Here is a 64,574-nt window from a genome sequence, read left to right as displayed (position 1 = left end):
ATTCACTGTCAGGATATTTTTGGTTTTTACAGGATTTTGTGTGTCTCCTGAGAGAGACTGAATTCGAATCATTTATCTGTGTGTCTGCGCAGGATTCTTATTTTACCCGCATGAAAATCCCTAAAACTGATGTCGACAGTGACAGTTTCACCTGTATTTGTAATGGAGTATTTCAACACTTTAGTTTGTGGGAATTACAGAGACAATATACATTTATAGAGAGAGAGAGACAGACTGAGAGAGAGGTCCAGTCATAAATCCTGCTGTTTGATAGCAAGCACACGGCGGGGTCACCAAGAAAAACACACAAACACACACCGTCTGTAGCCACTGGCTGAAGTGTGTGTGTGTGTGTGTGTGTGTGTGTGTGTGTGTGTTCACTAGTTTAGCAGCTGTGTACCCTCGGTGTGATGCACCAAACCAGTCCTCCCACCTGACGACAACACAAGTCGTTAAAACCTAACTATGGGTCATAATAACCTGCTGTACAGACGATCTGTGGGCAGTCGCAATGCACCAATATCTCTAAGTTTTCTTACAAGCACTTTGGCGTCTTGACCATTTGGGACATTCAACATGGACATGATTTCTCCAGACAAGGGACAGTGAGACAGAGACCTGAGATAGAGACAGAGAGAAGAAGACAGACACGCGCAGAGAGCGAGCTGTTGGGCTGGAGTCTTAACAGTGAGAAGAGCTTTTAGGTCCGACAGTGACGCTGAGTGAACTGCAGGAAGACAAGGAAACCTCAGTCATAAATATTTACAGAAAGAACAGACAGGAGCCATTTTGGACGTGTGATTGTGTTTTTGTCACATGGAATAAAAAAAAAAAAAAAAAGAGAGTAGAAGGTCAAAGAAAGTGCAGTGGTGTCATTCATCGTGTGTGTGTGTGTGTCTGTGTGTGTGTGTGTCAGTTTGTGAACGTGTGGTCTGAGCCGACAGGGAACAGACAGAGATATCTGTACCACAGAAATCAGTGAAAACTAATGAAATACAGTTGAGTGTCCATGTTTCCAGAAGTAAAAGCTCTTTGACTTCCTCAGCGTTAGGTGACAGACAGCAGGGCTTGGACAGACACAAACTCCCTGTTGAATTGTTCCACAAAAGACGAACACATTTGGCTCTGAAAGGTCAAAAGGTACAAGCCTGTGGACATAAACACTGTGGAGAGAAATTAACTCCCAAGGTTCATTTCAGTGAGAATTTAATTGTGCACACCACTAAAGTTCAAGCTAAAGATTTGTAGGATCATGATTACATATTCAGCAGTTTAAATCATTTTACATCAGATTTTGGGTCACTGACTGTATCAGTGGACTTTGTTCAAGTGTTTTGAATTTGCTGCTGCTCTGAATTCCCAGTAAGTTTAAATTCATTCCAATGGATGGTCAGAACATAAACCTACAGTTCTGTTAAATTATCCAGTAGACTTCTACTCAACTCTGAGGAGATGAAAGGAAAACTTTGGAAAGTTAACTGTGGGGAAAATCCATCATCTCCTCCTGCTTTTGAGCCCCATTTGAACTGGATGTCTGATTTTAACATCACCTGAACTAGTCAGTGATTTTTAACCCCCGACGAATTGTCCATTTATATTATGGACATCAGCTTGGTACTTAACATTGGTTAGAGTTGGTGTACATGACTGAAAAGCATAGTGAATATTTTTTTCCCTGAAGTGTCACAGTGCTGTTAGTGTGTGAGTTTACCTAGAAAGCAAAGTGTGAACAATCAATATGTCACTGAGGGTCGAAGGATGCAGGGGCATGTCTTTGCGATTAAAGACAATATGCCATAAAGATATAGTTTAAATGTAAATTCTGTAGACAGACAAGACTCATGAACGATACCATGAAATTTCATTTTAGACATTGATGATATATTTATCTACTGTTTAACTCATGCATTCCATTATTTTTAGGAACCTAAGATTGTGGAAAACCCATTTCAAGCACCAGAACAATTCAGCTACATGTTTAAAGGTATGTTTTCACATGAGATTTGAAGAAATAAAAAAACTGGATTTTAACCTTTTTTTTTTTTTACCAAATTATCTGAAATGAAGTGAAGTATAGATGTAAATGTATAGAAGTAACTTTAAAAGGTGAATTTCAGAAATTATGTAAAAAATCACCACTGCCCTTACACCTCAGAGGGTAAAATACCAACATAATCACAGGAAGGAGTTCGCACTTTGTCGGCGACCAGACGAGATCAGAAAGACGAGCGATCGCTGTGAGGGTTAAACAGACGGAGCCGCTCTCACTCTCTCCTCTCTCTCTCGCTCTCTCTCTAAAAGCTTCCAGCAGCCAGCAGCTCTGAGAGGTTCAGAGCTTTCAGACCACTTGTTGCTAATAGAGGGATATTTACCCTAACGGGAACAGAGGGAGAGTGTAACCCCAGGTCACTGCACTCAGCAACAACACTGACACAAAGACACACAGACAGCCTGCTCTGCTTTTACAGCAGGGACAGACGGATGCACTGTAAAAAATGTCAGTCTGAACCACTTGTGTAAGCTCTGTTCATGCAGGCAGCAGGTTCAGAACAGGTCAGATGTGTTTTCTAAAGTATCAGCAGAGGTAAAAAGAAAAAACACCTCAGTTCTCATTTTAAATCTCATGCGTGTTGCAGGTGTTTGCTGTGTTGAGATGCCAAAGCTAAAGCACCTGCATGTGCTGTGACATCACTGATTGTGGTTGTGGCTAAATGTGCAATGTGCACATTTTCAACAATAGACTGTATATAAAGATGTGACATCACCCACAGGTGTCTGAAGCTCAGAGTTGGCTGCTCTGCCTTCACCATCTTGGCAGTGCCTGACTGTCTAACTCCCGGCCAATCCAAAAATGGCAAGCAGGCACTCACCCATCTGTCACTCAAAGTGGCACACCCTGAGTATGCATGACTTTAATCCTTAATAAAATGTAAACAGGTGAGTTATATAAAAAATCCACCTGGCTTCAACCCAGGGAGCAGCAGGTGAACCAGTAGGTCAACATTACTGCCCAGAGAGACAAGGGTTTTTCTGAAAGATACATTCACTAGATTTGCAGCCTGCCCTCAGGTCTCATTTGGGATGTTTGCCACCTCTTACTCAAGTTTTTTCCTGTGTCTATTTCAAATTCTCAAGTGAAATAAAACTGACCAAAAAGTCAATGACTTGTAATGATTTTTACTGTGTTAACTCTGATCTGCTGTGGGAACAAACACAAGTATCAGTGTTTGATTGGTTAATTGGTAAAACTTACTTTATCCATTCTTTAATCTGCTGCTATTTTCTTAAGATTAGTAAAACAGATTCTATTCAGGTCCATAAACAACAAATAGACGGTTGTTTTTTTTTAATTCACTTTGTTCACTTTGTTAATTTTGTCGTGCACCTTTTAAAGGTCCCATATTCTTCAAAGTGAGCTCTCCATGTGCTTTCTGATTATAAAGCAGGTCTAGGTTCTATATAAATACTGTGAAAGTATCAAAGCCTCAGTCCACAGAGAAATGCACACAGCCTGTATTCAGAAACTGAGCCTTAAAACGAGCTGTCAGGACTTCTGTAACTTTGTGATGTCACAACTGCACAGTAACTCCAGAGGAAGCCTGAGAGAGAAGACGTAAAACTACATTGAGATGATTTTTGGTTCTTAAAACCACAAATATAACCTCTTATGAATATCAGCACTTCAAATAAAACGTCATTAGAGTGTAAAATATGGGACCTTTAAGATGGACAATTCTGCGCTGTAGTCTCAATATTAATCTATTAATCTACTAGTCTAATAAAGTGAAATTAATTGTAACACAGCAGATGTGGTTTTACTGGCCTGTGCTTGTGGATCTACATGCGTTTGTAAATAGTAACTTACTGTACTGGCTTTGCAGGAGGTCTATGAATTTCCTGTTATTATCATTTACTCTCATTTGAGTCAGAAAAGGTTACAAATCAGAAAACACACGAAGAGGAAAAATAAGAAACAAGGGCATTCAGAAATAATATTTCTATTTAAACCCAGCAACTTCTGTGGCTGGGTGGTTGTCGGTTCATGTCCTTCTTTGTGTTCACGTTGGGTCTTAGTTATCTGAGGAGAATGCTGAATTATGACGGCCAATCATCACAATTTTAAGCCGATGAAAGGAAGCTATTAAAACAGGCCCAGGACGAGGCAGGACGCGGCTGGACTGGGTTACGTTCTGGGCGGGGACGGACAGTGAGGGCAACAACAACATGTTATGTGAAAAATAAAACAGATAAAAAGCGGAACACTGATCGAGTTAAACGTCCTGTGTTGTCAGTTAAGCCCCAGCTTTGGGAAAACACCAGCAAATTAGCAGGAACAACACTCCGGCTGTGTTTGTTGTCATTCCGGAGTCAGTTATGCCTGGTGCTGCTTCGCTGTAGCCCCGCCACAGTGACACCTATCTCTGTGTTAAACAAATACGGCGAGGTCCCGACCCCTCCGTGTTTGGATTCACAGGCCGGGAGCCCAGACAGCCGCGCAGCGCTGCGACGTACGTATCAACACAAACCTCTATACAGGAATGCAGCTGCTCGGCCACGGACCCCGGCATGACCCTGTGTGTGTTTGTGTGTGTGTGTGTGTGTGTGTGTGTGTGTACGTGTACATACATATTCTCTCATGAATCTCACACAACACACAGATCAGACTGAGACAGAGCTGCAAATCCACATTTACAGTATTCAGGTTTGTGATCAGTGACTTTTTTTCATGTAAATTTTTATTGATCGTTTTATGAAAATGTATATTAAGGGGTGTTTCTATATAAGTTTGCTTTTCTATTCCTTGTGGTTGTCAATGTATGTTTGTGCCTGCATATTATTGTGTGAATGTACTGTGTAGCCGTATTCTTAAATCAATTTTTTACACATGTAGCACACAGGACACATTTGCTCTGGTACATGTTTGTGAACTTATATCATTTTCCCAGTGGTTCGGTTTGCTTTCACACAGAGAAAAATTCTACCAAAATGCATCACCTCAAACCACAGAGACGAGGAAGAACGTTCACTCTGCTTATTGGTCAGATTGTCTGGCGGGAGCAGGAAGGTAAACACGGGAAGAAGGTCCTGCACTCTGGACTGTGACATCCGATGCAACATGGATCAGCATCAGAAATGACATTTCTTCATAGCTCTAATATATATCTGGGCAATTTACTTACATACTATCTAACACCAGAACGCTGAATTCATTTCGATATGTCGTCATAATGCTGCACAGCTTCTGACTCTACAAAAACGCACTGCCGTAAGACATTTGAGACGGATGGAGCTAATGTTGGCGATACAATTGTATCACATTTAAACATTTCACTCAAACTTTTGAGTTCACCTGCTAGTTTTACTGTTTTTCACATTATTACTGTTTTCAGATCTGCCCAAACAAATCACACCAAGGGGGGAAATGAACCAGAGTTCAGTTCTGGACTAAAAAGTGCAGGTGTGAAAGCACCCTAAGCAAAAAGTTCTCTGCACTGATTAAAGTGTTCTGTTTACATCATAAATAACTGAGTCTCTCTCAGTTCCTTTGAATTTGTCTTGAATCTCCTCATCTCTTCAGGTCGGCATTTTCCTTGGTATCTTCGTGTAAAACCAAATCCTGAAAGGCTGGATGGTGGGTGCGGTTGGGCTGGGGCCTTTCTGTGCTCCCTCCGGGTACTCTGGCTTCCTCCCACAATCCAAAGATTTAGGTTAATTAATTGGTGACTCTAAATTGCCCATAGGTGTGAATGTGAGTGTGAATGGTTGTTGTGTCAGCCTTGTGATAGACTGACGACCTGTCCAGGGTGTACCCCACCCTCACCACTGTTTTGCATGAACAGTGTGATTTTAAAAAAGTAAAGCTACAGAGTACAAATGCTAAAGGTTTTATTTGTTGTATCTTACAGGGGCAAGACAATTTAACAGATGAGTCACGGAGCTGTCAGTCACAGTCTGGCCACACACATTAAATCAGGCAGAATGAGTGAAAACACCGGTGTGGGTGGACCAAGCCTGTGTAGGAGCCTCAACACAGAGTCATGCACAGACAAACTTAAACACTTCCACACATACTGTGGAATCACTAATGCATGAGGAGCAAAAACACACACACACGCACAGAGGGCTTTAATGTGCCGTTGGCTGGGTGTGGTGCCCCAGCAGAGTTCATGAATTAACTGAACTCTTGAACTGTACTCTGGTATGTGGCAGACAGTCAGTCAGACAACCAGTCAGTCAAACTACACAGGAAAAATCTGTCTAAACAAGTATGCTACTAAAATCTGATTCTAAAGGATGAAACATTTCAGTGGACGTCAGCTAATCTGCAGAAGGTCTGGAGGTTGTGTGGAAAAGAAAAAAGTAAACCCTCCAGCACAGGAGCAAGTCACTGACATCTGTCATTCAGTCGGCGCATCAGTCAGCGTGTTATATAATCAATCAGTAAGACAACCAGTAAATCTTATGTTTGTGCCGCTGCCCAGCTGTCATCTTCTCCTCCTCCTCTATCTTTACTACTGCCACATCTTTCTCTCTCCCACTCCTTTTCTTTGTCCCATCTCTCCTCCTTCCCCCTCTCACTCTTTTTTAACCCCTTAAAGGTCCCCTATATTACACTTTTCCACTATTTAATCTATTTTATTATGATATTCATAAGAAGATATGCTTCTGGTTTTAAATACCAAAAAAACATCTCAATATATTTTAACATCTCCTCTCGCACAATTGTCTCTGAAGCTCTAGTAAGAACAAAGCATTTTGTGTCAGCCTCAGAGCCTCTCTTCTGATTGGCTGACTCACACAAACCAAATCCTGCAAGGTTGGATGGTGGGTCTGATGCATGGCTGAGGGTGGTGACTGCTTTGTTGTGACATCACAAACTTACAGAAGTCCTGACGGCTCATTTTAAGGCTCAGTTTCTGGTCAAGTTTTGCTATCGCCACATAGCCAAAGCACTATTAACAACGGTCTTGCTGAGAGCTTCAGCCATCAATACAAGAGGTTATATCATGTCCTCTGAACAGCTACTTCTTCGGGGCAGACTGGGCTGGGAGTGGCTGGTTATCATGCTAACTTCACTAGAAGAAGAGAAGCGATAAAAGCAAGAGTTAACAATGGGGTTTCTTTCCACCTCTGGAGACAGCTGTTGGTTAGTTTGATGCCGAACTTGCAACATTTCTTCTAGACTGGTAAGTAAACAGCTCTGGATGCTGATGTTGGCTATGTAGCAATTTCAAAACTTACAGATAGCTCCTTTAAGGCCCACACACTTGCTGCATCATGTAGCCTTGCAGCATTTGTTGTCTGTAACACATAATGGTCACATCATAGAGTCAGAAGTGACAGTCACAGTTAGGACATTTGAAGAACTTGCTGCTTTTTTTGACTGTTGACAGGTGTTTATACTGGAAAATGCTACAGCGGTTCATTATGGCAAAGTGTTAAATGTCAGTCCACAACGACACACGTCTCGACAGCACCAATGAACTCAGTTGTGCCCACATCTAATGGTGAAGTTGTCTACCTGGTTTCAAATACCACAGGTGGAGTCGCCGCCCCTGCACTTGGTTGTGTGGGTGAAAAATTGAATGAGGAAGTTGTGTGAAGACAGCTTCAGAGAGAAGTTCAGACCCTGCCCACCTACACACCTCTGCACACCTGGCCTGCTGCGTAAAGGGGACGTGATTGTCCGTCTGTCTGTAGTAAGAAATAACAAACTGTTGGACAAAGCCCACTGAAATTCCTCTGTCGTTTCAGATCCTGTTGGATGATCGGATAAGCACTTCTACTGAGGCCTTCAGCCTCATACTGTCATTCCAAAACTACACTGTCTTGACAGACCCAGATTTTTTTTTTTGTATTTTCCCCAATAACACAGATTTTTAATTAGCTGGTTTGAGCTAATCTTTTTTTGTAATCCCTGTGGGTTTAGTTATCTGTAGAAGAGAAGGCTGAATTGTTCGGGCTAAATATAAAAGCTGGTACCTACAAGTGAGGATCAATGAACTCCTAAAATGTGAATTTACATGTTTAGCAGACAACTTAGTCCATGTAAACATGTTCAAGCCAACTTTACTGATCACTGCAGGAAAAAAAAGGAGAATCTAGGAAGGTCAGAGGTCATGGTCAGCCTCAGGGGAGCCACTCTTGGTCAAGGACACTGCAGCAGGGCAGACAAGGATTTGAACTTGTGACCCTGAGGCTGAAGGGTCAGACTCTCTGCTCTCGTAAACATGAAGCTGAACTCCATATTGTCCAGAGTGAATGCAGGGTTTCGTCTTCCGGTGTCTGTCTGTCTTTGTGTCTGTCTGTCTGAACAGCTCTGAACTCTGCAGGCGGTTTTTAGCTCCTCGAGGCTGACGGCTGGAATGCTGACATAACAGATGTTGTCTGACAAAGCCAATAATTATCTGCTGTATGGCTGTATGTCCATACCCGCTCTCCCCCCCCACCCCCACCCCCCCACATCCTCCTCCACCTCCTCCGACTGCTTCACCGTGTGCGTTTCCTCCAGCTGCTCTGCTGCAACTCCACTGCACCCGCAAACATTTACCCCTGCATGTGAAAATGACATTTTTAGCTTTTATCTTAACTTCCAATTAAAGCTTTTAAAATGTTGGTTCACTAAAATTACCTCCAGAAAATACCCAAATTTTCTCAATTCCCTCTCGTGGCTTCTGGCACCTGCAGCTACTTCTGGTTTTTATATGTCCAGGTTTTTAGATATCAGAATCTGAAATTAGAGCCTCCACCACTAAATAATGCAGGTACCAGTACTGGATGTCTCTCCAGAAACAGTGACCCTGCTGCCCTGAAGAATCCTATGAAAACACCATTCATTCTGCAGAACATTGTCCCAATGATAACTGTCCAAATTAACTCTTTCATGCAAATTGATTGAATACTGTCTTACAGTGCTGAACTTTGAGATTCCACAAACTTATTACATTAGCTGTGTTGCACCATCCAGTACATTAAAACCCTGCTGTGCCACAGTGTTAACTGCTCTACAGAAGATATGCAGCATGGACTGACATCCAAATACAGGAGACAATGGCACCAACTGGGTTTCTGCTAGTTATCTTGTTTGCAAGGATGTGTGAATAAAGTTTTCATTATTAAAGTTTTCATACGTCATATAACCTAACTAACCAATCCTGTCAACTTGCGGGGATGGGGTCGGGGCTAAATAAACCTGAAACCTTGTCAGTACAGAGAGTAAGAGTTTGCATTAACACAACCATTAACACTGTGTCAGCCACTGCCAGTTAGATGAACAGACTCTCCATCTGAGTCTGGCATCTCCCTGGTCTCTATGACAATCGGCTTTTCACTCCACCTTCAAGTGTGGCTCAATCACAACAACTATAAACACTATTGAGACAGCACGCCTTACAAACAACTTATGCTGCTGATCAAGCAGACACCAGCTGATCTTTATTATATTTGTTTTCTCCTGAATGGATAAACAAAATTAAATGATTACATGCTAGCTTTCTGTATTCACATTGTCATCACTCTTTAAAGAGCTTTCCCCTCTCAAGCTTGTTTCTCAAAAAGCTTGTTATAAATAAAGCTGACCTGACTTTGTTTGTTGAGGTGGGTGGACTGCTGTAATGCACCGCTGGCCCGGGCCAGTTGGTTAATTTTTCTCTAAAGACCGCTCTTTTACCTCATTATAATAATTAAGTGCTCTCCCAATGACCTGAAACAGGCATTTAGAGAAATCATTATTGATGTGTATCTTTTGTTCTTGAACAGAACACGAACGACACAAGTCCAGAGAGGTGAGGAGGTTGGGTACAGACGATGTGTGAGGAGTGGTACTGCAAACTGCAGTTACTGCAATGCTGCCCAATAACAACAAGACGGATCCTTCACTCTGAACTGTTTCAGCCCCAGATCATCTTAGCTGTCTTTATTCTTATCAATGTAAAGGTCATATTCTAGTTTGAATCTATCAACTTTTTTGCGGTGAAGGTCCTTTGTTGGGTGACATGATGAATTATGGGAGTTGTTGTCTTCACCTCCATTGCTGTCAGCTTCTCCTGTCTCAGACGTTCAGGAGGTTTTTACCAGCAGGTGAATTATCCAGTGTATCACTTGCAGTAGATTCAGGTCATGTCATTTAGGAGAGACAGCAGGGAACACGGCACACTAGCAGAGCAATGTGCTGCTGTGCGCGGGACCAGCAGAAAAAACTTGTTTTGTACGCTTATTATTATTTATATTATTGATGAGTTGCTGTAACTAGTGCATGAACAGAATAGGATGTTTTCAGACAGGGAACTTAAACTGTCAGGTCTTAGCTGTGGGCTAAAATGAACTTCAAATCTTGGGTTGAAACTGAACTAAAACCGGCAGAGAAAACAATCAAAAGTACACTGACCAGCTAAATATTGCTTACATTGGATGGACCAGTTTAATTTGACAATCAATCAAAGACATATGAACATATCAGGCAGAGTTTCTGTGCTGATTCAGGATGCATGAACTCGTGGTGAAATTCCTCACAGCTGCCAGAGTCTAACTTGGGTCCGCTCTTATTCCTGAAGTCACACAATGGAGCCCTAAAGGTCGTTGAAACTGACTCAGCACATAAATGGCAATGTAAACTTTCAATTACAAGCACGAAAAAGAAAAACCACCAAGATTGCAGCGTTGTGGTTTTTTTGTGTGACAGCAGCAGCGATGAAAATAAACTAAAAGAAAACACAAGCGGGAGGTGAAATATCTGGACACACACACACATTTACACACATACTGACTAGCTGGTTGAGGAGCTGGTACTCGGCCACCGGGCGTTTTATCCAAGTCACCATCTGACCCCGTTTTCCCCCTCATTTGGCAAATCGGTGTTCTTATCATGCCCGAGACCTGCCTTTGAACCAGAAAACACACAAATAGGAGGAGGAGGAGGGTGAGGAGGCAGGAAAGCTGAACTCCAACGTGCAGTGGAAAGATTTTTTTTAGCTCAGAGTAGAAAAGAAAATAGATTTCATTGGATTTGAAAAGATGTAGCAGATGTACAACAGTCTGTTGCAAAATGTTTTCTTTCAGTCATTCAGAAACCCTAACCCCACAAATGAATATTCAGAGAAAACTGCAGTGGAAGTTGATTTTTATTCTACTTGAATTCTGCTCTTACATAAGTAAATGCAGCAGTGCTAATGAACTTCAGTTGGAGTTATGTCATCCAGGAAGATGAAAGGACACCCTCTTCCCGGCCTCATCACTGTAATCTCGGGATCTCTCTTTATCTGTGACCTCAGGTTGACCCAGAGCAGAATGAAAAGTGACACAGGGTGATGGTTATAGATGAATGTGCCATTATTATCCAGTAGGTGAGACCTGCAGCAGTGGGACTTCACTAAAGAGCTTGGAGGTTGGGTCAGCTATTCATTGTTAGTTACTGCATTTGATACTGGCATGAACCTGCAGGTCCTAATCAACCAATGGGATTAAGGAGATAAGAAGAGGTAACTATGACTGTGACTGTTCTATTAGAGACCACAATTGTATCATGACCACTTTTCCAGGGTTTTAGTTGAAGTGTTGATATCCATAAAAAGATATATGTGTGGTTTTAAGAACCACAAAACCATCTCAGTGTAGTTTTACATCTCCTCTCTCAGGCTTCTCCCTGGAGTTATAGTAACAACAGGTCAATGAGCCAATCAAAAGAGAGGCTCTGAGCCTCACATCTGATTGGCTGAGTGTTCTCTGGGTGATCCAATAAAAACATAGCAGATTTCAGGTAAATACTCAGAAACCAAATCCTGCAAGGTTGGATGGTGGGTCCAGGTGGACGGGGCCTGGAGCATGGCTGAGAGCGGTGACTGCTTTGTTGTGGCATCACAAAGTTACAGAAGTCCTGATGGCTCGTTTTAAGGCTCAGTGTCTGAATACAGGTTGTGTGCATTTCTATGTGGACTGAGCACTTTGATACCTTCACAGTATTAATATAGAACCTAGACCTGCTTTATCAAAAAAGACATGATATATCACTTTATACAACATGGGACCTGTAACCACAAAGAGATAGTTTTCTTTACCTTAATAAAGTAGTTTTACCACCCTGTGCATTATGTTAAAATATTCCCCCCTGTGTGTTCCATGTATTGTGGCATTGGTCTGTTCATTGCTGCATCAGTTGTATAATGCGCAGCGATGACAGCTACGTTGTGTTGCATTGTCTTGTGTTGTGTTGCGGCCCCTCTCTGGTTCCCATGCACTCTCCAATCAGCTGACCGGTCACTGACCTGTGCAGCCGGTGGCACTGGATTGAACCCTGGTTCAAAACGTCGCCAAGTTCACACTGACTGAGTGTCCATCAGATAACAACCTTGGCAGAGCTACGGGGCCCAGCAGCGGACATAATTAGGCAAGGCTGTTTGTGTCCCATTAATTTTCTGCCACATAGCTTCACCCTATTCTCGGCCTGTCAATGAGGGCGGTCAGGTGGAGGGTGGAAATGCCTGGTGACCTAAGCAGTGGTGACCGCAGTGGTGACCTAAGCTGTGACCTCAGTGGTGACCTCTGTGAGTTTTGTTTGTAATGAGGTCACGATATGAAGTGGGATTGTTTCAGCTTACAGTAAATAGTGTGGATGGTGTTATATCAGCAGAATTGTGAGTATCCACAGGATTACACTTTGTAGGAGGTTCTGGGCCAGTTCTGGATGAATTCACTAACTATGGAAATGTGTTTTGTTCCTAGTTGCTGCAGTTCAGGTTCTTGCCTCTGGCTGATTTATTTTAGACCTCTGAATGGTACAGGGCTATAACATAGGTTGGTCTTGTACGGAAATGCTTTGGATTCATTAGAATAACGTTTAAGCTGTACATCTGCTTCCATGTCTTTGTGTTCACTTTGAGTTCACTTGATCTGAGTTTTACAAATTTCATTCTAGTCTCTAAACTCTGCTACATATTCATACTATTTACTACACTATATAAAGGTACTATATGTGACAATTTACAAATATTGTGTATAACATATATAAAATAGTATAAATTCAAGAATGAGACTTTCTCCAATGTTCTCGGTTGCCTATAAAACCTGTGGACTCGTTTTCGTGTAAAGGACTTGGGTCAAATTTTCCAGGAAGATCTAAAGGATGTGATGTTTAGGCTTGCTCCTGAGGGCCTTGCCTCAGTGCCTCCCTTCTGCTCCCCTACAGTGCCAACAGTGTGAAACACTGGCTAATGTTAGCTTAGAAATGGATTCCGCTAACATCAACAAATAACCAGCTCCCCGCACAACACAGAATCAAACACTAACTCCACATAAGCACAAAAAACAAAAAAAGTTTTATCTGTTGAAGCCTGCCTGGCCAAATCAGGAATGTGACTGACATGTGGAGAAAACTAGGGTCAACATTAGCTGAAAATATTATGCTTTATAAATCTTATTTAAAAAAAATAAAGCTTTAGTCAAACTGTCGTCTCACATATCCAGACCTATTGCCACACAGCACTGAAGAGTCAAATATAATCTAAAATATAGTTCATAGTCAAACTATAAAACAGTGTAAAGTTAGCTCATCTATCAACATGTTGCTGGTCAATCATGTTTAATCTCGTGTTGTCGGACTGGTCATTGGGAAAACCAGCACAAATTCAATTGGGCCAGTGGACCATCAAAAATAAAACGTCTCTTTACCGACATTGTCTGTGCCTGTCATCTGGGGTGCACACCCGAGCATCACACCACCTGCGGTACAACTTCTGCCCATTCTGTCTTTCAGTCCCAGTTAATTTATCAAACGGAATAAACAAGCTGTATTTCACGCTCACATTTGTGTAGCACAGAAGTCACAGAAGGCTGATAAGACATTAACAGACCAAGGCACACTGCACAGCTCACTTAGCGAGAAAGACTAAAAAGTATTTACATCATCTTTACGTTACTGTTATTTGCTGAGATGAAGCTCAGAAAAGAGAGAGACAAGTTTACCTGATTGCTGTCGCCACAGTTCACTCTCACAGATGTATTCTCTTTTCGGGACCAGAAGGATAGTTCCACCTCATCCTCTGATCCATCCATCCATTAGCTATATGGCTACATATTCTTTGAAGGTTGCAGGGCATCCTCTCATCAAAACTGTAACCACTGAGATCCACTTAAACTGGAGGGATGCTCTTGTGTAATTTGCGGAGCCTTACGCAACTTGCTAATGAGCTTGTTTCAAGGTTTCCTGTGGAACTTTTCATGTTCTCTTCGGGGGCCTCTGGTGACCACAAGGGTCCAAAGCAGGCGCTAAAATTGCTTATTTGTCAGGCATTTCTGAGGAACAAAGAATTTCATTGCGGGAGTTATGGAAATGGGGTTGCCATTGATGTTAATGGTGGTTATAGGTTGTGGTCTGCACCTGAAGTTTGTGAGTTTTAAAACGGTTGGGCTGCAAGTTATGTTTATGTTACTATGTTTCATTGTTATTGGAGATGAGACCTACAGCACGATGGTGGTGTCATCTGCATATTAATTGACATTAACAGAGCTGCGATGGTGTGAGTTGGACAGTGAACAGTGAGAAGGGCTGAGGACATAGCATGCAGCCCTGAGGGGTTCCAGTGCTGAGTTAAAGGTGAATAACATCTCATCCTGCCCTTTGACCCCTTGTTGCAGGAAACTGCATATACAAACTGGAAACTGTATATAATTTCTGCACATAAATTATCTCAGTATTCATATATAAATAAATGAATTTGTATGACCCCATACGAATTTGTCATCTGTCAAAAAAACATTTAAGGTTTTCTGGTTGTTGAAAACAAGACATGACAAACAGACTGCTTTTGTTTCACCATCTTCTAATTTACTCTTTACAATAACTGTACAGTAGCTACATCTGATAGACTCAATGAATGCATAAACAGGACAAATATATACAGACTCCTTAAAGTGGAGAAAGTGCTATCTCCTTCTACAAATCCATCCATACTAATATTTCACAGCGCATCTATTAGGCTTCAAGACCAACACAGAAACAGTCCTAGTATTAGACCAATAATAACAATAATAATAACTTTACTCTCAATATTATGCTGTTCTAAACAATGAAAGTTCTCTATGTTCTAGCAGTGAAACAAGGTTTTATGAACAGACCTTTACATCACAGGTTAGTGTCTCTATCTAATAATAATTACAGCAAATATTGTTACAGACGGAGTAAAAGTACAACAGAAATTATACATCTGCATTTTAAATACAGCTTATTCATAATGCTACTTCATTTGATACACACATAATAGCACTGTTAAGGATATATATCACAGTCATATTTAAACAGTAGAATGTATTTTGACATTGATGTTCGGGTAGTTCCTGGTTGTGGGTTGTGTCAAAATCAAGTGCGAGTTCCATCAGTTAAAGTGTTTTTTGCAGTGAAGATCATTGCAAAACATCATAACTGAGTCCATTTGCTCCTGTGTCCAACATGGGTTGTAAAAGAAATTGTCCAAAAGTGTAAATATTTCTCCATTGCATATGTTTTTACTGCATTTCTGACCTTAGCCCAGTTCTAAGGAGAAGTGTCACATTTTTTTAGATTCTTATCTTTTGTTTCTCCACAGGCAGCATCTCTAAGGAGCCAGCATGCCTTGTTCAGAGAATTGGAGAACAAAAGAGCACAGAATCAGTTTGTAAACCATGTGCTGCTCCTGCACAATCACTGGAGGTGAGTTCCCTATGTCTCTGTCCCGGGACCCTGAAGAATCTGACTGGTTGCAGTATTTATTTATATATATATATATATATATACTTAAAGGTTTTGTGAAGTGAAATCCTCATGACTTTCTCATTCAGCACAGTAATCACAGATACAAACCTACTGAGAGGTACAAGAGATAGAAGCACCAAAGATGAGTGGATTTAATAATCCAAAAAACACTTTGTAGTGTGTGTAATGGTCCAAACTATTGCTGGAGGTTTTGCAATTGTATGTTTGTCCCAGGAATAGGCACTTACTATAGGCAAGTCTAACCAGGCTTCTCCAGCTCAGCATTAAAAGTATTGCAGAGCTCACTCTCCCTGATGCACACTCTCGGTGTCTTGATATTTCAATAAGTTAATGTGCATTTACAGACAACAACCAAATATTAAATAGCTGAAGGTAACTGGGTTTTATTGACCCTAAAACATTATTTGTCCATGGGAATGAAGCTAAAGCTCTGAGCAGAAACTGCAGTCTGTTCACCGGGCACTTCGGCATGGATCTGAATTAGCAAGGAAGATGTGACAAATTTTTATGATTTTTACTTTTCTCACTGATGTGATGTAAAAATGCTGCAGTTGAGCAAACCAAACCAAGTGGTAATGATGTACCTGTTTTACAACAGAAAGTGGTTTCTTAGGTTTGGACCAGACCACTGAAGAGATGATGAAGTGCTCCGAACTAGCAGTAAACCCCATCTTCATTTCCATGGAAATGAAAGGGGGCGTGAACTGCACCATCAGGACCGGAAAGGTCTTTGTCTCTCCTTTCTTGGGTGTGGAATGTTTTTCCAGAAGCAGGTTGAAGGTTAAATCACCTCTTGAGTGAGGTTTTTTTTTTTTCCTTTCTCTTTTTTTCAGGGGGGAAAGTCTGTCAGTCTGAATTTTTTATCTAAAGCGGGTAGTTGTAAGTGAAGTGCACATGCAGCCCATTCACCGGGTGCACTATTGGCACTGTCTGCATCTTGGGAAAGTTCTCTGTGGCCAGAGTCCATTTGCAAGTCCCGATCAGCTCCACAGCAAGAGTCTTTAAGATGATCTGTGCCAGTTCTTTCCCCACACAGCTCCGTACACCGCCGCCAAACGGCACGTAGCTGAACCGAGCCGACCTGCTCTCCTCCCGGTCCGGACCAAACCGATCTGGGTCAAACAGCTCTGGACTCTGGAAGACCGCTGCGGTCTCATGGGTGTCCCGGATGCTGTACATTACACTCCAGCCTTTGGGGATCTGGTAGCCCTGTGAAATGATGACGGAAATCAATAAAAAAGCACACAGATAAAACAGATTTAGTTTTTTTGTTGTTGTTTTTTTTTACCAACAAATAGTTTGGTGCATTATTTGTATTCAGATCTTTTCAAATTCTGGGAATACACAAGTGGAAATATTGTTCCAAAAGTCTGTGTTGTTGAACTTGTATTTTTAACAGAGGTTAAAAAAGCCAAAGGATTTTTATTAGTTGGAAAACCTTTTCTTTTATTTGGTTTCCAACCTTGTTTCTTAATTCATTCCCTCTGTTATCACAACGTCTTTATATCCTGATCCCAAATTTCCTTCTTTAGATGTAGAGAAGATTCACTTGAATGAACAAGCATAATGACATTTTCAATACTCCAATTACTTCTCAGCTACAGGGGTTTATACCCTCTGCAGTCCCTTCAATTGTCCTTTTGCAATAAATGGCAAATTGGGGGCACACTGAGGGCAGGGCAGGGACATCTGATAATGACCTTTTTCAGTAAAAGGCCACACAACTCTGAAATTCTATTTAGGTGCGTTTGTCGTGTTGGAAGTGTTTTGATGGACAAAGTCATTCGCATTCATTCACTACAGATTTGCTTTACTTCTATAGCATGATGAGTTAATTTAAGATTTCACTAGTCTGTGAAGTTGTTTTTGCTGAGAATAATATGGATTTTCATTCACAAACTCCTCAATTCATGATTATCAGGCTGCTGATCTCCACAAAGAGGCGCTGTGTAGTCCACATGCACACACCTACAGGAACGTGATAGTTGCAGCACCAGTTAAGACGAACAGTTGTGAACACGCTGAAGTCGCCCCCTGCAGGCAAAGATGCTAAAAGCATCTGCAGTAAAACATGCACCACCTACAGGCAAAGGGCGTTACAGCTGTGGGTAAATGACACTAGCTGGTGGGGGTGGGCACTGTGGGAAAAAAATACCATTATAATGGTATTTTTAAAATCCCATTATCATTCCAGTGATGAGGGATAGTACAGAAATTTTTCACCAGATCATGGTACATTTCATATCTTCATCCCACCTAGTTGGATTTGGTTTCAGGGGATTCACACCATCCACATCTACTTCAGTTGCTGCATTCTTACATTTCCCACATCTCAACAACTCCAAGAGAAGAGGTTGGAACTTGTTGCTTTTGGATGTGGGTTTTTCATGTTTTTTTTTTTTTTTCTAGGAAAAGGTTGCTTTGTATTTAAAACAATAAATGCCTTGTTGCTGCATTGGAGTCTGATCCATTACTTCTCACTGTGAGATCTTTGTAGGATCTGTCCTCTGGCAGATTTATTCCTGAAAGGTTGTCGAATGTTAGCGCTTTTTAGAGAGAAGCTTAGATTTTAAATCTTTTGTAGCTGACAGAAACATTTTACATAAATCCCAGCAAAAAGAAAACCTGCCCAAACCAAGGGCCTACATATGAAAGGTGTATTTCTGCCTGTGATTTTGAACTTACGTCTAATTCAAACGTCTGCAGGGCCGTCCGGTAACCTCCAGAGACTGGCGGCAGGAAGCGGAGCACCTCTTTGACAACACAGTCGACATAGCGGAGCTGACTAAGTTTTTCTAGGCTCAGGTACGGTACATGAGACTGGGACCGCGGAAACCCGTCCTTGTCGCTGTGACTCTGACACCCTTCACTCAACAGGCAGGTCATCTCCGTGATGTTGGCGTCCATTTCTTTCTCCACGGTGACAACGGATGGGCTGTGACTGCTGCGGGATTCGCAGCCCAGGCCCTCTGCCTCCAGCTCGATCCTGGTCCGCTCCACCACCACCGGGTGTCGAAGAAGCTGCAGAACCAGCGACGTGGAGGCACTGGCTGTGGTGGAGTGAGCAGCGAAGATCAACTCTACTGCTGTTTCCTGCAGAAATAAATGTTACAATGTTACAATAATAACAACATGGTTAACTCTGTGGAGCGGTCATGGATAATAGAAACAACATAAACTGCTACATGGGAATCGAACACCGCTCTGCTGTGTCATACTCCTGAGTTTTGTTGACCCATCCATCCACCACAACCTCCTCCTGACTTTGTCGCTCTATAAACTACGTCTTTGCTCCTGTTTTAATTACTACAGCCACTGGATTTCGCCTAGCAACAAATCGTAACTTTGGGTCATAACAACCTGCTGCACAGACGAACTACAGGTTCGTTTTTTACATGAGGACAGTCACCGTGTTTACATGGGGCAAGTCAACACAATCAGCCTGATAATCACCTGACACAGTTCCGTGTTGGACTGAGCATGAAGATTTGTTGTTCTGGTAAATAATGCCGGTATAGAACAAGGCCACAACTCAAAGTTTTTTTATTTTTAAATTTTTTTCTCTGTCTGTCTGTCTCTGAGCCTCTGTCAGATCCCACGAAAGCACAAGCTTTTGGTCAAACATCAGCATGCAGTCTTGCATGTCTGTATCTGTTGTGCGGTCTGATTGCATCATAGACTTCCCACATTAAGTCTGAGTCATGTCATCTGCTTCACTCCGGTACCTTGAGCTCCTGGATGCTGAGCTGCTGGCCGTGCTCTTTGGCACTGGACAGCATGTAGTCAAAGGCGTCGTGATACTCCTCCTCCGCCTGCTGCCGCTCCATCTTTTCCTCAATGATTTTCTCCATGTTGGCGTGCAAGATTTCTCTGGCTTTTATTCCCTGGACAGAGAAGAGTCATTTAGAAAAATCCACAAAAAAATCATATTACTTTGAGAGTGATTAAGGAGTTTTTATGGCGGGTAGTTTCCAAGCAGGTTCTGTGTTGTTTCCACACAGAAACTGAACCTGATATCCTGGACAGGTCAAATACCCGCAGGTGATGGCCTGATTTCCATCCTATCTCACCTTGCGAAGGCCACTGAGTGGGGTGTCTATGGGGAGCGAGAAGAGGTTGTTCATCAGCTGCTCGAAGATCTGAGCCAGGTAAACGATGCGCTCCTCCTCCAGCTGCAGACCCAGCAGAACCTTGACGGCGATGCGAAACGTCAGGGACCTGGCGGCGCTGTAAACGTCGATGGCGCCCGGTGCCGAGCACCACTTGGCAATTTCAGACTTGATGACATCCTGCAGCCGGGGAAGGTAGGACTCCAGAGCCCCCCGGCTAAATACTTTAGCCAGGATCTTGAAAGGGTTAAGGAAACAAAAGAGAGAGGAGTCATAAAAAGTTATTACCTGGTACACAGCAGTCAACACCTTCCAGTGAATACTGACTTAAAGAGGAGGATGGGGTGGGGTGGGCCAGGACCGGATAGAGGTAAAGGATGTAGCAGATGTAGGTGATAAGACAGGACAGGGAGTAGAAGGTACAACAGGATATTAGGAAAGGACAGAATGTAAGCAGTGGATAGGCTGGGATGAGATGGGCGGTACTAATGGATAAATATGGAACTGGGTCTCAACATAGCCACATTTTTGTCTCCTCCATAATTTTACTCTACGTTTGGCTTTATATTTTTGGTTTGTATTCATCTGTGTCTGTCAGCTTTGTGATTTGCTCAGTGTTGCAATACCCATGAGCCTTAACTGCTGTTGCTATGGCAAAGAAGCAAAACCCAAAACAAAGTTACATCACTGGAATTGTGAACAAAAAAAAGCACACAATCTAAATTCAGCTCGACAAATGCACCTTGGGTGTCACAGTGGAGTTGTCCTCTTGTGTTTTTATTTTTTCTTAGAAAATGTCTTAAACATTTGACTTTTCATCAAAAAAAACTAAAAGTCAAAAGGTTCAGTGACAGTTCTATGTCTATCCAAGTCCCTAAATGCACGCACTGTCAATCACCTAACACCGGCTCAGTATGCATCCAAATCTTAACCAAACCAGCAACAGAAAATACAAATACTACCACAATGAAAATATTAGGAGTTGGTTTGTCAAGCTAAGCAGGTGACAGCACCAATTTTCCAGTTGGGAACCATAAAACCATTGCAGAAGAAGAAAGACACAAAGCTCACATGGTGGAAACATGATGGAAATCTGTCTTTTCTATTGGTTTCATGTATTATTGTGAGGAAGGTTAAAGTCTCCTCATCGTTCCACAAAGATCTAGAGCTTCATGTGCGTCAAGATTTATGTACTAAATTGCATCTTAATCCACTAATTTCCATTACAATTTCCATTGCACTTTTCCATCTCAGCCAAGTGTGAAAGGTTTTTTGCAATATTTCGACAGGTTTTGTTTTTATGTGCACAAAAACATGTGGATGGAAATCTACACCAATAATGGGTGAGACTTACTGAAGCAGGAGAGAGAAACACTTTCAGGAACTCTTCACTGTCTTTCATTGGCCATTGACCTGCACTGATAACTGAACCCTGTCACTTTTATGGCTGTGCATGCACATCATTCACCACCCCCCCGCTTACTTTTCTCTTCCTCTTGTGCAGGTCCCCGACGGAGTTGACAAGGGTGTTGGGTCCCAGGATGATGCGGGTGCTCTGGGGCCACTGGGTGCACACCAGGCTGTGCTCACCCAACAGGATCTTGCGGATGTTTTCTGCACCTGTCACCCGAATGACGGGCTTGCCGAGGAGGTGGGTCTTAAACACGTTGCCATGGCGCTCTCTGCGCGAGATGTGGAAGTTGGAGCCCTGGAGAGACAAATTGGCAAAAGACAAAATGTATAATTTACTGGGGAAAAAAAGAAGCCACAACATTTCAAAGTGCAAATTTTACTTCAATCTTCAAATGTCTGTTTCTGGTGCAGTTTGTTTGCAGTTTAGCAGGAGGCTGTTATAGCAGCAGATTAAAGGTCACATATAGTATGAAGTGAGATGTCCATGTTTTTTTTTTATTATAAAGCAGGTCTAGGTTCTATATTAATACTGTGAAAGTATCAAAGCCTCAGTCCACAGAGAAATGCACACAGCCTGTATTCAGAAACTGAGCCTTAAAACCAGCCATCAGGACTTCTGGAACTTTGTGATGTCACAACAAAGCAGGGACTGCTCTCAGCCATGGCTCAAGCCCCGCCCACCTGGACCCACCATCCAACTTTGCAGGATTTGGTTTCTCTGAATGTTTGCCTTGAAATCTGCTAAATTCTTGTTAGATCACTCAGAAAACAGTCAACCAGCCAATCAGAAGAGAGCATCAGACACTCTTTTCCGATTGGCTGACTGACCTGTTGTTACTAGAGCTCCAGAGAGAAGCCTGAGAGAGGAGATGTAAAACTACACTGAGATGGTTTTCGGTTCTTATGGAGATCAACACTTTAGATAAAACACTGGAAAAGTGTCAAATATGGAACCTTGAATGGTTTCAAAATGAAAGCTATCACAAACACCTAGGTGTAGTGTGTGGATGTCCACATACTTTTGGCCATATTTATTTTCCGTCATCTGTTATTCCCACTCTGCTTCAGCGACACAAACGCATGTGGAAATGACGCGCCCGGCAGAAATTGGGAGAGCGTTAAAAAGAAGGCGGAAACGCGGCGCTCCGGCCGCCGGTGTGGAGCGGACGATGTGGACAGAGAGGTGAGAGGAGAGAGGGAGAGAGAGAACAACATTCCTCTCGGTTGGAGAGGCAGAGGAGCAGAGAGGGAGGGAGGACGAGGAGGAAGAATTGAACAGAAAACGTCTGTTTTTGCTTTGCGAGGAGGAATTAGGCACCGAGCATCAAGTCCGCACATGTCGCATTAACAACAGAACTCAGCCTGCACAAGAATCTGCAGAGCTGCTCAAAGCTTCCCGCGCGTTTCCACATGTATCATCAATAATGTGATTATTAAAACACCCTGCAGCCCTGCAGAGTTCCCCCACAGTCTGACGGCAAAGTCAGGCAGAAACAGATAGAGATGAGCGTAAATAAGGAACCACACACACACATATACGCACACACAAACACACAAGAGGGTAACCTGTGTTTTGGAAGCTTGTAAAAAGAAAAAAATATAGAGGTAGGTCTACGGCAGCCCAGACGTGCCATCTCTTCCTCCCTCACCTGGAACAGCCAGTGGAAAGTCTCTCCGACCAGCGGCCAGCCCATGGAGCCCTTCGGCAGCGGCAGGCTGCTCTCTTTGTCCCGGGTCAGGCTCCAGCGGAGGCTCCACAGCTGCCGGGTCAGTGCCAGCAGCAGGAGCGCGGACAGCACTGAGGTGAGCGCGGTGGCCAGGGCCGACAGCACCCCGAACTGAGCCAGGGGTAACATCTCCTCCGAGCCGGTCCGCTTCCCAGCATCCACCTGTGTCTGTGCGTAAAGGCGCCTCTGTCCCGTTTGAAACTCTGCGCGTAAATCTTCTCCTCCCTTCGGCTTTCTTCCTCTCCTCCTCCGTCTTCTCTTTCTTCTTCTCCACTGTAAACTCTGACCAAATAAAAGTAAAGTCCTGTTAGTTCAGTCTGTGCGCCCCAGATAAAACCAGAGAAAGATTGTTTTTAAAGAGTGGATCTAAAGTCTCCCTGAAGTCATCTCTGGAGCTGCTATTACAGGCTGGACCTCGGCCTCATTCATTCAGAAACATGCATATGATGAAGGTTGATATGAGTTCACTTCTGGTCTGAGTGTGTTATAATTATTGCTCCTCTGCCTCTTACTCTCCTTCCCCGCATCAGAGAAAAGCATCTTATTTTGCAGTTTTTTTTTATTGAAACAAACAGAAGATGTTCTCCATTTTTAGCCTGTAATTATTTTTCAAATGCGTGTTGAGGAGTTTTGCAGACACATGCGCATCCAGAGGAGATACAAAGCAGACATCAGACCGGATGGATGCGTCTGCACAGCCTCACATTCAGCTTCATGGGAAGAAACGTGCTCCTGTGCTGTGAGGAAACTCCCCTTCATTCCGCTGCTCCTTCAACATGAGGAGTAGCTGTCAACTATTCCAAATAGTTTTACAGGTTTACGTGCGCCGGCTTGTCTATTAGGTTATGCGCCTTTATAGGTACAGTTCAGGGGGGCTCAGCCACCCCCCGGGCTGCCCGAGGTTTATAGAGCAATGGCAATAAATCAGGTTAAAAAAGCAGAAGAAGAAGAAAGGGGATTTGAATACAGTAGGCTACAGTGCGGAGCGGATTAACAGGCGTGGTAAAGTAACTTGAGGTGAGATGTGAGGAAGCGACTTCCAGCAGGATGAGCGCAGAAAAGTAGAATAAACGAGTCGCTTCATCACTTTCCCACAGCAGAGTGTCTATCCTCAGAGACCCGGAGCAGAGACTTACCTCCAGCCAGCCTCCCTGCAGCCTTAAAGGAAAGTTTCTCTCTCGCCTCCTCCGCCAAACCGGTGACTATTCCTCTGCAGCGAGCGGGCTGCGGGGGGGTTTATAGAAAAGGCTGCACGGCATGGTCCGCCGTCAGAGGATGACGTTGGTCTGAATATGTTAAAGAGGTTCGTTCATTCACAGCGAGAGAGAATCAAATAGAAAAAAAAAGTTTGGAGATCAGAGCGGAGACGCGGCGGTGCGCTCAGAGAGAGAGAGAGAGACTGAGCGCAGGAGAGAGAGAGAGAGCGTGTGTTTGTGTGTGTGTGTGTGTGTGTGTGTGTGGTGAAGAGAGAGAGAGAGAGAGAGAGAGAGAGAGAGAGAGGATCAGATGGCTGCGGATGGAGGAAACTCGCAGGTAGCCAATCAGCCGCTCGGAGCTGGAGGCAGGTTGGAGTGTTTGGGGTCTGGGGGGGGGGGCAGACGAAATGCTTTGAGTGCAGTTAGAATACACATGTTTATTTTATTGAATTATAACAGACAGACGTTTCTGGAAATATGCTGCGAAGATTAAAGTCAATGAAGCAAAGCTGCGAGGAAACGCGTCAGTTTTCGTTGGAAGAGGAGAAGGCGAAGGGTTGAAGCTTTTTCGATCCGAAACGAGCTGAACAACCGAGAGCAGCCGCAGCAAACCCTGGACGGCCACATCCAATCTGTAGAAACAGGTGATGTGGCTTTAGGAAGCCCGAAGGTCGCCGTGGTTGCTGTGTATTTATTCTATTCTTATTATTCTAATTGAATGCTTTCTTGAGACAGTTTAGTAATCAAGGGAGGGAATCATATTTAACCCCTTGCAGGCCTCGTCATGAGGTGGCTGTTGCACAGAGGCCCAGATTTCCGCTGTAACTGTTCTGGGTTCTTTCCCCGGGTCTGCGGCTGTATTAGAAGAAAAGTTCTCTTTTTTTATTATCTGACAAAATTATGATAATAATAATTATAGTGAAATATGGTACATTTCTGATGAAGTGATGGCAGCTTCCTAAACATCTGAACTTTGCTGTGGTTTTGAGGATGAGTTGTGTATTTTGTTGATTTGTGAAACTATTGACGCTCAAACAACAAAATGAACAAACTCTGGATTTAACACTGACTTTGTCGAGTTTTTCAGGATAATTAAAGTGGTCATTAGATGTGGATTTGTAAAATCGGAGCAATCAGCGCTGTGTACACACACACACACACACACACGCGGTACTTCCAGCTGTTGTCGTGTGTGTTTTCCCGGTGAGGAACGTTTGTTGGTCGGAGGGTTTGTGGGTTGACTGGTTGTGTGTTAATGTTTGTTAAACCAACGCGGATCCAGGTGAAGGAGCAGACTGATGGAAACACGGACACACTGTTGGTTTTCACACCTTCAATTAATTAACAGGATTATTTCTGTTAAAACACACACACACACACACACACACACACACACACACACACACACACACACACACACACACACACTGCTGTTAGATTCCCGCCCAGCTCTGCCTCCTTTCTGTCATTGATAAAGACCCCAAAACTCAAACTGATCCCATTTGGCCTCAGTGATGCAGAACTGCATTATTCACCGTGTTTAATAAAATCTCATTTAAAACCATGCTCCGTTGTAAAAGCTCCACATGAACCAGAACTGGTTCATAAAATATATATTTTACACTAATTCCAGCTTTTAATAAGACAAAATCTGTAAATTATAAGATAAACATGTTTTTTTTAACAGAGATCAAATTGTGTTTATTTTTTCTTTGTGGCTTCATGTGTGAAGTTAATCATGAAAAAGCTCCATCTCATATTCACAGAAGCATAAATCTGCAGCTCTGGGGGAATCCCCCAAACAAACACATCACTATCAACAGAAACATGATTCATATCAGGTGTCACTTTGAAGACACAAGGTTTAATTCTCCCTGTTATAGAAAGGAAAATCTCCTATTTGATGAATCCACATTTAATTGTTATTATTATCATAATTATTATAATTATATATTTTTTAGAATTAAAATTTTCTTTAAATTCCTTTATTCATTTTCTTGCCTGGTGTTCATGTGTCCCTGCATGAATCCCCTTTAGCTGACATTAATTTTAGCTCTGTCATTTTATAAACACACAAATTATGTTTTGGGAATTAATTTAAGTTCTTGTTGTTCCCCTGTGTTGTAAAGAGTAGAATATGCTTATATAATAATTTCATGTAAAACTCAGGATCTTAATGAGTCAGATACTTTACACAGACTCTTATGTGTAGATGTAGATTCGTGTTATTTTGCAGTCAGTGGCTGCAGTTTGAACCAATCTGCTCATCTTCCTGCAGGTTGTGGATCCAGATTTGGGTGAAAAACAACAAAACAAAAATTAAAAAACTCTCAGTGACATGAGAAACCATCTGAAATAAATGGGATTTTCTCAGGAGCCCAACATGTGTTTCAGCTGCAGGTTCCAGAGAGATATCCCTCATCATTCAGTTTCAAACCAAACAGTGTTTGTATCTTTTTTTTTCATTTGTTCTTCCTCCATCTACACAAATTCATGTCTTGAATTTTATCAGCCTTTTACATTTCAGGTATTATGCAAAAAATAAAATTAATAAAAATTAAAAAAATTGAATATTTAGCTGTTGCAAAATATTGTTGATGATATTGTTGCGAACAGACATTATAAGCCAATCAGAAAAGAGTGTCTGAGGCTCTCTTCTGATTGGCTGAATGTTTTCTGAATGATCAAATAAAAAATATATTATATAGTAGATTTCAGGTAAACACTCAGAGAAAAACCAAATCCTGCAAAGTTGGATGGTGGGTCCAGGTGGGCGGGGCTTGGGCCATGGCTGAGAGCAGTGACTGTTTTGTTGTGACATCACAAAGTTCCAGAAGTCCTGACGGCTCGTTTTTAGGCTCAGTTTCTGAATACAGGCTGTGTGCATTTCTCTGTGGACTGAGGTTTACTTTCACAGTATTAATATAGAACCTAGACCTGCTTTATAATCAAAAAAACACACGGAAATCAACTTTTATACAATATGGGGCCTTTAAAGTAGGAGGTAAATGCTACATGAAGCCTCGTATCTGTGTCTCAAAATGAGCTGCGAACAGTTGAGAATGATCTGAACTGTACAACAAATAAAACCCTGACTGAAACTCTAACATTAACAAGATAACTTATAAGAACTTTCTCCTCAGAAAACTGATCCCAAACCAGCAGCCACTTCATTGTGACTTTATATAGTCTGTCGCTCACAGGCCTCAGGTCAGTGACAACCACCTGCACAATTAAATTCCACCGTAACTCCATCATGTAGAACTAAAGCTACACAAGCATGATTCAGATCACTTTCCCTCCTCTCTGCCTGCCTCTCCTCTTTACCCCCTGCTCCTCTCTCCCTCCCTCCCTCCCTCCCCCCTCCCTCCTGACCCCCTTTGTGGTAAAGTTCAGTTCATACTTGTGTCAGAGCGTTCCCGCCTGTCAGCTCCCATCACAGACAGTCTGATCATTACTAACAACAGCAGGGAGGTTTTCAGACGGGAAGAGTGGCGTGATGTCAGCGCTCCCCTGCGCACCAGTTTGTTCAAGGAGCCCCATGAGTGTGGATCTTTTTTTTTTTTTTTATAGTTTTATCCATTATTTGTATCAGTCACAATTTCAAACACACAAATAGCTGAATTAAGAATGAGTCTGATGAGGAAAGACTCCGCACTGAGTCAAAATGAACAGAAAACAAGTTTGGTAATCAACACTAAAAACTAATGTTTTAGGATTTAGGAAGTAGTCTGTAAAGTGTCACTGTATGTACTAAAACATAGAAAATGTGATGTTCCTAATAAATCCTTTGAATTGTGGCTGTAAACTGTAAGGAGTCAGTGTTTTCACACACACACACACACACACACACACACACACTTGCTAAGATGCATTTCCTGTCCTGTTGTCCCATCACACCATGCCGCTCTGCCCTGGACACTTAAAGGGCCATTCCACTAATCCTAATCCTGATCTTTTAAAAGCTTCTGTAATGGAGATCTTCCTCCTGCGGTGCTTCAGGCAGCTTCATCCACCGCGGTTTTTATTCTCCACATCACATCTCTGGTTTCAGCCTCAGATGCTGCGGAGACGACACTGAACCAAAATAAATCAGATCGGATTCATTTCACCTCAAAACACAGACGTTAGGGAGCAGAAATGATTTCCTCACTGTGTGTGTGTGTGTGTGTGTGTGTGTGTGTGTGTGCAGGCCTCAGGGCTGATGGTCAGAGTTGATAGATTAAGCCTTAGTTTAAAACAGAGCCCTCACTGATCCTCTATCTTGGCTCAGATGTTCAGTTTAACACTGTTTTCATCACAGCTGAAGCATCTAAACCATTAAAACTCTTCAAGGAGGATCCCGAGGCGTTCACAGGCCAGATGGGATATGTAAACCCACCAGTGAGTTCTGGGTCTACCCCCCTGTGTCTTCTCCCACTTGGACGTGTGCCAGGAGGCATCCTGATCAGATACCCGGACCACCTCAGCTGGCTCCCATCGTCATGAATGACCATCGTCTCTACACCGAGCTCCCTCCAGATGTCCGAGCCTCTCACCCCATCTCTGGATGTGGAATTAAACAGCGCATCTCTGACTCCATTTACACCTGGGATTAAAATGCCAGATTGCATCCGGATATGATTTTAACTTGATTACACTTACACCTGGTGTTGATCTGATCGCTCTGTCCAGCTCTGTGTGGGTCCAACAAAACAGCACACAACAAAAAAAGATTGAAGAAGAAAAACAGAAAAAGATGGCAGCCGTCTGTGCAGCTGCTTTATCTTGTTTTCTTGCTTTGCTTTCCACAGCTGGAAAACCGAAGATGAGAGTTGAGGAGGACGCTGATTTACACAGCTGGCTAACGGCTGCTAGCTGCTTCCTCACTGGTTTGGGATTACGTATTTCTGCCCACATAGTTGTTGCATGTGGATTGACAATGCAATTGCATTGACGCAATGCCTCCCACACAGACCAGAATCCATCCTCCAATTTTAGATATTTTAAGAAATATTTGGGCATTTTCTACAAACTGTCATTTGAAGCTGAAGATGTGGTTTTTTGGTTTAAGTCAGAATCAGGTTTAGGTTAAGATTAGTTCTGGGGAAGCTGTTATGTTGACAAAGGTCAAAGTGTCCTTCTAAAAATGTGTGTTTGCTCTGGATGAGACATTCTGCCGTGTCAATAATCTGCAGTCAGCTCCCATTATTAATTTTAACGGGGAGGCAGACAGACAGAGAGAATACCACAGCAGAGACTGAGGGAGGCAAGTAGGAGCATGCTGGACACACAGACACACACACACGCACACACACAGTCCCGTAAACACACAGGTAAGTGCACAGTGACATGCATGCACATTTAGATACGCACACAGCTGACACACACATTTGCAAAACAGCACTTTCCGAAATGCTGAAAATCCTGCTGTATGTTTTCTTCTTCTTCTACTGTCTGCACCTTGTGACCTCTGACCTCCCAACTCGTGGCTGCTCACAGGCTGCTATGTGTGATCCAGGACTTCACACAAAGTGTTGTCGTGTCATGTCTTAAAAAAAAAAATCCCCTTTATTTTATTCCTCAAACATCTGTGAGTCGTCCAGACGAGCTGCTCTCTCCTCATAGTGGGATAATTCATGTGTGTGAAGATGTATGCCACCTTATCAGGCTGCAGATCAGCCGCTGTGTGCATGTGTGTGTGTGTGTGTGTGCGTGAGTGTGCAGAGAGTAGAAAGTGCTGTAATGTAAACACTGGATGAACTGTGGCTGCTGTCAGCCCGAGGCAGCGCTGCACTGACAGTCTGAAGGCTTCACTTTGATCTGAGTCCTGCTAAATACAATTGTGTGTGTGTGTGTGTTTGTGCGTGTGTGTGTGTTTTGAGTGAGTACGTGATTCAGAGAGAGAAACTGTTTTTTTGTGTGTGTGTTTGTGAAAAAATGTAGATGTGTTGACATTTCCTGCAGTTTTGAACTGTGTCTGTGTGTAATTGTGTCTTTTCAGTGATGAGCCATTGTGTGAATGTTCCTTGCATGTATGTGTGTGTGTGTGTGTGTGTGTGTGTGTAATTAGTGTAGCTGCGTGCCTCTCTAGGTCAGGGACGTCACCTCAGGTTTGATGCCGACAGACTCTGACAGGTGCTAAACTAAGCTTCACCTCCTGCTACCTGAGGCTGACACGCACACAAACACAAACACACACACACACACACACACACACACACACACACACACACACACAGCACCACCACTACAACCACCTTTATATCACTCCGCTGATATTTTTCTCATCTTTCTCTTCAAGTTCTTGTTATGACTGGTCTTCTATTTTGGTAGATTGGAGCATGTGCAGGAAGAGGTTGGAGGGTCAGCGATGACGTCACACACGGGGGCGGGGCTGACTTATTATTAGCCACTGATGCAACACACCTGGAGGATCTCAGGAGAGCAACAGTGAAGACAGATTTGGTGAAGGGGAATTGTTTGATTTGCTCTTTTGATCAGTGCAACAATTTTATTTACGACCTACGTCATCCACCTGTTTCACCTTAAAATAAAACCTGGACTCATTGATATCAGCAGAGGCGTGGCCTGTTCAGAGCCAGGAGAGGCCTTCCAGCCATGGCAGGTGTGACTCAAGAGTCAAGTCCTGCAGCTACAGGAAAATCAAAGCTGCACTCACGAGGGGCAAACAGGAACATCCTCACATCAGCAACACACAGGGGCGGAGTTTTTTTCCTGCACAAAGCTGCGTAACAATGTTAGCCTTCATGTAATAATTTGTTTAATCAGTACATTTATTTTATTATGAGTAAGGTGAATTGAGACACTTTTGATTATTTATTTATGTATTTACATAAGAAACATTTTTGATTCTGGTCTGAATTCAGTTGATTTACCCCTAAAACTTTATTTGATGCACAATTAATTTTATTATTAAAGTTATTTTAACAGTTTCCATCAGTTTGATGCTGCCCAGGCCTGAGCTGTTATATCAGTAGTTATCTAAAAGCCCAGTGAACCTCTCTGTGTGTAGCAGACATTTGTAATGTTGACTTTATTTGTGCCAAAGTAATTAAGACGCCTAATTAAGAGGGAAAGCTGAAACCGATGATGTCATCCATGTGCTGCTGCAGGATGTTACTGTAAAGTTTTACACTCATTACCTCACATCTCTTTGATCTGTAATTGCACCACACGTACTGTACATGAACATGCTCACACACACATTCATACAGTACACACACATACACACACACACACACACACACACACACAGCAGTTTAATTAAAATCCTGTACAGTCAGGTTGGACTCAACAGGTTCTCCTCTTGGCCACAGTCTAGTGAACTCAGGTTACGAGTGTAGCTGAATGGTTATTATAACTTTAGCTTTCAACACTGCAGAAAGAGCTGTAGACTGAGGAGCCAAAGTGAAACATCTGTTCCAGAGAATCTCATTCAAAATCCTACAGGTTTGTAACTATGCTAATATCTAAAGCTACATTCACATTACACGTTTTAAACTTAAAACGCGTCACTTTAGCTTTGTGTCGATACGTTTTCGAAGCTGTAAAGCTGGGAACACACTGGCTGCGTGGCTGCGGAACATCTGGTTTTGACTTCAGCACCCATGCTGATGGGTTAGATCGGACACACTGCCTGCGTGATCTAGAGATTCAGCATCTCGCCTGTTTCTCCATGCATGACGTGTGGCTCACAGCAGAAATGGAGAAAAGACCTGCTGATGTCATATCGACATCACACCAGCAACAGCACATAACAGTGACACCTTTTCGATCTCCAGGCTGAATCTGAAAATGACAGAAATTGAGAAAATATGAATATATTTTTTAACCATTTTAGCAGCTGCATGTGGAGACGGTGGAGATTTAGTGACATGTCTGTGTCTGTCAAAATTTATTAATTTATGATGAAAAGAAAACCAACATTCAAGTATCCTGCAAACACACACACAACAAAGGTGTGTTCCAGGCGTAAAAAGAAACTTTTGTTTTAATTTACAAAGTCTGGGGCTGGGGCGCCCTGGTAGCTCACCCGGAAGAGCACGTACCATCTGCTGAGGCTGAGTTCTTAACGCCGTCCGAGCCCTTTGCTCCATAACATCCCCTCTCTTCCCTGACTTTTCTGTCTATCTTTACTGTTACTATAAAAACATGTGCTCCTTTGCAAGGAAACAAACAGCAACAGCAAATGCAAGTGTTGCTAAGTTCTACATGCTGCAACTGGTTCCATGAAGTACCCATAATTGCAAATGAGCTTTTTTTGTTTGCGGGGATTGAGGCAGAAATCGTCTTGAGGTTTTAAAGAAAGTTAAAAAAAAAAAAATTAAGAATCTTTCAGAATAAAATCAAAGAGCTCTACATTTCAAAAGCTTCTCGGTCCATGACCTGCGGCGGGAGCCCGGTGGACGTAGACTTCCTGTCCTGTTAAAGAGCTGCCAGTCAGGGGAGCAGCTGTCAATTTACAACGGAAGCGGTGGTTGGATATTTCACACCGTCCTTCCTGGAAACCCAACACTCTAACGAGCAGCGGGAGGGAGGAGAGAGAAAGTTTTCCCTCAATCCCTCGAGACGAGAGAAGATGAATGAGAGCGGGAAAAAAACGTGCGAGACAGGGGTGATAACGAGGTAATGTGGGTCATCGTGGAGATGCATGATGTTTATTTTTATCCGTCTGTCAACACGTATTTGTTTTTTAACTGTGGATGAAAGGAGCATGAGATGAAATTATACGTTTTCTGTGTTCAGATGTTGCATAAATTGACATTTTATTTTAAGATTTTGATCAAAAATTTTGTGCAAAGCCTTCAGAAATATGTGTCAGTTTCCTAGTTTTCAGTGTGTTAGCCAGGAAGCAGCTGTGACCATTCAGGCGAAGAGTTCAGGCAACGGACGAGATGATGGAGTCAGTGTTGTCACTACAATCTGCTGACAGAGACGAAGACGGACGAGGAAGACGGACGATGAAGATCCCTGTAGAAAAAGTCGTGTGTCATCTGTTCAGTGTAAATATTTGATATTGTGTAGATTCACCACACTCATGTCTACACACTGATCATGAAACACACACACACACACACACACACACACACACACACACACACACACACACAGTGGTCTGTCCAGCCCACTTCACCCCCCCCCCCCCCCGTCCTCCCTCTCCTCATCCCCCTCCTTCTTCACCTCCCTTTGATTCTCTCCTCCTTTCTCCTTGTCTGAGTCGCTACCTGTCATCAGTAGCTCCCTCCAGGGACCTTGTGTGTGTGTGTGTGTGTGTGTGTGTGTGTGTGTGTGTGTGTGTGTGTGTGTGTGTGTGTGTGTGTGTGCGCGCGTGTGCTGTCTGACACTGACGACTTTGACTTCTTGGTTTTCTGACATTATATTTTCAACTTTTTCACCCATCATCACTGGTGGTAGAAGTAAAAAAGTAAAAGCACCAATACCTTAATGAAAATACTCTCATTGAAGTACAGCAGTATTATCAGCATCGTGTACTGAAAATACACAAGTACAAATAGTGGTTGTGCAGAAAAATCTCCCTGTGACTGATGTGTTGGTATTTTAAAGATCATTAGATGCTGATACTGATGAACATGTTGTAGCTGTTCAGGTGGAGCAGGTGAGAAGACTTCATCATATACAGTTTGTTTAGTCCAGCGGTTCCCAACATAAGGGTCGTAGCATAAATCTGAATCTGAGGGGTTGTGAGATAATAACAGAGGGGAGAAGACAAAAAAACAAACATAAACAGTCTGTTTTTATATGTTGAATGAAAATATTGGATAATTTTTTCTTTAACTATATTTTGTTTTAATGTAAACTATTAAAATGAAAAGTAACTGCAGTTGTGAAACAAATGTAGTGGAGTAAAGAGAATATTTCCCTCTGAAATGGAGCCTAAATCAAATCCATCACTGCCCACCATCAATCATCATCATCATCATCATCATCATCATCATCACAGCAAAAAAGACCTGGTTTTTCAGCAGCAGAACACAGTAAAAGTCAGCGTCAGATGATTGAACAAGAAATGTAAGAGAGAAATGTATATACCCAGATTTTAGGTATGGAAGGAGAGAAGGTGAAGAAGGTGAGGCGCGCTAGGTTTGACCCCCGGGGCAGCCCCAGTGTGAGGGGTAACACCAGGGCTACCGGTGGTCTACTTCCTTATCTTTCAGGCGAAGCGCCCCGTCGAGTCGGCAGGCCGGGGTATCGGGTTCGGGCCGGGGCGAGGGGTCGCGACCTCTGCTGGGAACAAGGGCTACTGTTCTGCTCCACTCGAGCTTTTAAAAGAGACGCCTGTTTTCAGGGATGGGAGGAGGCAGCGAGTAGAACGTCTCATACACAGAGAAAGTCTTTATGTAATGATGCTAAAATCAAGAAGTGAACGTCCTGAAAATGTGCAGATCTGAGATAAAAACATGTCTAAAAGCTGCAGAAGACCTCTGGTCTTCTGCAGGTTTCACCTTTTATTACAAATAACAGAAATTTGCATAACTTCAAACCATAATTTAAACCATTCCATCAGTTTTTAGATTGATTTCCCTCCCTAATGAGCAGCCTTTTGTTGATGCACAGCTAATATACTGTGACCGCTGATTGTAACTGAAGACACTGCTTTGAATAGGCTCAGTGAGAATTCAAACTTTTCCTCTTTGTGCAGTTGTAAAAAGCATTTAAATGACTCACCTAGTGATGCTGTCAGATTACCTGGCGGCCTTCGCTCTCACCTGACTTCCACCCTTCTGGTTTGGTCATTTGTGATTGAGACACCACTCCATGGCTGTGTCCCAGTTCAGGGACATAGAATATGTAGCCATCACGAAGGCGAAACTGAAATTAGATGGTCTTCAAAAACAGTTGAACAGTTGTAAAATTAGCTGTTGAACTGAGCTGAAACACAACACAGGCTCAGGCTCTCTGTCAGTGTTGTTTGCTTTCATCATCAGCACGCAGAGAATCTTGGGATAGGTCGGACCATAAAAGATCCACTCGTTGGATTCTCCATCACCCAGGAAAAGAAGGCCGCATCTCTCAGCAGCATTTGAAGGAGCTGTATCTGTGTGAGTGTATTGTGTATTTCTTTATGTTTCTCTGTGGAACATGTACATGAAAACAAATTCCTCTCGCTATTTTGAAAGGGGAATGAAATGATTCAGGTGCAGTGAGTAGAGTCGGTGTCGGCTTCAGATACTTTTGAACTCTGATTCCAAAAACGTTTGTGAGTTAAAATTCACCTTTGGTTTTGTGTCTCCGTCCTTCACTGTGTCTAATGGGTGATGGGACACTTCTGCCACCTGTAGTGTCACTGAGCCTTTGCTCTGGCCTCGGGGCTGACATACCTGACAGAGGGAAATGACCACTCCACTGCCTACCTGTGTGTGTGTGTGTGTGTGTGTGTGTGTGTGTGTGTGTAGGAGGTAGCGTCTTTTGTTTACTCTGATGAGGGAGTAAACAAAGGAGAGAGGAAGTGTCCTTTATGTGAGGGAAGAGTGTCCATCCAGCCCTGCAGTCACACACATGCACACACAGTGAGACCACCTGTTACACAAACACACACACACACATAGCTTCGGTAGCAAAGTCTCCTCAGGCTATGATTACAGATCTCTCTCTCTCTCACTCACAGACACACACACACACACACACACACACACACACACACACAGGCTGTTGCAACCACTTTAATCAGCACTGAGCTGAATCAGCCAAGGTGTGTGTGTAAATTTTATGAGCTGAGATGACGTTCACAGTGAACTACAGGGCAACTATTCTTCCCTGCGGTTTGAGTTTGGGTGGGAATATGATTGAAGTTGTGTGTGTGTGTATCTCCAGAAAGAAACACAGTTGTGTTAAAAGTTACACATCCTTTTTAACAAGGGCAAATGGTTTAAATTGACCCAGTTCTTTCTGCAGCAAATGTTCAATGTCATACAATAAAAATACAATAATACAGTACATGCTTCCATCTTTTTTGGGGGACAGCAGTTGTAATGACTAAAGGAAAAAACCTGAGTCCACACAGTGTCTCAGTTGTTACCTGTGTCACCCCACAGCAAGGAGGTCCTGGGTTTGAACCAACAGGCCGACTGCGGTGTGTGTGTGTGTGTGTCCCACAGGCCCACATGTAAGAACTGGAGACTGAAAGTTGTCTGCTTTCTTTATCCTTTTTTTCTTTATTTAGACCCGTTAGCTTCCACTACAGCGGTTGCTGATCTTGCTCGGGTCCACATAAAACTATACACAAACATCGACTACATCGACTTTGTCTAAACAAAAATGACATAATTAAAGGTCAAAATACTCAACATTTCAGATGCAAATACAGAGTGTAGTCTGTGTGTATGTGTCAGTGTTGTACTCAACTACTGTACTTACAGTTAGTACAATTGTGGGGAACTTTATGGCAAATATTCATGTTATGCTTCTTAATACCTTTATTGCACAATGTCAGAGAGAAATATTGTACTTTTCACTCCACTACATTTTTTTGAATTCTAGTTACTGATTACATTTCAGATTCATTTACATTGAAAACATGAGCTTATAAAACATGATGCAGTGCTTCATCATTAACTAACACCAAACAGTAATAACTATATAAATTTAGCTAAACATTAACAAATTACAACATTATCCACGATACCACAATATTACACTGTGAGAGGAGTTCTTCTTCATGTTTCTTTTACTGCAAACACGTTTGTATTTTTACATAAAAGAGCTTATCAGTAAGTTTTTGCTATTGCTACATAGCTAACATTGGCATTAACAGCTGTTTACTTACTGTTCCTGTTAATGCTGTTACTTACTTAACTCACCAACAGCTGTCTCCAGAGGTAGAAATCAGCACCAGTGCCAACTCTTGTCTCCATCACGTCTTTCCTTCTGTTGAAGTTAGCATGCTAACCAGCTAGCCCCAGCCCGTCTGGTCACTTTCCGATAGCAACTCACTGTAGCCTCCGACCTGCCCTGAAGACACCGCACTGCTCAGAGGACAGATTATAACCTCTTGTTCTGAAAATGCGATGATGGCCAAAGTTGTTATCAAGCAACAGTCACCCAGCAGGAAACAACGTTTGGCAGCAGAGAAAACTCAGAAACAGCCACTTTAAATAACATTTTGAATTCACAACTATTACTTGTAATTGAGTACTTTTTAGTATTTCTCCTTTTATCTAAGTAAATTATCTGAATATTAAGGTAGATATAAGGTAGTCATGTTCATCAGTTCATCTCCTCCTCTATTAATTGTTTTCTGTTTTGTTTTTTCGGTCAAAAATCAGAGGGGAGGCAGATCAAACAGCAACATGCTCCACAGCTTAACAAACAGCTTCTGCACAGTAGACTTCGCTGTAGGTTAAAAGAAATGCTGAAGCAAAAACTGATAAATTGTTTCTCATTAATTTAATTCTACACCCAGCATCAGAATAAATTACAGGGTGTAGAAATGATTCATTCATTCACTTATATTTGGATTATTATTAAATGAAGGGTTGACTGTGTGAGAGCAATTAACAGGAGACACACACACACATCCCATCTATAAACTCTTTACAAGATCTGTAATCTGCACAAACTTGCAGAGTGTGGTTGTTTTTTTTGTCTCTTGAGTGCAGGGAAGGTCAGAGGTCACCTGGGTCATCAGGATTCATCATGTCAAGGTCAAAACATTTTATGGCGAAAAGACTTAGACAAACCACCAGCAGACTGTCTGCTATGATTTTCTTTGTTCAGACATGGCTTCAGGTGTGTGTGTGTGTGTGTGTGTGTGTTTGTTTATGTGTGGAAGTGAAAGACAGAAAGACAGAGACAGTGACACTGTCGTCCAAACTTGTGTGAAGCTGTTTGCTGTCAGTCCACCATCTGCTTCATCCTCCAGTATCTGTTTGTCCTGCTGCAAGTACACACTGATTACTGCACCCTAACTTTTCTTTGAATGAATAAAGCTTTTGCAAGGATGTGGTTGGGGTGGGTGGCAGTGAACAAAGCGCACAAGTGTCTCACCAGCATCCAGAGTTCATGATCCATGGTTGGAGTGAGAGTAAAAGTGAAAGAGGAAAAGGACATCAGCTTGGCCGAGAGGAGAGAATGAAAAAACTTGTGTTCATGTGTGTTCTCTAAAACTTTGTAGATGGATTTTGTAGTTGCATCCAAACCAGAACGTTCCTCAGTTGCCTGAAAATGCAGGATAATAAGGAAATAAATGACCAGAGAATAGTGATTAGAGTGTGTATTGTAAATGGCGCCTGTATTTGTGTACAGTGTCTGCACCTGTAACGCTGACACTGCTGCACTGAGTCATGGATCTAATCACTTTTTACAGAAGGTGAATGAAAACAAACAAATGTGATCATGTTGTAGTGACACTGACGATGTCACAGAAAGTTGTCGTCCTGACTTCACTGCCTCTCACCCCTGACCAGGACTGTGCAGGCTTATCAGCTCTGGAGCAGCATCTGCTAATTTAGCTACTCAAGTGTGGATGAAGTGAGACCCTCTCTCTCTCTCTCTCTCTCTCTCTCTCTCTCTCTCAGCAGTGTGCCCTCCTCCTCTCCTCCCTAATCCATTTATCATTTACAGTAGGAAGCAACCTGCCACTGGTGAGTTATCTGTGCTCCACCCCCGACCAACACACACACACACACACTCACTTAGTTCCTCCATCCCAACCTAAACTGCAACTCAAAACCCCCTGTTTAGACACAGGGGGAGAAAAACACCCAATAATCTACACCCTCACTTGAATTCATTCATTTTTTACCATTCTATATATTCTATATTTTTTTTACATAATTTTTAAAGTTTAACTGATATTTTCATAGTTTGAGATTTACTGGTTGTTTATTATACTGTGTGCATGAAGAATAGTTGGATTCTGATTGGTTGGAAAGTGTGGATTAACTTCTAGTAGCTGGACAAGATCATCGGACACCAGTGAAGTAAATGTTTATTTGCCGTTCTGAATGAATCCTCCAGTATTAAACTGTAGGTAAAGACAACAGCAGCTGAGCCTCAGCTAAAGAGCTTGGAGCTAGGGACCATGCAAATTCAATTTTAAATGTGTGTCATACTTGCATGAATCTGGAAGTCCAAATGAGCAAAAGGTGAAAGGACAGAGGAGCTAAATAATGTTCGCAACAGTGAGGCTGAGTCTGAGGAACAGCTGCTCAGGAAAGGAGAGAAGGCTGGAGAGAGAGGAAGTACAACCGAAAGTACACAGAAATAAAAAGACAGGAAGTACAAGTTGATACCTTGGAAACAAAGTGATACATGCAGAAATGAATCAAGGGGAATTCAAAGATGCTTCAAAATATCGCGTTGAAGTTGTTGCTGAAGTATTTTAAAAATATTTCAGTGTGAACTCAGACATTTCTAGTTTCATCTTGTCCTACGTCGCTTCTCTGTTATTACTCATCTCTTATAACTCTTAAAAATAATATACTGCACAATATATTACACACTAACCTGTGTGTGTGTGTGTCTGTGTGTGCACTCCTGTGGAATGTGTCTGTCACGTCAGATGGAGTTTGTGAATGAGCACCTGAACTCCGCCCACACATACATACCTGGACTATAACACATGTACACACACACGCACACACACTTATACACACACACTCCTCTTCATTCCTGGCTGCTCTGCGATTCCTGCCCCAGTGACCTCTGACCTTTATCCATCAACTGAGGTGCTACCTGCCCCGCGGCTCCGTGTGTGTGTGTGTGAATTTCCTGTGTCATGAAATTGTTTTCTCCGAGAACTGCCTGGGCAGTGACCGGCTCTCTTAATAATATGGTGTCAGTCGCCTCAAATGATCCTCTTATCAAACCAGTTTAATGTCTTTGTTTAACTTGAGCTGTTTTCTCATATGAAGGTTGGATATGGTCTAAACCAGGTCCAGACATTTTCACACATGTAGCACACTACTGGTAATACTCTGTTTGGTTTAGGCGAGTGGTGGCAGGAGGCAGGACATGACCCAAAAAGTACGCTGTGGAATTTGCAGAGTTTTCTTAACATCATAAACAACTGAGTCTCTTATGTTCCGAATCCGATCCCACTGATTCAGGCATTTACGTTCTCACATGCATCTCCAAAGTTCAGGGTTGCAGAGCATTTGTGAAGACAACTATGGATAACAGTGTGCTTTTATTTTGAAACAGGGAGAAATGACATTCAATTCATCAATTGCACAATTAGTCAGCTGACAGAAAAGTAATTGCCAATAATTTTCCTTTGCAGTTAATCATCTATGTCACTGCCAGGTCAGCAAATATGAGGATTTGCAGATTTTCTCTTTTACATCATTGTAAACTGAATATTTGCTTTTTTCACTATTAATCAATAGTAAAAAAAAAATGTTAGTTGCAGCTCTGAAGGAAGATGAAGTGGTCAAAAACATGTGGGACATAGTAACAAGGTGTTGAAACTGAAGTGGCACAGACAGTTTGTTTACTTGTCTGTCTGTTTGTTTACCTGTCTGTCTACCCGATGATCTGTTTACCTGTCTGTCTACCCGATGATCTGTTTACCTGTCTGTCTCCCTGATGATCTGTTTACCTGTCTGTCTCCCTCATGATCTGTTTACCTGTCTGTCTACCCGATGATCTGTTTACCTGTCTGTCTACCCGATGATCTGTTTACCTGTCTGTCTATCTGATGATCTGTTTACCTGTCTGTCTATCTGATGATCTGTTTACCTGCCTGTCTACCTGATTATCTGTTCCTGACATGAGTGCTGCACTGAAAACATTTATCTCAGTCAGACCACTGTGGCGGCACAGCGTGGGGTCCTGATGCAGAGGCTTGGCTTAAGAAAAACACAAGGTCACATCCAAAAGTCTTGAACCTGCTCAGTTTTTCCACACCACTGTTTCACAAGCAAATGCAATGTCACCTGGCAACAAAGTGAACTGCACACAACACACCTGGTCTTTATCAAGGCCGTTTAAGGTGGAAACGTCTGTCATATGGTACATGATTTTGTTAGTTCAGTTCTTTACCTGTGCTGTGTTATTGCTAAGCTAAAGCTAATTAACTTTCAGGCTGCATTTTTGCTGCGCTTACACAAGGCGTCCACACTTCTTTGAGTTTTTGAGCCAATAAAACAGAGACTTTTGGAAACACTACTGGACCCGTGTTAGTTTTAAAACTCCAGGGTTGTGTTGTAGTCTGGTTGGACAGAAACAGAGAACTTTGGAAGCGATGACGCACACACCCACACTCGCTCCCTGATTGGATCTTATCAGCCTCGACTACCAGCGGTAAAAGCAACATGAATAATGGATTACAAGTGTTACTGACCTTGTTGTCTTTGCAAACAGCTGTTGTTTTGTTAAATTCTGCATTTTAACTCTACAACTGTCTTTGCTGTTCCTCGATTGTAGTATGTTCAGGTGTATTATCAGATTATTTCTGATATGAAGTTAAAACACTTTTAAAAGACCCTTTTAAAAGGCAGATTGCACTTCCTGGGTCGTACCTGTAACAACACGTCCACTGAACCCCTGCATTAGTTTGGGCAGCCCCACTTTTGAATGCTGTCCTCACTTATTTGTCTGTTGTCTCACTTACTGTGTGTGTGTGTGTGTGTGTGTGTGTGTGTTCAGATAACCACTCTATCCCATTCTGTCCCTCCGCTTTGGAGGTTAAAGCTGAGAGCTGTAATTATACTGTCTGGCCCAGAACCACCTGTCGTGTGTGTGTGTGTGTGTGTGTGTGTGTGTGTGTGTGTGTAGAACATTACACCTCTGCATAGCGACACATTAGTCAACTCCACCTTATCTGCTGCCTTTGAAACCGGCCTGTCTGCTGGTTAAACCCAGCATCGCTTTAGATCACACACTGTCTACAGTTCGACTCTCCCTGTCACTCACACACACAGACACACACAGACACACACACATTTGTAACTAAAACCCCTCAGGTAGTCAAACACCCCTGCAGTGGCTGACACGTCATCCTGCACACTTTTAACATATTTTGGAACACATCATCATCTGAGCAGGAATGCTGAGCCTCTGCTCAACACTAACATTTTTAAAGACTTACTGTTAACGCACCAGCTGCCCCCTGAGGCTGATGTGCCCATTACACTTCATTTGATGCCATGGCAACAACAGGGGTATTTTTTGGTACTTACTGAAATGTGTCTTTCTGGTCAAATTTGATCAGATATTTCTTTAATAAAATCATTTTGCCATTTTTATGTTAGTTGAAAGTTCTTGTATGTCTGTTAGATGTGATAGAAAAACATTTAACATTTATCAACCTTGCTTTTGAAGAAAAAGATGATTGTATTTCTTACATTAATTAGTCTCAAACCTAGGGCACAACAAAAAAACATGGCACAAGTGCACAGAACAGGTCGGCAAGCAGAAAACCTTCCTCGTGAGGTCCTTTCTGCTCCTTGTGCACAACTGCAGTGACGCGAGCACAGTGACAACATTTCAACACTCACTCGCTCATCGGGTTGACTTTTGAGACTTTGGCGGCGGGGACAGTGGCTGTGTCTGCTCCTTTGTGCAACATCACACCTTGGTTTGGCCGCTGGATCATACGTCAACGTCGGCGCCATATTGGACCTGGCAGGACTGGCCTGTTAACAAATATGAACAAATGCAGGAGCGGCGGATTTGAAGGATTTATGATCTATGTGGAGTACAAAAAGTTGTGGAGACAGGAGTGTGTGTCAGTGTTTCATTGATATGACTGAACTACTCATGATGGAAAATATATGCATTTTATGTCAAATCTTTAAATCAAATTACAAGCCCCATACCTGCGCACACGGAGCAGAAATGCTCCCTGATGAGGAAGGTTTCTGCTTAGTGATCTGTTTTGTGCGTTCGTGTCACTTGAGGTTTTGAGTTTTGGGACTAAACTCCATAAAACATTGTGTTACAGAATCTCAAGACGTTTAATGTTCAAAATTTTGCACAATGGCAGGTTAACCTTTTAGCATGCTAGATTTCCATGAGCGTGTTTGTAAGGTTACATGCTAACACTTAGCATCTTAGCATATTAGGAAACTAAGACACAGCTGAGGCTTAGGAATTTGGTCATTAGCTTAAATAGGAAGCATTTAAAAACCTGGACAAGAACCAGGTCAGGAATGAATTAAACAATACAGACTTTCAGTTTGATGAAAATGTCACAGTTTAAGATTTTCAAACCACATTGAAAATAATCTGAACATTTTCCCTGCAAAGAAAAATGCATTCAAGTTTGTAATTTGCTTATTTCTTTAGGCACCTTTTTACCTCAGACTGGCTCCGTGTCACAGACCGTTCCTTTAATTAATCGTTGAACAGCCTCCACCGGGAGCAGACTGATGTGTTATCAATACATTAATTGGATTGTTAGATTAACTGTATGAAGTGGTGTCAGGTAGGACGAAGCACCAGCTCGGCTCAGATTGACACAAACAGATGAGACGAGCTGCAGGGAAATGGCGAGAACAATGAGAGAGCAAAACACACGGGGAGCCGCCCCGCCTAATCCCCCTCCATGGTAATTGTATTGGAGAGAGGCTCAGTGTGTGTGTGTGTGTGTGTGTGTGTGTGTGTGTGTGTGTGTGTGTGTGTGTGTGTGTGTGTGCTCTCCCCTGCTAGGTGAGGGAAGGTCAGCATCACTATGAAAGAGAGGAGGAAGGAAGTTTGGCCACCAGAATAAAAGCTGATTTAATGAGAAAGTAAAAACCCTCTGAGACTCTTAATTTACTGGAACACATGTCCCAAGTGATGGATGGCAGAGAAGAGTGTGTGTGTTCAAGTGTGTGTGTGTGTCTTTAGGCATTAAAGTGCGTTTCTGGTACATCTACAGAAACCTTACATCTAGATTCTTTGTCAAAATGCAGGTTGTTATTTGTCTCGGTTCATTTTCTCGTCCTGAGAAGGAACAGATGTTTGGATTTTCTCTCTCTCTCCGTTACCTGCTTCATCAGCTGATTGTTGCCACCTGTGAGCTCCAAATCCAGCCCTCATTGGTCAGTTTGAAATTCAGCAGGAAAGCCTGATATCAATAGACTCTCCAAGAAAGAAGAAACACAAAAAGAAAACATATTTCTCATTCAGTCCTGGTCGTATCTGTTCATGTGGCCTTTATTCACCCATGTCTTCTGCCTGCACTGTGGTATAATGGAGGAGAATTGACACATTTATGGTGCTCGCTGAAGAATAATATTCTTAAAAGTCAACAGCGACTCCTCTTCTCAGAAAGTGTCCATGTTACACAATATGTTTTATTGGAACTACCCTCCACCAAAGAAATATTGTATATCCTTATGAAAAGTGAGGACACTATCACTGTTCATCAAGGGTCCCCTAATAATTTAGATTGCCAACTTGGTCAATCTAAATAAACCATCCACTGAGAACTTTTCAGATTTCTGCTGTATCTCCAGACTGAGCATACGCAACCATTTTCAGTTCCCCAGTTGTGAAAAAAGTGTTGAAAAATATAAAAATGTACAAGACAAAGTTAAACCAAACTTGAGGATGAACATATAACATTCAGTCGGCAGTGACAGAAAACATGCAAGTTGGTTTTGTTTTGAAGGTGTGACCGATATTCTCAAAAAGCTGGAACCGCTTCAGACCAGATCGGTTCACATTCGTCTTGTAAGTCAGGGCACCCGTTTAATTAAGCTCGGAGTCGGCTGATCCTTACGTTACATTTTGTTGCTAGGTGACATCTAGTGGTCGTAGTAATGATGACAGGAGCAAAGAGAAAAGTGTGGTGACGAAGTTTATAGAGCGACAAAGTCTACATGAGGAGGAGGTTGAGGTGGATGGACGGGTCAACAAAACATAGGAATATGACACAGGAGAGCGGTGTTCGATTCCCATGTGGAAGTAGCAGTTCATGTTCATCCATCCATGTTATTGTAACCATGACAACAAAGATCGGCTAATGTTGAGGAAGTACTTATTTTAACCCAAATCACCATCTTTTCCTCAACCAAACCAAGCCGTTATTATGGTAACCATGGCGATGAAGGCAGGTACGCCACTCTCGGTACCGTCCGTGTGTACTGTATTACTGTAACTATGACAACCAAAGTCCGGTACGCCTGCCACCATAGGGCTGCTATTTCAGGAGAAACTCCTCTGGGTCGTATCAGAGGGTTGAAGGTTGTTCAGGTTGGAGAACTCGTTGGACACGATGGACTTGGTTCTGAAGAGCTGCTCACAAAAAAACACACAGAACACTGTTTCTTAAAAACTGCGGTGTGTAAGATCACAGCTGATGTAAAACAGCTGTGATGCTCGCATGAGTCAAGTCAAACCTGACCCAAGACAGAAATGGGGTTAAACAGGGGACAATACAGAACAGTGAGGATTAGGGGGTCCAGGTCCCATTGGGGCCACTGTAGCTGCCATGCAAAGACTCATGGGACGGAGAGGTGTCTGGATAAAAGCCTCCATTAGATCAAATATTTGAGAGGAGCCGCTGCTCTGTCTCACCTCTGGCTCCACTCTGCCGTAACACGATTAAGAAGCAGGTTGATGAATCATCTGTCAGACAAAGTTAACAAAGACATTAGATACAGTGGTAGGAGATCACTCACACACACACACACACACACACACACACACACACACACACACACACACACACACACACACACACACAAAGAGGATGTTTTAATGCTTAAACTGATTAAGTACGACAAGAAAGTAAAGCAGAATTAAACTGTGGTAAAATACAAGGAGAGAAGGAACATGACTAAGATGAAATTCAGGGGATAAAGGAAGATAAATAAAAAGTATGTGAAGAGTAAGACAAGAAATACAACAAGAAAAAAATACAACAATTAAATAAAGCAAACAAACGTCATCGCACAGAAAAAGAAGAAGAAAGAAGAAGAAGTGACCATCAGCCTCTTTACATCTTCAAACCTCCAACAACAACAACGACAGTGCTGAGCGGCCATTTTTGTTTGTGCAGACCTTCAGCATGGGGTCGGCTGTCTGAGGTCAGAGGTCAAACCAAAAGAAAACTCCTCTGTCCTCCTGAGGAACCTCTGACCCTCTCCTCAATGGATTCTGCCTCTGTCAGACACAACTTGTGTCTTCCTTCCAGCCAGATCAGCGTCGACCTCGGCCCCCTTCAACTCGACCCTGATGCCCCCCATTAAATCTGCCCCTCTCACTTAAATGAAGCCTGATCCACCAGTGCCACCGAACATCTGTCCTCTGATGCCGACTCTTTGCTCTTCTCCAGGTGGGTTAGATGCCTCCTCTGTAATCGAGCTAAACACTGGTCCTGGCTTGAGATGTGACCCACCGTGCAGCCTCCTCAGAATCTGTTCCTGTTTCCACCTGACCTCAGTGTTACTTAACATCGCTCTCCAAGATCAGGAACCTGCCCGGGGGCCTTATCTACATCTTAAAGCAACCACAAAGTATTAATGTGATCAGTAAATAATCAATGTAAAGACCTAAATTGTCTTTTTACAAGAGATTTTTGGGAGACTTCACCAGAGAGGCAGCAGCAATGGCCATTTATTTAGACACTTCAAAGTATGGTGGCCCTGAGAGCTCAACACACTGCAACTTAAGAAAACACAATAGACAAAATACAAATTCAGAAAACATCTTCATCAATTTGCATGTGTTGCAAATACTCACAACACAATGAAAGTGTTTCCAGGGGACACTAAAAAGTGTTGAATCCAGCTGGGACGCAGTTACATGGATTAATGCACTTGACAAGATAGACATGTTAAAAATGAATGAGAAAAACACAGACTTTTTATATGAATTGCTTTTAATACACTTGCATATGTATATTAAACATATGTTGTTAACATATAAGGTTGTGACATGTAAAAAATCAACAAATAGATTTTTTTAAATATATGTACATACACAAATGTTACTATTGGTATTTCATGTATAAACTTTTATCTTCTTATATCTAGAGGATGTTTATATGTGATGATAATATAGGTGACATATATGGCAAGATCACTCTTCATATAAGGACATATATGTGCTTTTATTCTGTTAACTACAAATTAAAAGTTATTGTTTCAATAGTTATTTGTATTGAGAGACTCCAGGAGGACCGGTGACCACATCAGCAGAAGTGTTTCCATCAAACAATAAAAAACCTGAAGAAGAGGAAACAAAAAGAGGAGAAAGAAGAAGATTCCTCTTGTAGGCTGCGATGAAAACCCCACGTCCCCAAAGTGCAAACTACAAAGTGCACTTTCTCGCTGAGGGCCTCGTGGGGGTTTTGAACAGGTCTGATCGGGTCACAGAACTCACTCAACAGGCAGACGACCGGGTCAACTCTCAGTTCAGGTGAGAGAAAGAAAAACAAGCAGAGTCGCAGCTTCTGCAGCGACGGGCGGCGTTTCTCACATCCACTCTGCTGACACATGCAGCTCCTGAAAGGCAACAAAGATACACTGGAGGGGTCAATCATACACTCACTCAATGCATTCCTTCCTTCCCCCTGAGCTTCTGTCTTTCTCTCATTTCTTTTCTTCTTATGGGGGGCAGAGGAGAGGGTGAAGGGGGGATGAGGGGGTGAGGGGGTCGGTGCTGGTGGAGCTTGAGAAAACAAAAAATAGAGAATGGAGAAAGAGGAGAAGACAGAAAGAAAGAGAGCAGAAGAGGAAAGAGGGAGGGAGGGCAGAAGTTGAAGTAAATGGCTTTTTTTTTTTTTTTTTTGACCATCACAAGTGGACGGCGTGACAGGTAGCTTTCATCATGGCCGCCCTGTCATTCAGCATGATTAATGTGCCGCTCAGGGACGGCCGCCGCATTCTGAACGAGAAATATGACTACTGTCTGCTAATTTGTTTAGCATTGAGCTACTTAGAGAGGAGCTGGCAGCCTGCTCTAAGTGTGTGTGTTTCTGTGTGTGTGTGTGTGTGTGTGTGTGTGTGTGTGTGTGAGTGGGACCGCCCCATCCATCCTAAAAAAGTCTGAAGCTAAAGATGCTTTAGCCTGTGACTGTGACACACACTTTTGATTGACACTCTGCACTCTGTCAATTTAGAAAGGTCCAAGAGAGCATGGGGGTTGTGTGTGTGTGTGTGTGTGTGTGTGTGTTGTGTGTGTGTGTGTGTGTGTGTGTGTGTGTGTGTGTGTGTGTGTGTGTGCGCCCCTCGGCTGGCACTTTGTTGCCAGTTGGGTTCCTAAAGCTGTCAATCACTCTAACAATGTGCACCAGGGTGCCGTCCCCCTACTGGTGTCTCTCTCTGTTTCTCACACACACACACACACACACACACACACACACACACACACACACACACACAGGTGTTACATTGAATATGGCTGGTGTCATTTTCAGATAATTAGTGGGGATCAACCAATGCTCACTCTGTGTGTGTGTGTGTGTGTGTGTGTGTGTGTGTGTGTGTGTGTGTGTGTGTGTGTGTGTGTGTGTGTGTGTGTGTGCACATTGCCAAGAAAGCAACAGTGTGTGTCACCTCTGTAAAGCTTTAACCTGCATCTACAGGAATGAAAAGGGGGTAAACTTGGGGCCTTACTTTACAAATTACATTTATACACAACTAATATACAACAGCAAACACATTTAGAGGGAAACAATTAAACTATTGCAGAAACTTCCTGTAGAACTTAACATTTATTAGAATATCATGTCTGATTTTCATGTATTTCATTTGTTTTATGCCAAAAGTTTTGGGGGGGTGGGGGGGCTGTGGAGCTGACTCCTGATCACTCTGTAATGCAGCAGGATGTCGTTTGATTGTTGATCCGTGTTGTTGGATTAAAGAGCAGAGGTGCACAGTAGAGAGTTGTGTATTTCTGCAGGAAGTGTGTGTGCGAGCAGTTCACAGTAAAGGACGTTATCTGTGAGCGAGATGTCGGAGTTTGGAGCTGAGGAGCTCACGGAGGCAGTGAGACCTGCTACAGTCTGGTTTGTTACAGGAAAAGTTCATTAACATTTCATCTACATCCTTCCCTAAACTTAAATTAAAGTGCTTTTGTTGCCTCAACCTGACCAGACTGTGGATGTGAACCTGGTCTGTGTGTGTGTTGTACAGCAGCCTCCACCCTGAACACCTCCATGTGACGTTGGTCTGTATTCACAAAGCATCTTAAGGCTAAAAGCAGCTCCTAACTCACCGATTTAGGAGAAAATAACGGGCGTGTCAGTCCTCACTTTAGGATTTAGGAGGAAACTTTTAGTCAGAAACTTTTAGTGCAACTAAGGGGACTAGAAAAGACCCTTTACTCAAAATAAAAACAAATAAACTTTGCATCTGAACATTATCAGGCAGCACTTAGGTTTGTCACTATAATGTAATTGAGAAAAAAAGTTAAACAAAGGAGGCTCCAACATCCCTGATTCACTTCCAGCCAGTGAGCTTTGTTGCATGTTGTCCCCTTTTGTCTCTCCCCTGTCGAATAGAAATAAAAAACGCACCAAAACACAACTCTGAAGGACTTTATAAAGCTAATTAAGTCATGTTTCTGGGTGAAAACTGCAAAGATATAAAGATAAACAATGAGAGTTAAAAAATAATTAAAAACTGTCAATTTACTGCCACAAACCCACACACTGTTGCTAACATACACACATGCTCTCCTGCTGCTAAACACACAAACAGCCCCTCAAGTCCATTTTTTTTACAAAAGACTTTCACAAGTGGAGCAGCAACGCCCTGCATGCCTGGATGATGCAGCGAAGACACCGGCGTCTTTAAAACCACCTCCAGACAGACAGAGAGAGGCGCGCGGATCTTTGAAGCTGAGGCGAGTTGAGCCAGAGATCTGGGGAGATTGATGCAGCAACACGCAGCTTTTGAAACCAAAGCCAGAGTTGTGACAAGCGGTGATTAGCGACGTTTGTGTCTTTATACTCCACCCTCTGTCTGCCTCAAAGAAAACACACATCCACCCTTTTTTTCCATCTACAAGGGGGTTGTGAATCCACACAAGTCAGGTCTGTGCAACTGTGTGGGAGATGCACTGTTTGTGTAGTGTGTGTGTGTGTGTGTGTGTGTGTGTGTGTGTGTGTGTTTTGAAGTAGGAGCTATGAAGAAGTGAGTCCAGATAAAAAAAAAAATCTACTGTTCAGTGCCAACTTAAAACATTTTTTGTGTATTTGGCAGTATGTCATTTTATTATACTTTATTTTGAATTTAACTTTATTCAACTTCTCTTCAGTGTCATGACATCAACATATCAAATATATACTGAGCAAAAACATAAATGACTATAATAAATATAAAATATAAATAACTTTTTTTGCTTTTGCTTCCATTTTCCATGATTTGAAATAAAAGATCTTAGACACACACAGACAGTAGACGTCTCTTCCTTTTTGTTCATATATGTGTTTAAATCAGTGTTAGTGTGTATTTCTCCTTTACCAAGATCATCCCTCCACCTGAAAGGTGTGGCATATCAGGATGCTGATTACACAGATTCATTACTGCACAGGTGTTCCCTGAGCTGGTTGCAGTAAAAGGCCACTTTAAAATTTGGAGTTTTATTTTGAAAAAAAAGGACATTTGTTAGGCAGTGAACTATGGTTGGGGTTCTTCACAACCCTCTCTCCAAAAAATGCAAATCTGTAGCCCAAATAATGGGATGTGTCTCTGTCATTTCTTTACAGAGAGGCAAGTGTTGTCCTGACCACGTTTCATATTACAATATTGATTTTGATCATTTTTTCCTTAATTATAAATCTTTCAGTGCACACTTCAGCGAGATGTCACCAGGTGCATTTCAGTTAACCTGCTTAATGTGCAATTTGAAATTCAAACTTAAAAACGAATAATGGAAACGCGTGAATTATGAAAAAAAAACCTCAAATGTAGCCTAAAAAAAATTGTATACGCTTATGAGAGGTGGTTTTTCAGACCATTCCACAAAGCAATATTTAGCAAAATTGAAAAGGAAACACCAAACTTTCTTCAGTTTGCTCCAGGTTTGAGCAAACTGGACGACTGAAAGACTTCTGAAAGAAAATCAGGAGCAACTACAAAATATTTCTGCCTCCTCTTTGGCGCCCCTCTAGCTGGTGGCTCCTTCATGATCACCGTACTGGACCGATCAATGAGGTCAATACTGATCTTTTACTGGAAATTATATAACTGTAATTGTCACATAAAAAATATGGAAAATGATGCTGATATGGGTCCAAATTCAGAGTTTACTGACCACTACAGGAAAGGTCTTGAGTGTTTAGCAGCGATTGAGCTAATTTCTCCTTGTGATTACATGAAATATGTTTTGGGGCTGATGTGCAGTTGTTTCTTTTGTAATGTTTTTTTTAATAATCTTGAGGTGCATATGATGACACACTGTCTTTAACAATGTTTACACAGCAAATAAATCACATCTGAGATAATGTGATAATGTGATAATATTAATGTAACAGTGATGGAGAAGAAAAACCAACACCTGTAGAGGTTAGAGCAGTGTGTTTTTACAGTGGTCATTTGGCGGTGGAGGTGACTGTTTTTTGCTCGGAGAGCTCGGCGGGAGCGGATCTGAGCGCTGAACCAAAGCAAAGCAGAGTAATTGTCTCTTTCCTCCTTAACAGGATTAGAGCCCAGCGGTGTGGAGGGTTCAGCCCTCCAGTCAACCGTAGGGCTGGAAGCCGCCCGAGGCTGCCAGCTGGACAGCCGCTAACGTTAGCCTGGGTCACTGAGCTCCTGTAGGGTCTGGAAGTCTGAGTCGGAGAGGAAAGAGAGAGAGAGAGAGAGGGCTGCAGGTTGTTGGTGTATGTTTATAGTCTCACTGAAGCAAGCAAAGATTTTATTGCACCTGTATGTGGAAATATTTCATGTACAAGCTTAGATGATGTCTAATTATCTAACATCAAGATTTGTCAATGTGGCTGTGAAATTAACAGATCAGTTCCAAAAAAGGGCTCATTTAACTCAAACTGCCTGTTTTGCAGCCTGAGCCTCCGACAGAAACAGGCAATATTAGCTAAGGCCTCCTTAAGAGGCCACTTTCTTCTGATTGGCTGAACTTCCAGAAGTCTGAGGGACAATGCACCTACAATGCATTACAGCAAGATTACAACAGGTCTGTTTGGTAAATATTAGGCCCATTACTTGATTATTTTGTCACATAACGGTAGACAATCCTGTTAATAGTTGTACGTGAGGGAAACAAGCCGACTGAAGTGAAAAACGTCTGCTGTCAGGAAAAACCAAAGCTAACGTTGCTAGTAAAACATTGTTCTGCTGTCACCAAATGACTGTACAGTAAATCTGCACCGTCGCACTTTAAGGTCATCAAGCCTGCGCTCATCAGTGTGTGTTGATTTGATTTACAGGAGTGGGGGGGAGAGATATGTGGACAAACTGAAAGTCATCAGTGTGTGTTCCTCTGCCTGCTGGTGTAGACATGTAGGCCGCCTTCGTACTGAGCTGCCTGTGACTGTGACCATGGCATAGCCTCTGAATCTGGGGGTGGACTTTCCCAGTGTCTGTCAGAGTTTTTTTATGAAGTTCTTGGTAAAGTGATCAGAATGACTGGATTTTCTCTGGAGGAGGGAAAATTCTTCCCCTCTCTGGGACCAGGATCAGGAGTGTAATGAAATGTCACTTACTAACCCATGAAAGTGGATTTAGTGTCCAGGCACCTTTTTGTTGTCTGAGCTGAATTTTGAAAGTATGTGGGCGTTCAGGTTTCTCTTACAAACACAAACCACACACAATTATTAGATCACAAAGTCACGAAAGGCTGACACGTAAAACAATTATATAAAGCCACCCTGAGCCGCTGGAAACCCTTCCTGTCTGATCAGATCCCCAGCGGTGGTTTACAGGGAGGAGTCCTCTGCAGGACATGCAGGAGGGAATCAACACTACGAGGTCCATTCATCTGTGGATATGCATTAAGGTCCATCAGTGGGAGTCGGTTATTGTGCATATAAATCACTGTATATTCCTACCCGTCTCCGTCTCTCTCCCCACGGCCTGTATGAACCTGATATGATAATTACAGCACGCCGCTGTATAGCTCTGATTGGACCAACTGAAGATTAATGTGAAACGACACAATAACAGCAGGAAGGTTCTGTCTCCTGATGAAGGGGACGGGAGTGAAACTGCCTCAGGTCTCAGCTCAGAGAGAGTGTGTGTGGTCCTGTCTTTCCATCTGTGCGAGGACCAGTTTGAGGTTCAGACAGTGAAAGTGAGGACAACTCATCGACAGCCAGGACATGATGGCTTTTGAAGAATGTGAAGATATTTCTGGAAAGTGAAGACATGTTTAAAAAAAGTGAGGACATGTTGGAAAATGGAGATATTTCTGATAAGTAATAATATTATTAGAGAGTGAGGACATGTTTGGACATGTGAGGACATTTTCAATAGTGAGTGCATGTTCACAAAAGTGAGGAGATTAGTGCAGAGTGAGGATATTTTAGAACATAAAGACATCTTTTGCAAAGTGAGGACATTTTTGGAAAGTGAGGACATTTTAGAAAAGTTGAGATACTTTTTAAGAAGTGGGGACATGTTTCGAAAGATAAAAAACATTTTAGAAAAACAATGTAATATTTGCATGGTGAAGACATTCTGTAACGTGTGGACATTTGTGAAAAGTATAGACATTTTAGGAAATGTTACCTGTTGCCTGGTCCTCATTCAGTCTTATGTCAGCGTGGGTCCTTACAAGTGCAGAAGTAGAAAAAACACACATACACAAACGCTGCACACACACACTGTATATGCTGCAGATCTCAGTGTTTTACAGTAGACACACACACACTCAGGCAGACTGATGACTGATGAAGTTGAAAAGTGCATACTCCCCCTCCCCCTCCCCCTCTGTACGTCTTCTTATCTGTGTGTTACTCCATAAACCATGACATACATACACACACTCTCATACACATCTTCACACACTAATGACACTAATTACAAGCAATTACTCGACATATCTTGTTCTGCTGGCCCGCGGCTGCATTTAAAGCGTCTGGATTCAGAGGAAGGTACAGTGACCGGGGCTGAACACACAACTGGAGGATTCACACGCAGTCTACATGCTTTTTGATTTAAAGGATGGATAGATACGTAATTAACTGGTCATGTGTATAACTTGAAAAGAATATAAACTAAGTGTAAGAAATGTGACACGTAAAATATACTAAATTACTTGAAAACAGTTGGTAATATTGTGCCTTTTTTTAAATTTAGTTTTTCTTTTGTTTTGTGTGTTGTGTGGTTTCAGTGGCAGCAGACTCCTCTTATCCGCTTCAACAGGATTTAAATCCATTTCAGTCCAATATGCAAATCCCTCTGATGTAATGTTTGACTGAGTCATTGTGGGGGATGACTGCGGAGGAGGTGAAACCCATCTGAGGAGGAAAACAAATGTGGTCGGGAGATATTCAAGGAATTCAACTAATTACACATACTCCTATTAGTGATGATGACGCAGTTTCATCAGAATTTTTCTTCTGTTGGATGAATTGATTGAGGTCATCCGTTTGCACAGGAAAACATCTCAGCGTGTGGATTTGTCCTCACTTTGTCGTTTTGATATTTTACCTATTTTACTGCATCAAATCAACTCAGTGCATCCAAATAAATCTCTGTCTCTCACATGCAAAACAGGCAGCAGAGGATTAACAGAAGCCCCTGAAAACCCTCTTCTCTAATTACTGTGTTTAGGTTCTCAGTGTGTGTTTGTGTATTTGTGTGTTATCAGTGGCGGAGCAGTTAGCGAGCTGATAGCGCTGATGATCACCTGCTGTCTGTGTTTACTCTCCATCCTGAGCCGCTGATAACAGCAGCTCAAATTCAGATTCCACCGTCCTGTGGATCCGTTTCAACTGAGACTGTTACAGAGCAAAGCAATGCATGACTGAACAGTATGAAGCAATAAAAATGACATAAATACTTTTTAAAAATGCAGAAATAAATGATTAAATACATAAATAAATAAATTCTGGTAATGGAAAACATTTCTTCTGTATTTTTACATTTATTTATGCATTTCTACATTTTGTCATTTATTTTAGATTTTTTTATTTATTTATACATTTATACAAATAAATGTAGAAATACAGGAATAAATAAATAAATGTAGAAATATATATAATTGAATATAAATAATACATTTCAGTGAAAAATGCTATTTCTGTATTTTTACATTTATTTAAGCATATTTACATATATTCATTTTTTTAAGTACATTAATGAATGTTGAAACTCCAAAATAAATACATAAATAAATATCAAAATGCATAGATCAGTAACACAGAAATACAGAAATACACTCTGATAATTTAAGATCCAGATGTCATACAGGATATGACATCATTGACAGGTGACCAAATGAAATGGACACATATGAGTCACTTTACTCTTTTGTTTCTCTCATAAAACGTGTAAAATATTTTGAGATATGAAACTATGTTTATGGATTCATAGCAGAACAGGTTAATTAATAAACAATATAATTTCCTTATCTAACACTAATGTATTATCAAAAAATCTAGAGTTGTACCATGGCTTTCTATCCCCAAAAGTTGACAGGAAATTATTTCTAAACCAAACCTCAACCAAATTTAGAGGGTTTTTAACAGCCTGAGGCCACATTCATTAATATGGATAAATCTCAAAACAAGTTTCAGTGTTTTTCTGTTTACTCAAGCATCCTCTGATAATTTTGTGCACTTGTTGTCCATGCTGAAATGATAAAAGCATAAAAACAAAGACAGTAGTCCTTGGGGAAGGACAAACGCCACCGTCTGGTGAAGAATGTGATTGGACGGTTACAGCGTTTGGAAAAACACGCCAGCCTCCTCCTCTGGCTCCATGTGAAATCTTAGTCATAGTTTCACACAGTCCAGATGTTGTCGGCTGCTGAATCTCCCAGTCGGGGCTAAGAGTGAGGACGGAAAGGAAAGGTGAGGGGGTAAGGGAACAACGAGCGGGGGGAGGGAGGGAGGGAGGGAGGGAGGGGCGGAGACAGAGGCTAAATCAGGCCTGTTGTGTTGAAGTGTTTACACAACAAACTCCTCAATTAGCAACAGGCGACAGCAGCAGGCTAACTGCTGATTAGCAGAGCACTGAGGGCATGTGGAAGTGTGTGTGTGTGTGTGTGTGTGTGTGTGTGTCCTGATAAAATCATGAATGAAAATGGTACCAAACACTGTACATAAACACAGAGAGAGCCTCTGGGGAAGATACAGTGCAGCTACTGTGATTTTTTAAATGAACTGATCAAATGTTGTGTCCTTACAATGTGAGAATATAATGAAAGACGTCCTGCTCCAGGTGACGACTTCAACCGCCCCGTTTTGTCTGAACTGACCTGGGATAATTCATATTTCATTAATCTGCAATGAAACAGATAGAAAAGCAGCCAGTGCTCATATTTTAGGGAACCAGATGGTGTTTGATGTTTTTGTTCGTCTTTGATTAATTTCTTTTTACCTGCAGCATAATCCACCCGCTTCTCTTTTCTATCTGAATGCTTATTATGCTCCAGTCATATTCTCACTGCCTCTTTTTGTTTCTTGTTAAAAATAAAAAAAGTAATATTTAGCTGTATCTCAGGGAAAGTATGTCTTTTAGTCAACTTCTCTCTGGTGTGTATTTTAAGTGTCATGAATTCAGACTAACCGTCTCCTCTGGGAAGGAAGACTCTACCAACATCTGTTGAGTGTTGAGTGTTCAGTGGTGTAGCTGTGCACCAATCGCTCATGACTTCTTCTTCTTCTTCTTCTTCTTCTTCTTCTTCTTCTTCTTCTTCTTACCACAAGGGACTAGAGTTGTCCAGATACAGATATTAGTGTCAGAAATGCCCCCAATGCTGCCAAAATTATTGTATCATGTATAAACAAGTATGTAAGTCAATGCACTGATCTGAAAACATGTAATTTAGTTATAAACTTTATGGTTTCACACCCTGATAAAGCAGCAGTTTTCCCAGAAATCAATTCTTCTTCGCTGCTCTAAAACAGTAGGCTACACAGGAAGTTGTGCCACTGGCAGAGCAGAGCAAAGAAGATTGATTTCTGGGAAACAGAGTGCTGCAGGGTGACATGTTTTTGTAGGCTAACCCAGATGGTAGCGTCACTGTGATTCCCTCCACAAAAAGTCAGTGGGGTTTCTCAATTGCTGCAGAAAATAAACTTAAATAATGTTCAGGATATTTACGTGTTTTGTTCAGCATGATAATTAAATACAATCACCAGAAGTAAAAAGCTAATGTTAGGCTATAAAGTGATAGGATAGGAATACTTTATTCATGCCAACTGTCAAGTAGCATGTGCAGTATTAAACCAACTACACCAAGGTCACATGACTTCAACGTCACCACCACTAAACTTCCAACTTGTATCTTGTTTAACGTCCCAGACAACCTCTGTAGTCTCATTTAGCCTTTTAAAGAAATAACAACTGGGGTATTTACTGAGGATTTTATGTCGTAGAATAAAACGAGTAAATGTCTTGAGTTTGTGTTAATGTTTTATTGATATTGGATCAGTACTCTGTATCGGCAGATGCAGAAGTTCAGGTATCAGAACATCTCTATGATCTGTGGAACCACACAGCCCAAACCCAGACTCTTTAGCCGGTTAAAAACTTAATTTTCAGCACATGGTCTGTGTTTGGGAACAAAACTTGTCCTTCCAGTATCATTTCAAGTCAGAACTAGAAAAGAAATTCCCACTTTCTGCCTCTACGGTTTCTTCTTCTGTCTGTCTCATACACATCCGAGGAGAATGGAGACGTCACAAGAAGAAAAAGACCAAGAACAGAGTCACGGAATGAAATATGTCTAGACCAAGATACGGCAGTAATTAGTTCTCTGTGTTTCATTATGTAAATTGACATTGCATATTTGCTTTACAGACGCAAACAGCTCCAGAGGCCCCTGTGTTCATGTCATGACCTACATTAGTCTGTCTGCTGTTTCACTGATGACACGCGACATCTGTGGTGTCTCCATACCTCTGCCTCACTCACCACACTGAATACAACTATTATGCTCTCATCTACATATTTGAAGTTCTTCTGTGATGTTTGTGGCCAAACAAAAGACGGAGCTGCACCGTCTGCGGAGACGCGACGGTGATTTAAAAGTGTATTTTTGTTTCTCGGTCACAACAAAAGAAAGAATGTGAGGGATTCTTGGGCAGAGGCAGCACATCTCCTCTGGACGCTGCAGATTTGTTCTTACCTGTTTAAGACACATACCTGCTGCGTGAGGCGTGTTTTGCAAACAGTGATATTGCAGGATGCTGCACACCGACTGTCTCACACACACACACACACACACAGAGAGAGAGAGAGAGAGAGGGAGAGACCCCTGCACAGGACATGAGGACATACTTTCAGCATACTTTCATACAATTATCTTAAACACACACACAAATACATGCGGTGGAGTCACATACTTTTTGGGGTGTAGATATAATTTGACTCCCTCCCTCAAACAATCAAAATCCTGTTTCATTTTGGTTTAGCTCATAAAATCTCAATTATTTATTATTTTAACTTCCAAAATCCAGATGAGAAAAGTGAGAAGAGAATAAAATTAAATACACTCATCTGCATCACCTTCAAATTAAAATAATAACAAATTTTGTGAAGTAGTGTGGGATTGTGGGAGTTTTCACCACCGCTGCCGTCAGCTTCTCCTGGTTTGGATTCGTTCAGTGTCAGTGGTTCAGGAGGTTTATCCACAGAGGTTTCCTCCTCTCCACAACAAACAAACCAGGGGATTAAAACCAGTAGAAACACCAAGTAAAGCAGTTTCACATCAGCTGTTTTCTTTAATGATAAAAGTCAATTTTGAGCCTCTGACACATGCACGTAGGATATATGACGTCATTGACAGGTGAGAAGATGAAACAAAATCACAGTTTTCTCTGGTTTGACAATTGATGGAAACATTTGGGATAATGCCAGTTTTGATTTACAGTTAATATTCTCCTAAAAAGCTCAAACTGACTGTCGTTGTCAAGATGAGGCAGTTTTTTTTTCTTTACTTCCTGTTTGGCAAAATTCACGATTTCATTCCTGGGCAGGGCTGATGTCCGCCCACACATGGGCTCAATCACAGTTGCGTGATGAAACGCAGGTTTGACTCACACGTTCAGCAGGTTAAGACGTAAAGAGCGCGGTCGGATTGCGGTGAGGTCGTGATCTTTGTTGCAGGTCATCCCTGCCTCTCCCATCTTTTCCTCTGAGATGCACAGTCTGTCATCACAGGGAAAAGAGGTATTTGGACTCAGCTTTACTTTCATCCGCCCTTCCCACCTTCATCTCAGTCTCCTCTCCTCCTCGCCGTTTTCCAGGCCGTCTGTGTTGATTTTGTAGCGCAGCTCTCTGAGCTTGTGGGATCTGAAAGCTTTTATCTCTGTGAAAACACAGACACCTACACCTGGGACTATTTCCTAATGAGCTATTGTTACAACTTGTTAGTGTGTTAGTGTGTCACACCTTTCAGGGCTCCAACACTGGACAACTACTGAAAAAGCTTCTGCAATAAAGTGTCTCAGTTGTCAGGCTTAGTGTGGTGAAGGTTGTTAGGAAGGTGAAGGTTGTTAGGAATTTACAGTATTTCGATGAACTTGTAAAGCAAACAGAAGATATCCATACACAACAAACAGTGTTTTTCCACCTCATGGTACAGACTCCACTCGCTTTTGGTACCAGGTATTTCTTTTTCCACTGCAGATAGCACTCCCTAAATGTGGCGTCGTTACTATAGCGACAACATACAAACCTATAGTGACAACACACAGGAACAATGGAGGATATCCAAACCAAACAGAGAAACATCTGCTCCTCCTCAGTCGACCGCTGGATGGTTTTGTGGGTTGTTGTATTGTAACTATAGAACAGTAACTAACAGAGATGTCACAGTGAGCAGTGCACAGTCGTTTGGCTGGTTTCGCACAGCGATGACACAGTAGTGATGATTCTGTCTGACCAATCAGCAGCATGCAGTGATTTCACATCATCAAACGTATCAGTTACCAGGCGCTGTCTGCAACTTTTGCCTGGTGGAAAACCAGGAAACGCGAGTAGAGTCGAGTAAAGGGCAAAAGTTCTATGCTGGAATCAAACGTGGGACATTACAGAAATATATTCATACCTCATTTAATTCTCCTTATTTTTGTCTTCCTGGTGACAGAGATAGCCAGAATGATGTGAATGCTTTGGCTTTGAAGTAACCGTTGTTGCATCTAATTTTCTATTTTCTTCAGAGAATCATCTCTACAAATATTCAAAACCTTTTGTCAGAGTCAAACGTAAAAGCAGATGGAGTGATGGAACATTTCAGATACAGTCTTACCTATTTTCTCAGGTACTTTCTCCTCAGCACCAGTAGAGCAGAGACAATGACTGAAATAATCCAGTGTTGGGATTTGGTAAACACTGCATTTCCATTTAGGATCTCTATGAATATGATCTACTCTTAATTTTCCCAATCTTAAACCAAAATTATTTTTGCTGCACTAGTTCATAAAATACAGATACATCCGTCCTGTGTTCTGATATCAGCTCCAGTTACTAACCAACCACCTTTGTGTGCCTGTTTAAAATGCCTACTCCTATAAACATGTGTCAGAATGGTTTATATTTTAAAAATTTTAGTCAGCATCACTTTTTATGAATCTCTGCTCACGTCAGTTTGGTCTAATTGGGTACATTTTTTGCATGACAGTCTTTCATTCACCACGACCCCTATGATCCTGAACAATCGTCACCTGCTTTCCCAACGCCACCTTATCACTGACATCGTATTATTCCTCTGTGGGATTACAGCAGAACAAAGGTCACGTTGAAGCTTTGGGAAACGCCTTCATCCCTGCAGTGATCACCATTTCTCTTCACAGCCGTGGGTCTCAGTCCGGGCTTAAAGGTTCAAGGCGTCTTCAGCTCCACAGCTTTCGTGTCTTTTGTAGACAACCTTGAGAGGCTTTCCATTCAGCCCGGGGTGTATTATAGCCGTCAGCACCCGGGCTATATGTAATTAGTGTTAGGGTCAAAGGTCAAGGCAGGATTTAAGCCTGAGACCTATTGGTCAGTCAACAAACCTGGGGACCAAATCCCCCTGGACTCCCAGGATGGAAACCCCGCTGCTGACAGATCTGAGCCCTCACAAACGCATACACAGGTCTAATTTGGGAGCACACACAAAACAGGTTTTAAGCATGCAGACACACACACGCACACACACACACACACACACACACACACAAAGAGTAAGGTAAGCACAAACACAAACATGCAACAACACAAATACTGGATTCCCGTCTCATGCTAACTGATGCTAATCCTGGTTTTTAGATTAATCTTTTCTCTACAACGCAGGGAAACTGGAGGAAGGAGGGAAAACTGCACATTCATAACTTCGGTCTAAACACGTCATACAAATTCAGCTGGAGTCAACAAGACCTCCTCTTCCATCTCCCGATGAACCGACCTGGGACAAACATCCATGTTGGACGGTTCTGGGAAAATCCCAGATCTGTTCAATGGAAGCAGGACTTTTACCAGCCAGTCCTCCAACCTGAACAACCACGCAGGACGTTTTTTTAAACCCTCTCCCTACGGGAGCAGGAACTTGGTTGTCATGGTTACAATAATAACGGTCATGGATAATAGAAACAACACAAACAGCTGGAATCGAACGCCGCTCTCCTGTGACTTTGTTGCTCTATAAACTACGTCACTGCACTTTTCCCTTCGCTCCTATCATCATTACTACGTCCACTAGATGTCGCCTAGCAACAAAACGTAACTATGAGTCATAATAACACACTGCACTCTTTTTTTTTTTCAGGAAGACAGTTTCCTTTACTTGTAATGTAATTTTTTTTGCAATTGTTTATTTTTGTTGGATGCTGGATTTTCATGGAACAATGTCAGTGAGAAGTTTTATGGTATTACCTGTGACTGTTATTAAAGGATTCCATTTGTTCACCACACACACACACACACACACACACACACACACACACACACACACACCCTGTTCATTTTTTCCATACAGCTGTATTACACAACAGAGGGAGCACACCAGTTCACACCTGTAGCCAGGAGGCGAATAACAGCAAGTGACGACATAACACACACACATTCACACACACACACACACATTCACACACAAACATACATAGAGAAACTGTATTTGCAAACACAGCAAAATATTATAAGTGTTCAGAACACACAAACATGCACTGAGGATGAAATGAGGAATGAAAATGAAATAAATTCAGATTAAAAAAAAAAAAAAAGTTTACACACGCAAACACACACACACCACCTGCCTGTGCCAGCTTCCACGCAAACATGAAAGCCTGTAATTTAATCATCATAAATGCCTGAGTGCATGGAAAGTTCAGAAGCTTTTCTGAAACCTCGAGGCTTCTTCCTGTGGTTTGTGCTGATGTCAGCGAGTGCCAGCAGCCACCCAGCGCGAGCAAGCGTGACCCTGCCAACCTGTCAGCGAGTCCAAGGGAAGGACATCCCAGGTCCTTCAAAATAAAGGACAAAGTGATGTGGTGCAGCCCCTGGAGCAGGTTTGACCCCAGCTCATCCCGGTGACCTGTCGAAGTGTCCTCAAGCAAGACACTTTGGATAAAAGTGCTTGGTAGACACATTTTATTTTAAGGTACTCATTGTGATAATTGGTGCCTTCCCAGAATTGGATAATAAATAAAAGTAACACACCTACAGTCAGATAATTTGGCTCTCAGTTTAACAATTTGACCTAAAAGATTAAAGGATGCACACATGAAATATGTGAGATCACTTCAAGTGATCAAATCTAATATTGATCTATAGAATCTACAGCATCAAGACAAATTTAAATGGTCATAAATATGACTTTAAATCTTTGTACTCAGTCCTAATATTTTCATATTCTACGGTGGCCCTGAGAGCCAAATACAAACACACAAATGTGCTGTGTGCCGATACATCCACACTGTTACGTTCTGCTACGTTTCCTCCTGCCGTCCACGCTTCTCCAGAGTCTTCAGCCCCTAAAACAGAGACTTTCAGAAACGCTGCTGGACCCGCTTTCATTTGAAAACTCCAGGGTCGTGTTGTAGTCTGGACGGACACAAACTGAGACCTTTGGAAACGATGACTCCCTGATTGGATCTTACCAGCCTCGTTGTCTTTGCAAATTCTGCATTTTAACACAACAGCTGTCTTTGCTGTTCCTCGTTCGTAGTATTTTCTGCATCAGAGTAGACAATCTGCCCCCTGTTTACACACCAAATCGTAGCTAAAACGGTCGTGAGTGTTTTCTGATGTGGCCCCCTTTTCCTCTTTTCCCTTAATTGTGCTCATAGTTTTTATCTTATTCCATTTAAATTTGTCTACTTTTTTCCATGAACCAAGTGTAATGTTTTCATGATAGTGGCTCAGGTCAAACATGGAGCCACCATCTCTCAGTTGTGGTTCTGATCGTCTGGCACATTTGCTCTGTGCTCAGATTATTCAGTTGTGTAAGACGGCGGAGCTGACAGAGGTTTTTTTTTTTATTATTATTATCAGTGATCTACAGCAGCGATCACCTTCCCACCCTTCCCCTGAAGTCAATTAAATCAGAGCTGGCATTGATGAAACATTCCTATCATGTCATGACACTTTGTGTTTTACTGGTTAACGCTTCACTCCAGTCAGACCAATGCATCCAACCTGACAGAGGATGATTTATATTAAATCTCACTCCCATTCACTCCACAGATGAATGTATAAAATAGTCCCTGTCTCTGAACAGGTCCAGGTATTGTCAGGACTTGTCTGTTCAAATAGGTCACATCTGTGATATATAATGTAAATATTTAAATCTCATTTATATCCATGAAGTCACAGAACACAGACATCATCGTACAACATTAACTCTGTCAGTCAGCACTGTAGTAATTGTGTTATTGTGCTATTGTGTTACCATTTTTGTAAATAAAAATGTATCTCAGTCTTTACTTTCTTATTCTAAGACAAAATGTATTGAACTATTGGCTGCTGGGGAAAAATAATATTGGAAAAGTACTGCTCTGTTCAGTCTCTCTCTGCACCCACAGGGGTGACAGGTGATGTATGCTTCTGATAATCTCAAAAAAAAATCTGCAATGAACACAGCCACATTATTTTGACCAACAGACGCCAACATTATGGATCAAGTCGTGTTTTTCCCCTTGACTTCAGTGACCACAGCCCAGCCGCATGAATCTGTGACACAGAAGTACGAAGATCCAAACCACACATCACCATCAAAAGTAAAAACCCTGCACAGCTGGAGCTCTGATTAGTGGACTATAGTTTCCCGTCTTGCTGCTGGTTCCAGAAGTGAACTCCAGCCTCTGCCTCATCTGTTCAGTGGCGGTCCTAGCTTGTACGGTGCCCTGGGCAATGCAAAGTCATCAATTACATCATTATATGAA

At 42.2% G+C, this 64,574-nt stretch overlaps 1 protein-coding gene across 3 annotated transcripts; it reads right to left on the bottom strand.

The window, feature by feature from the left end:
* Nucleotides 1–15,078: 15,078 nt before the first annotated feature.
* On the bottom strand, nucleotides 15,079–24,626 carry cyp26c1 (cytochrome P450, family 26, subfamily C, polypeptide 1). Of its 3 annotated transcripts, XM_071479923.1 has the most exons (7): nucleotides 24,128–24,626; nucleotides 22,914–23,273; nucleotides 21,335–21,559; nucleotides 19,813–20,088; nucleotides 19,468–19,626; nucleotides 18,428–18,835; nucleotides 15,079–16,951 (listed from the first exon to the last, which is right to left on the bottom strand). In XM_071479923.1, the coding sequence occupies exons 2-7, from the start codon at nucleotides 23,118–23,120 to the stop codon at nucleotides 16,607–16,609; spliced, it is 1,620 nt and encodes a 539-aa protein (XP_071336024.1). In that variant the 5' UTR covers nucleotides 23,121–23,273; nucleotides 24,128–24,626; the 3' UTR covers nucleotides 15,079–16,606. The 3 variants fall into 3 exon arrangements, with proteins under 3 accessions (XP_071336024.1, XP_071336025.1, XP_071336026.1); XM_071479924.1 differs by lacking the exon at nucleotides 24,128–24,626 and having other exon boundaries at nucleotides 22,914–23,976; XM_071479925.1 differs by lacking the exons at nucleotides 22,914–23,273; nucleotides 24,128–24,626 and adding an exon at nucleotides 21,956–22,090.
* Between the last annotated feature and the right edge of the window lie 39,948 nt (nucleotides 24,627–64,574).

Source organism: Trachinotus anak, unplaced genomic scaffold (assembly GCF_046630095.1).
Source record: "Trachinotus anak isolate AG129_WGS33_773 ecotype Australia unplaced genomic scaffold, CSIRO_AGI_Tana_v1 ptg000007l, whole genome shotgun sequence".
Taxonomy (NCBI): Eukaryota; Metazoa; Chordata; class Actinopteri; order Carangiformes; family Carangidae; genus Trachinotus; species Trachinotus anak.
This window is presented reverse-complemented; position numbering and strand designations above follow the sequence as displayed.

What these genes read in the sequence shown, in the direction of transcription:
- cyp26c1 (XM_071479923.1), bottom strand. Translation starts at nt 23,120, where the DNA reads ATGTTACCCCTGGCTCAGTTCGGGGTGCTGTCGGCCCTGGCCACCGCG. An exon ending in TGCACAAGAGGAAGAGAAAA is followed by an intron (nt 20,089 to 21,334) that starts GTAAGCGGGGGG and finishes AACCCTTTCAAG; the next exon opens with ATCCTGGCTAAAGTATTTAG. An exon ending in CACTCAGTGGCCTTCGCAAG is followed by an intron (nt 19,627 to 19,812) that starts GTGAGATAGGAT and finishes TTCTCTGTCCAG; the next exon opens with GGAATAAAAGCCAGAGAAAT.